The 72,089-nt window shown below is 39.3% G+C and overlaps 1 protein-coding gene across 4 annotated transcripts; it reads left to right on the top strand.

Moving 5' to 3' along the window:
- The first annotated feature begins 35,927 nt into the window (after positions 1–35,927).
- Positions 35,928–71,869, top strand: ALKAL1 (ALK and LTK ligand 1). 4 transcript variants are annotated; one of them, XM_057397385.1, is made up of 7 exons: positions 35,931–36,248; positions 37,088–37,358; positions 37,392–37,431; positions 62,731–62,784; positions 66,523–66,603; positions 67,564–67,640; positions 70,490–71,869. In XM_057397385.1, the coding sequence occupies exons 1-6, from the start codon at positions 36,082–36,084 to the stop codon at positions 67,626–67,628; spliced, it is 678 nt and encodes a 225-aa protein (XP_057253368.1). In that variant the 5' UTR covers positions 35,931–36,081; the 3' UTR covers positions 67,629–67,640; positions 70,490–71,869. The 4 variants fall into 4 exon arrangements, with proteins under 4 accessions (XP_057253369.1, XP_057253366.1, XP_057253368.1 ...); XM_057397386.1 differs by lacking the exon at positions 67,564–67,640 and having other exon boundaries at positions 35,928–36,248; XM_057397383.1 differs by having other exon boundaries at positions 35,928–36,248; positions 37,088–37,431.
- Positions 71,870–72,089: the final 220 nt, after the last annotated feature.

The following is a 72,089-nucleotide window of genomic DNA, read 5'->3' as shown; positions in this document are numbered from 1 at the left end:
CAAGCAAAGCTTTGGATTACAGAAGATGAAAGCAAACCTGGGAAATGGAGGAGTGAAAAATCTGGGATGTGGATGAGACCATACTTCCTTGGGGAAGGCTGTGGGTTGAGAGACAGGGGTCGGGTGCAGCAGCAGCAAGATCCACCTGAAGCCAGCATGACACTTGGCAAGCTGTGCTGCCTGTGTTGTTCCCCTGCCAATGCTGAGGTAACTCATGTGAGGTTGGGTGAGGTACCAGCTGGGATGGGCAGAGCATCCTGTTGCTCTGCTGCGTCACAGCCACACATACTCCAGCACCAGCCAGAGCTATGATATTCATTTCCAACCACAGCTAATCACAGAATCATAGAAGGGTTTGGGTTGGAAGGGACCTTAAAGCTCATCCAGTTCCAACCCCCCTGCCATGGGCAGGGACACCTTCCACTAGACCAGGTTGCTCAAAGCCCCATCCAACCTGGCCTTGAACACTGCCAGGGATGGGGCAACCACAGGTTCTCTGGGCACCCTGTGCCAGTGCCTCACCACCATCACAGTAAAGAATTTTTTCCTAATATCTAATCTAATGCAGATAAACCCATATTAGAATCATAGAATCATAGAATAGTTAAGGTTGGAAAAGACCTTAGGATCATCTAGTTCCAACCCCCATGTATTGCTTATTTTTGTATCATAGCTGAAGCCAAGGGGCCAGTTTTGTGCCTGGCAATGTTTCTTCCTCTGTCAGAGAATCTCACATGGGTACATGGGATATCTGAAATTCGGTTTTAGAATGCCAGGTTGTTTTGAATCATTTCTTTCCTCTTTCACAGTAGGAGAAAGCTAGTCTCAGCAATCCATTTGCTGTGTCTGAAACACTAGTCATGCCTGTCAAATGAGGGTAAATGCTTTCCCATGCTGTTACCAGCCGGGTGGGTGTCTCCTCAGTGCCTAGTCATGTGATGCTGTGATGGCATGTGGGTTGGAGCAGCCCGTCTTAAAAGGTTGCCATAGATCTATATAGAGGGAAGGATTATTCACTGTTTTTCCTGACACGAGAAGAGGGGCAACCAGGTGGAATTATTAGGAAGCAAGTGTAAAAAAACCCCCAAAAACTAGTATGTTTTTCTACAGAAAGCATAATAAAATTTTGTTGCTTCTTGTAATAAGATATATCTGTACATGAAGGTACCATTATAACTGCTGGCTCAGGAAGTCTCTAAACCTGGGGTGTTGGAAACTGGGCACAAACACTGTTCATACTTAAAATTCTTCCCTTCACTTCTGTTACTGGCCATCATGAGAATTAGTTGAGGCAGAGCACCTGATCTAAGGACCTTTGTCTGGACCATATGGCAATTCCCACCTTATTAGCTTGCAGAGGTGGAGGTTTGCAGGAGTTTAATTGTTTGGCACACAACAGTTCAGGAGTTATTATTGGTACTCCTTTTTTTTTTCACAAGTGTTCCGCCAGCTAAGAGCCTGTGGCCCTGAATATAGTAAGTTCCAACCAATCAAACACCTCCCACTCCTTCCAAACCTGTCCTGTTGCAACAGTATATGAAATAGATTCTTCATTGTGTTGCTGTGACACTGTGGGCACAAAAGCGACTGCTCATCTGACAGTACAGGATCCAACAGTGTTTTCAAATTGTGAAAATATTTGTGATCAATAGAGGTGAAAACTGGGTACCTAAAGTATACTATTCTTTTCAGGTATCTAATCAGGTACTATGCTTTACCTGGAAACAATTCAGTACCAAGCATTTTAAAGAGGAAACTTTTTTTCTCCCTTTCCTATCCTTTAAAAGGACTTTGTTTAAACAGTAAATTAATATAAAGTGTGTTTTTTTTCCTCCGGTCTATTGCTTTTATAACATTTTTCAGATGTCTGTCAGTGTGAAAATTACTGCATCCATATGCTCATCAAATGTCTTACTTTTACTTCAGAGTCAGTCCCGGGGCAGGTAAAGCAATGGCACATCAGTGGTGTATTCAGAACTTTAGAGAAATGTGAGTTTGACTCTGTAAAGCTCCGGGCAGCAATGAAATGGGCTGTTTATGTCTAGCCAGTGAAACCAGCATAAACCAAAGGTTCTCAGATCATCAGTGAGAGAGCCTTAAGGTTCCCAGTGCAAATGACCATTTTTCCTAAATCTTCAAAGAGAGAGGATAGATCTTGACTTCTAGGTTTAAAAAAAAAACAACAAAAAACAAACCCCCCAAAAGCCTCAAAGCTTTTGGGCTCACGTTACAGAAGACTAATGTTATACTGAAAAAAATGAGCATTACATTGAGTTCTGTCTTGAGGCAGGACTCTGAGTTCTAGAAAAGTTTTGCAACTTGTTCATCTCATCCATACTGATCCTTCAGCACACAGAGGTGACTTCTGAGGTATGGTAAACTGAGTGATAAAGTTGTTGGATCATAAATGCTGGGTGTACCATTACACCAGTTAGAAGTGCTGGAATTGTTCTTTACACATAAAACACACGAAGACCTTTATTTTTCACTTGTGTTTTTTTATTTTTTTTTTATAATTTTTATTCTGATGTCTGTGAATATTTTTGTTTGCATTTAGCTCTTGTGGGCATATTTTTAGCCCTTGGGCAGCTGCAGACTGTTACCCCAGGGAGGTCTTCCCAGGGCTGAAGGAACTATGGGAGGCAACTCAGGCAGATGTAGCAGCATGAAGGCAAGGCCAGCAACTCCACTTGGATTTCCTCCTGCAAACACAGCAGCATCTTAGTGTCCAAAACAACTGTTGCGATTTAGTTGTGTTGAGAGGAATAAGACTTGATTTTCATCTGCTTATCTTAGGAATGTAAAAAGAGCTAAGATCCAACGTAGAAAAAGGCTGAAGTATGTGGCAGGGGACAAAGCAGCCTATGGTGGCCCGACCAATCACATGGGTGAAAACAAGAACTGCTTGTTCAGCTGAGGGCCAATCTTCAAGCTGCCTCAGTCAATCTGGACCACATGCACTGTTTCTCCCCACTTAATATCAAATGCAGCAGCCATTTGCTCTACTGGCCCATTACTAGGAGGTATGATGGGTTCCCTTGTAGAGTTCTACTGGGGGTTGCTCTGCACAACCCTTGCATCTGTGCACCCCAGCCGAAAAACTGGGGGCTCAGAAGGGCCAAATGCGAAGCCAGCAAGCACTGATTGGTTTTGCTCTATTGAAAGTGGGCAGCTGTCCAGCGAATCATTCAGACTTGTTCTTGGAAGCAGTGGGATGGGGAGGGGAGTTCTGCAAAGACTGGGACCAGGCAAAGGTTAGTACCCAGGAGCCCATCATGAATGAACTCCAAGCTCAGGCTGAGAGGATGGTGGGAGTCAAATTGGAAATGAGCTGTGGATAAGGACTACTGGGTAACTTTGGAGCTAACTTTAATGACAGGTGAAGATAACTGAGGTGCATGGAGAAGTGTTAGTGGGTGGGTATAGTCTGACCAGTGGTTCTTGCAAATGCTACCGAGATAGGACTCAGACCACAGTGAAATTTTTTTTGACATTTTCATGTGACACATGTTATTTCACTCAGTGTGATGAATTTGTTGCATTTAAATGGAATTTATCCTCACCTTGATTAAAATCTTCATGCCTTGTTTTTCAGTTGGATCTGCACAGGACGGGAACAAACAGGCTGGAACAAGGTGGAGGAAACTGGTCTCCACTGAAACTGCAGAGAGAGGTCCCTGGGTGCGTACAACTAATACTGATTTTAATATATCGCTAGTCTCTTTAAATAGTTGTGTAAGACTGTAAGACACAGTCAAGTATTCTTTTGTCTTAGTTATTTAAGTTACAGGGTATACATAATTTGTGGCTTCTGACAGCCATGCATGCAACTACTGAAACACCAGCAACCCTGTTAAGATGTGGGTCTGTGTGAGTGACCTTCTGGTTTCTCTGCAGATTCTACTAAAATTACTTTTGGACCACAAGGGGCTGATGAGGTAAAGGCTTTTGTACAGGGTTTCCTGTTTTTACCCTGTCCGTGTATTTCTATCTAGATTGTGGACCATTTTATGCAAATAAACTAAATTAAGAAATTATGTGCCAGAGACTATTAAAATATAAAGGACTTAGTGGAATCTGTAAGAATGCTCAAATTCTTATACTGTGATCCCAGTACTATAAACCTAAACTTTATGGTAACTCAAAAAAGCCAAGCTTAGAACAATTCTGTCTTTTAAGTTGCCTCCACCCTTTAACACAGAGCAAACCATTCCCTCTGAATGAACCCAACTTTTTAGAACAACACCACAAATGAAAGTAACTGTAATTGTCTGAGATCTGAAATACAGTCTATACTGCTCCTTGAATAAGTGTTTAATATCCTTTCTTAACTGGTTGCCTGTTTACTTGCTGTGATATAGCATTTTCTGTGGGACTGTTCGAGCTTTTCTGTAAGTAAGTGCAGTGCAGATCCAATGCTTAAACCTCAAGATTTATGGATGTACTGGCAAAACAGCAAGTAGACAAGCCCTAATTATTACCTTCTGGGCATTGCAGATGGTGTTTCAGAAGCTTGTGGCTTTTTTGCTCACCTTTAAATAGTGATTTAAGACTTCTTTATGTTTATACAAAGGCTAGAATTAAATCTCTATTAGTTCTGATTGAAATGTTTTCCACTGTAGTAGTAGCAGACAGATCAGGTTAAAATTCAGCTATGTAACCTTAATTGAATAAAAATCACTTTGCTTGTTTCACTAGATTTTTTTTTTTTGGTGGTGTTGAAAACATCCTCCTCCTAACCACTTTAAACTGTTCTTCTAGGGGAATTCAAATTTTACTGACAAATATTTATTGAGCACCTGTCCTATGAAGATAGGCTGAGAGAGTGAAGGTTGTTCAGCCTGAAGAAAAGAAGACTCTTGGTGAGACCTTAGAGTGGCCTTGCAGTACCTAAAGGAAGACTACAGGAAATCTGGAGAGGAACTTTTTACAAAGCCATGCAGAGGTAGGACAAGGGGGAATGGATTTAAACTGAAGGAGGGTAGACTTAGATTAGATATTGGAAAGAAATTCTTTACTGTGAGGGTGATAAGGTGCTGGCACAGGTTGCCCAGAGAAGCTGTGGCTGTCCCATCCCTGTAAGTGTTCAAAGCCAGGCTGAATGGGGCTTTGAGCCATCTGGTCTAGTGGAAGGTGTCCCTGCCTTTGGAGGGCGGATGGAATTAAGTGATCTTTAAGGTCCCTTCCAACCCAAACCATTTTGTGATTCTATGGTTCTATGAAAACTAATCAAAATACCAGAGCCATCATCTCATCAAGAAATTGTTTACCAAGAGTAGTTGGTGGTAATGAGGTTTAAGGTCAGTCATGAAATCCTTTACACTGCATTTGGTTCCTGGAAGGTGTGGGCTCATCCTGAATGTTACCTTTCCAGCTGGTTTGTGGCTGCAGTCATGGAATAAAAAGGAAAAAGCAATCCATCTGGATAATGCTCCCCAGGTACTCACATTAATTAACTAATTCTCTTGTGAATACGGTGCTTTTTTTCAATTTACAGCAAATAAAGCAGGGAAAAGAAGTTTCAGAAAGCCATTTTCCAACAGAGCCTTTGGCTTTTGTGTCACTCTGCTGCTGCCCATATAAACAGAAATTAAATCAGCAATAATCTGACAGCTACTGATCCAAGTAATAGATCAATATATGCATATATAGGTCCAAGTAGACCCCATGCATCCCAGCAAAACTGGTTTTATGTGTTTGTCAAAAAAGAAAGAAAAAAGAAGGGTTTTATTTCATTTTAGCTGCTTATGTTATTTGGTTCTCTGCAGCATTTAGCTGGTATCTGTATGTTGCTGACAAAACAAACTGAATTTATGCTGTTGGATGCTGCTGATGACATCATCACAATGAGTCATTAAAATAATTATAATGGGTCAATGAAATGAGTCATCAAGTGAAAGAGGGTTACACCTGCAACCAGCTGCTGTCCTTGTGTTATGCAATTGAATTTTGGTGATGGGCTCAAAACTTATGTCTGTCATGCTGAGGTGTTTCTTAACAGCTCATACCGCAACCTGGGTTGTAATATTTAGTACTGCTGAATGAGTCTTTGTAATTGAATGAACTTGTTAGTCACAGAAAATAGAATCTGCCACACAGAAAGGGAAAACTATTTTTTGAAAAGTGTTCTTTTAGAAAAGTTTTCAGAAGTATATCCTTGGGCAGAAATTATAGTGATATCAAAGTTAGCCTTCAACACTACTATGGAGATACAGACTGCTTTCCAGATTTGAGTTTATTTACACCTTTATGCTTTCCCTGGTAAATTTTTCATTTATGTAAATTAAAATTGTTTGATTTTTTAAGTTATATTTGATAATTATATATATTGGTATAAATATCTATATAATTGAAGCACTCAAGCTGTTTAAGGAGGGGCAGTACACATTATAGGCATCCATATAATGCCTGCCACACCTGTTTCTCCTTGTTACAGCTGGTGTCTTTATGATATAAAAAAACCCAAAATACAAGTAGTATCATTATTTACTATGTGTTTGGTACTATTTGTCAAATACTGAAGGTCAGAAATTGTTTCAGAACTTCTACTGATTGAAGATACTTCACTCATTTTGAGGAAAAATTTGGCGTGTGTTTTATTGTTTTTTTTTTCAGACTGTAAGATGCAGCAGTTAAAGCTTGAAGTTTGCAAACTTGGGTGCCTAAACTGACTTCAGTTCTCTTTCTATTTCCAGATTTGTTGAACATTTTGCTTGATTTCAGGTACCTAAACATAACTTTTGTTGTACACCTTTACAAATCCATCAATGAAGACTCTGGCCTTTTGGTATTTGTATCGGGTTTTGGACTTTTTAGACTACAAGAGAAAATGTAGCTTCTTTTGAACACTTTTTAATAATGCTGGTAGTTTCTTTCCAACATTTCCCATTTAGTACTCTGTGACATAAACAAACTTGTAAGAAAACACATTTACAGTTCTTGGCTGATCAAGAATATTTTTCAGAGAGCACCAATAGATCCATAATTCTATAGCAGATTAATAGCTCAATATAAATGCACCGAGGCAGAATATTTAAGAATTATCATCTCATTAAAAATGTCATAATGTCTTTGGCACATTATCAGTCTTTGTTCTGTTTTTTTATGATATAAATTTTTCCTCTTTTATTTCTGGACTAACGATTCACGTTAACAGGGCAAATAAGCAACATGCTGAACATGCCACCTGTAACAAATACCTGTAGAGATAGTATCAAAGGTCCAGGAGACATCAGTGGCTTAGCTACTTACAGATAGGTGCTGTAATACAGAGCGTTTCTGCATGCTTGGCCCAGGACTCTGCTGGTGACTCAGCTGCAAGTGAGGGATGTGAGTCTTAGGGGGCCCCTTGAGAAAAGGCTCCTGCTCCTGCTTCTTAGGTGCATGGCAACACATGTGAAGCAAGCAGAAACTTCAGAAGGAAAAGAGGTTATAAACTGCGTTTTTAAAGACATAAAATCATGGTGGCATGTGTTGAGCGTGCTGCTATGGGGCTGTTCTGCAGCCATTGAAGAGCAAGACATGCAGGAGGTATGTCTGCTTCTCCGAAGGGTTTCGGAAGATGATGGCACCTAGTTATTTCAGGAAAACACCAAAGAAGCCTCCTGGATTGATTTGTTTTCTTTAAAGAGTTTGGGCTGTTTCATAAGAAGTGTAAGATGATGGAGGAGGAAAGTCACACCTCTTTCCTGATTTCCCAGTGCTTTTTTGTGAGTAGGCTTAAGAGGTTCACTAAGGAATTAAGGGTTTTAGCTTTTCTTACAAGTTATCCAGCAGAAATTAATGCTATGCAACAAATGCCTTTTCTAGACAGATTGCACAAATTTGTTCCATGAGTCTATCTCAGAATCTGAGAGCTCACAGATAGGGTACCAATGGAAACTGCCTTTTCTTCTGTGATAAGCTTCTATTTTGAAAGTGATTTACAATTCCCAGACAGAAAATCAGAGCAAAAGAGCTGTAAAAATTATTATTGTGATCATATCATCTTTCTCTGTGGACTTCTGAGTATTTAGTAAATAAAAGAGAGAAAATCCATCTTCTGTAGGTAGTACATCATCTTCACAGTGATGGCAATTTTTCATTTCACTTTGGCTTGCTACTATTTCTATGGGAAAACCTCAATCCATTTCCTCTTATAGTGACAGATTATTATGACTTATATATATGTCTTATTTGGAGCTTTCTAGAGAAAGCACTGTGTTTTTAGCCTGTTTTTTTAGCACACAACAAAGCAACAGTAAGAAAACCCCCAGATCTGTGAAAATGCTGAACTTTTGCATTAAAATTCTCTTTTCCCTAACTGCTGGTGTCAGAATATTTCAAATAAATACATCCTCCAAAAAATAACGCCTCAAGCTGAATTCACTGCCTTGCTTTATCTTTGCTTTCAAGTTAAATAAGATAAGACAAAAGTCAAGAGTAGTTTTTTTCCTGTTCCTTTCTCAGTTTGAATGTTTCAAAAGTCTTAAGGGAAATTCTCCATGGACCCTAATAGGCAGTTTCAGTAATGCAGCGGTGTTATAGATTCTTGGTTTTTCTGCAAGGTGGACTATGATTTAAGAGACAGATCTCTTTTTATTGGACTTTTTCTTCTATTAAGGAGTTTCTGCCTTCCTGGAAAAATCCTTATTTCTCTCATTGATTGATGTTTTCAGTGAATCACAGTTTAAAACCTAGTTTAAGGGTTAGGTAATTCTTGGTGATATGATTTAATATTTCCAGACGATAACTTTTGCCTTTAAAATCTAAGATAACAATATATTTCAGGAGATGGTGCAGGCTTTGTTGTTGCACTGGTGTTGCTGAAAGCAGGACAACTGGTCATAACCAGAGACAATCCTGGAGCAATAGTCAGGAGAATTCTCTTGTAGGAAAATAAAAAAAAAAACAACCAAACATAAAAAGTCAGAAAGCTTCTCCTGGGCTCCTATTGTGCCATGGCCCCTCTGAAAACAAATGGCCAGCACAGTCACTAGTCTTCCCCTAAGTAGACATGGAAGAATAAGCACTCATCCTGTTTTAAGTGGGACTAGGAATAATGGGTTTGAGTTATAATAAGTGACGATAAATTATATGCAAAGAAAATTTTCTTATAGCATTGAAGTAGTTGCTTATAGAGATGGAATGGTCTCCTGACATTATAGGCTCTTCAGAATAGACTGGACAAGCATGTGTCACAAATGCCAGTGGTGTGTTTTGGAGAGGGGTGAGAGACTAGATATTATGTGATAAATGCTTCCAGCTCTACTTTCCTATAAGAAGACAGAGCCTGAAAACTGCAAACAGAAAGAGTAGCACTGATCTCATCTAAAAGCAGACAGTGGAGAGTATGCTTCCCATAGTGCCAATGCTGGACCATAAACCCATATATAAGGCAAGGAGGAGAGCAGCAAGATGACCTGTAATGGAAGGATGATGGGGAAGGCAGTGCCATTTCTCTGTTGTGCTTGGAAGGTGTAAGCTCACTCTGCTTTCATCTTTGCTAATGGAAGAGGAAGCATTTACTAGCTGCAGGCTGCCTCTGGAGGAGACACTGACACAACTCACTCACACAGTGTGATTCCTGCAGGCACCAGGCTCTGAGAGCTCAGCTATTTCTCTGGGCTTTCAGCTGTTACCACTTAGCCTGAGCATACAAGAACTGCACTTCCATAAAGTCTCTCAGCTGAGGTTCTCAGGGTGATACTCAGGCAATTCTACCCCTTTTTTCTTAAGGAAAATGGCTCAGAGACTGGCTGAGTGTCAGTTCAAGATCACACAAAAGCAGCCAGGTACTCAGAGCTCCCTGACAACCTTAGGTAAAACATGAGTTTGCTCAGTAGTTCTTATCTGAATGGAACATTGTTGACCCTACTGCCAAGTGTATTCCCAGGAGACCCTCAAAGAAAAACTTTGAGACATCTTCAAGTCTGAGCATTCCTTACATGAGTTGGTTAGCTCTAGGAACCTTCTAGAAAGGGATGCTCCCTCTGGAACAAAGGTCATGCTGGAGCAAATGGCTAAAGGATCTCTCATTTAACATCTTTTTTTTTACCTTCAAACAAACTCAGCACTACTCCATTGATACCTGGATTCTATTTACCAAAACCCACTGACCTGATCTCCTTATTCCATGTTCTGCATCCCTGCCTCACATGTGAAAAGCCAGAATAACAGGTATACTGAAACAGCCAAAATAAAGGAAAACAGAAAACATTTTCACTTTCATGTCAGTGTCAATAAGTCTGGGGAACAGCAAACCATTCACAACCACACAACCAACTATGAATATGGCAACATTGGAAGGTAGAGTACTCATCCCAGGGTGTAGCAGCTAACAGAAGCACTGACCATTTCAAAGCCTTGTAATAAAAAAAATAAATATGTAAAAATCATCAGCAAGTGAAAGAAAGTCTAATTATGAATACATAGCCATTAATCACAGCTTACATGGCAAGGCTTCTGTAAACCACATATATCACACAAATATATATATAAAGAAGATAATTTTATATTGAGAATATAAGGGTCTGCAGGGAATAACCTTGGGGTAGGAATGTCATAAAAAATATTCTGTCAGCAGAAACACAACAGAAAAATTTGTATATGTTAATTGCTGCTCATCATCAAATAGTTGTTGCTTCACTTATTCATGTGTGAATATTATGTGTGAACAGATACAGATATATCTGTCAGGCATTAGAGCAGCGGCCACATTTTTTAGTGATAGAGCTAAAGTAACTGAGTAGAACTTTCTTTACACATTCTTTAAAGGATAACTTTTTTGTTGTAATACCCATTTAATAGTATATCAGCAGTTTCTGAAACAATTCAGTCAGAGGGGGTGGAAAATGCCTACTGACTTACGAGACTGAATTTTCTATCTTTCTTATTATCTGTCTTATGTGGAAACTTTGCAAACCCTCTGACTGACAGATGACCCCTTCCTGCTCATTCTCAGTCAGGCTGAATGTTTTCTCTCTGTTTTTGTCCATGGTGGGTATTTTTTATTCAACACACCTGTTGAGCTTCTCATCTCTGGCCTTCTAGGAGAATGAAGGTGGGTAGAAATAGCTTTGTGTGTGTGTATATGTAGAAATAATTTTGTGTGTGTGTATATGTATATATGAGGTTTATTCCTAGTGAGGAATGAATAACTTAGCAAATTAAATTAGTAGCTTCATGGGGCTGAGTTCAGCAACGGTACAAAGTAACCAAACACACTAGAGTTATACAGATTTAATGCGAACAAGAATCTGGGTTTTTTTAGACTATTGGTTTTTCATGATAGCAGGTGGAGAATTGTCCATGAATCCTGTTCTGGTTTTCATTCCATTAATGACACCATAGGAGTGAAACCAAAAAGATGCCCATACTTTTTTTCAAAGGCAAGTCCTGAAACAAATGGATTAAAGAATATTTCTGAAGACTCCATAGCTGTTTAAATAATTTTCATCTTCTTCTGCTCAAGAGGACATCCTTGTTGCCATTTCAATTATTAGGTCAGTGTAAAGCTATTTTCTAGTCCCACGGAAATGCGTTCACCTGTTGGATCCTGTAGACTGAAATGTTATAGAAGTTAATCTAGACAGATGCTCTGTCCAAAATTAATCATATTATGAAACAAAATGCTAATGTAATAGAATTCTTTTGAGACATGTTTAAACCAGTAGTGGAACCACGATAAAATCACAGAAAATGGGTGATTACTGAGTACAATGGAATGATGTTGCTATACTTTTGAAAGACTAAGTTTGTGCATAAATGTTTCATAACCAGGCTTCTTGCCTTGTATAATCCATTGGTCCCTCACTGCCTTTACATTAGCTGTTGTGGACTTCTTCCAGTAAAACATGTAAATTAGGATTAATGTCACATTTAAACTAAAGCTGCATTGAAAGCTTTTGATGAAATTGAAAAATAACAGAAACTTCTAAGGAAAATTCACTGTGAATCCAGCCTCGAGTTCAATTGGCACAAATCCTACTTTTCCCTTGGGCACCACTGGGCACCACTGCAGACCCCTTCCTATGGAGTGGATCAAACCTTTGTTTCATAGAATCATAGAATCATCTAGCTCCAAACCCCTTGCCATGGGCAGAAATGCCTCACACTATACTATGGTGCCCAAGGCTTTGTCCAGCCTGGCCTTGAGCACTGCCAGGGATACAGCATTTACCACTTCTTTGAGCAGCCTGTTCCAGGGCCTCACTACCCTCACAGTAAAGAACTTCTTCCACATATTTAGCCTGAACTTCCCCTGTTTAAGTTTAAATCCATCACCTCTTTTTCTATCACTACAGTTCCTGATGAAGAGACCCTCTCTGGCATCCACTCATGAGGACTCCTTCAGATACTGGAAGGCTGCTATGAGGTTTCCTTAGGTACCAGCTGCTTGTGCCATCTTTTTGCCTTACAGAGGTAGTTATATGGGTATAAAGCCTTCCCTGTTCTTGAATTTTGCATGTCTCTACCAACTATAATGGATGACTGCTAACTAGACTGCCACAGGTCCCTTTTGAAATAAAAGTGGCAAGAAAAGTGTTGGGAATGGGACAGTTGTGAAACTTATTTTCCCAGCATTTCCTCCCAGTAACAAAGATATCTGACTTGACCATCCTCTTGATCAGACAGAGACAGAGTTCAAAAGAAAGTGGATTCTCTCAAAGAGAATACAGATATTGCCTACTAAGGAACTACTTTGTCTCCCAATGCCCTACTTAGCACATCTGGATTCCCAAGTGAATGTTGGTAAGTAAACCATATAAACCTTTTTTTCTTTTTTTCCATAAAATTGTGTATCTCTAAGGTCTGTGTCTGTAGCATTACCATTTTGACCACCTTTTATTTCTTTGCAGTGGCTCATGTTCATAATAACTTGGTTAACTCTGCCTCTAGTAGTTTCAAATTTTACTTAGAGCTGGTGATGAATTATTTTTCTCAGCTGGAAAAATTGCCTTGGTTGTGCGACCTTTATTATATTTACCCTTTCTAAACATTGGAGTTAGAACTGTGCACAGTGTTTTAATAGAAAGTTCTTTGAATTTGTAGCCCCTGTTTATATGGCTGAGAAGATGTTTATTCTTCTAAGATTTAATTCCTGTTTATAAAGAGATTGTGTTGTGTTTTAATACTTATCTGACAAAGTGAAATATTTGGGGGTTCAAATGAGATTCTTCTAATTGGCATTATAGCAAGTCAGCCAGAAAACAATCTATGCTATCACTAAAATAACTCTTCCTGAACAGTTGCAAATTACGGGTGAAACTTTAAAATGCATTTGTTGTTTTATGGCATGTTTACTTTGATTCTTTACTTTAACATAGCCTTGTGTTTAAACCGAATAGACTTAAAATTAGCCCCAAGTTTTCTATAAACTTTCTTCTAATTATTTCAATAAGTAGAAGCATAGAATCATAGAATAGTTTGGGTTGGAAAGGACCTTAAGATCATCTAGTTCCAGCCTCCCTGCCATGGGCAGGGACACCTCACACTAAACCATATCACCCAAGGCTCTGTCCAACCTGGCCTTGCACACTGCCAGGGATGGAGCATTCACAACTTCCTCGAGCAACCCATTCCAGTGCCTCACCACGCTTACAGTGAAGAACTTCCTCCTTATATCCAAGCTAAACTTCCCCTGTTTAAGTTTTAACCCATTACCCATTGTCCTATCACTACAGTCCCTAATTAAGAGTCACTCTCCAGCATCCCTATAGCCCCCCTTCAGATACTGGAAGGCTGCTATGAGATCTCCACACAGCCTTCTCTTTTCCAGGCTGAACAGCCCCAACTTTCTCAGCCTATCTTCATACGGGAGGTGCTCCAGTCCCCTGATCATCCTCGTGGCCCTTCTCTGGACTTGTTCCAACAGTTCCATGTCCTTTTTATGTTGAGGACACCAGAACTGCACACAATACTCCAGGTGACGTCTCACAAGAGCAGAGTAGAGGGGCAGGATCACCTCCTTCGACCTGCTGGTCACGTTCCTTTTGATGCAGCCCAGGATACGGTTGGCTTTCTGGGCTGCAAGTGCACACTGAAGCTGGCTCATGTTCATTTGCTCATCAACCAACACCCCCAAGTCCTTCTCTGCAGGGCTGCTCTGAATCTCTTCTCTGCCCAACCTGTAGCTGTGCCTGGGATTGCTCCCACCCAGGTGTAGGACCTTGCACTTGGCATGCTTAAACTTCATAAGGTTGGCATCAGCCCACCTCACAAGTGTGTCAAGGTCCCTCTGGATGGCATTCCTTCCCTCCAGGGTATCAACCGAACCACACAGCTTGGTGTCATCGGCAAACTTGCTGAGGGCGCACTCAATCCCACTGTCCATGTCACCGACAAAGATGTTAAACAAGACCGGTCCCAACACTGATCCCTGAGGGACACCACTCATTATTGGTTTCCAGCCGGACATTGAGCCATTGACCACAACTCTTTGTGTGCAGCCATCCAGCCAGTTCTTTATCCACTGAGTGCTCCATCCGTCAAATTGATGTCTCTCCAATTTAGAGACAAGGATGTCATGTGGGACAGTGTCGAACACTTTGCACAAGTCCAGGTAGATGATGTCAGCTGCTCTACCCCTGTCCATCAGTTCTGTAGCCCCATCATAGAAGGCCACCAAATTGGTCAGGCAGGATTTACCCTTAGTGAAGCCATGCTGGCTGTCACCAACCACACAAGAGAGCAGGAGTCTTTAAAAAGCTACCAAAAAGTTAAACCACATGCCGTTAACAGGGTCAGTATTCAATGCAACTTCCTTCTGTGACCTGGAAATGATTCTGACTGATGACTGTCCAAGTGGTGATAGAACCAGCCCATTTGTATCACCTCTCCCTCCCTCCCTTCCCAGTACATTTTGTAATAGGCTATAACTCTCATGTATAAACACAATGCTTAATTTAATTATTTTACCAACTCAAATACAATCTGTGCCATAAAACAGAGAGGAAAATCAATGGACAAAGGAACTCAGATTTTTGAAACCCATGGAATGACTCGCTTTTCTAAAGAAAAATACCAATCAAATACTGAAATACATTTCTAGCAGTGAGTAACTTCTCTGGGTTGATTTTACCTTTTAAAATGCTGTGTATTATGCATGGCACCTCATTAATTAAGAGACTCTTCCTAATCCAAATATAGGTTATATCAGTACTGAACAGCTGTTTTGTTCTCCCTGTGGATCTCTCACTAAACCAAGAAAGGTACGGTTAGAGCAACAGATTGTTTGACACCTGTGCTCAACAAATAATCTCGGTTTATTATTATTAATTATGAATGGATTCCAATATGTTAAGTGCATTATGCAATATGTTGCTTGTAATCTCAGCATAGAATTAAATATCTTTTTTTTTTTTTTTTTTGCTTTTTCAAGAACTCAAAATAAAAAAAGTGTATTTTCAGCCTCTTAATGACTTTTACTACTTTCACACTTACGTTTGAGGAAAGCAATGAATCTGCCACTGTGATCTAGAAGTCAATACAACCACAAAAATTCCTCTGAAGCCAATTAGATGAAGATCTCAAGTATTTCAGAGCTACTGTTACAGATGGGAAAAGAGAGGTAGATACTAATGTTTCTGAAATGAAAAACTCTGGCAGATTTAAGATAAGCATTAATGACTGGATTTATTCAGAAGTGAATGAGAAACCAATGAAACTCATAAATAAACAGAAGTAAGATTGTTCTGGCAACTTTTCTGGCACTGACTGGAGACTCAGGAAGTCAAGGCAGTCTGTACCTGGAGCTCAGGAGTGAGAATTCTGAATTCCTTTCTAAAAAGCTTGAAGAGAAATTGTTAACACCTATCAAGGCTCACATAAAAAAAAAGGTGTTCTGATCTGGGAAAGCTTCCTGCTCTTTTTTCTTGGTGGCATTAAGTTCTGCGTCATAAATTACCTTATTTATGGATGTCACACACTGAGTCAGCTGTGGAAGCCTGGGCCACAGCCGAGTTAAAATTTTACACTGGAATAAAATCTAGTAAAATACATGCCAAAAAATGATCTATTCTTCCGGAGTCTAGGCTGATACTTTAGACTCAAAGCAGAAAACAAACCTAATGCCAAATTAAACAGAGATTTATATATGAAGAGAAACAAGGCAGTATATGTACACTCATTCTTAAAAGCTTCCTGGCTGGTTAGTTTTGTAAGATAAGGCAACCTGTTTTCCTTGTCTTCTGTTTCACATTCTATCCTTTCTTTTCCATTCTTTATTCTTTAGGATAATATTGAAAGGGGCATAATGTTGGACAGGATGTTATCAGTATTAACTAAAAAACAGGTGCAACAGAGGAATGGGATGTTACAAAGGACATTGGTTGTAAGTAAGTTCTGTCTTTTGGGTTCAGGTTTTGCCCAATTCAGCTGTGCATCTTATGTTGGAGGCATCCTAAGGAGAAAGATATAACAGATTATTTGCCATTTTTCCTCTTCTCTTACATGGACTATTTGTATCACAGTAATTCTTAGTTCTGCTGAGCATACCTTGGTTAGATTAGTTTACATGTAAAATAATATCAGATTATGTCTGTTTCTATTTAAAAACAAAGTTAGGAAGATCCCACATGAAGTTATTCAATTCAGTATCCCATTTTCTATCTTCACATCTAAACTGCTGCAGCATGACTTTCATGATTTGGGGTGTAGTGAGTGAAAGAATAAAGTGGGGTTGGTCTTAGTTTGTCTGAGCTGTGGAGATCCTATGAATAACTTTAAACTTCTGGTGTATTTTATCAAGTGTCATTTATGTGAGCATAAATATAATGCAAGGGCGTCCTGCTATATTTAATAAATTTAGTAATAATAAGCAAAAAATTTGTAATAAGTAATAAATTTACTGCAAGGCAATTCTTCTATATTCACCGTTGTAACAGGATCTGGAGTCAGCCAAAGTCTTCCTGCATGTTTCCTAGCATTGTTAAAGTGAAAACCTTAAGAAGACAAGCTAAGATAGATAACCTAGAACAACATCACTTTTAAACAAGCAAAACTCAGCTAGGTTAAGACAAAAGTAAAAGGACTTGTAAGCACACGTTCCCATCTTTGCTTTCTATTCTTGACAGGGGTGACTTATCTCCAGTCAAACTGCTTTTGGTGATTTTCCGTGCCAGAAAACTCTCTTCAGTCAACAAGCTCTGAGTGCTAGGTAGAGCTGGTATCTCTTACTCTGTCTGGTATGACAGTTCATGGAGGACTGGGAGGACACAACGCTGGAGCAGGAGAAGACTGTGAGGAATCCTCCCCTGAGGAGGAAGGAACAGCAGAGACAAAGTGTGATGAACTGACCACAACCCCCACTCCCAGTCTCCCTGTGCCGCTGCAGGGAAGGAGGTAGAGAAATTGGGAACAGTGTTAAGCACAGAAGGAAGCAGGGGGAGGTGTTTTAGGATTTAGTTTTTATTTCTTATTACCTTACTCTGATTTGATTGGTAACAAATCAAACTAATTCCCCCAAACTGAGTGTTTTGGCTGTGATGATAATTGGTGAATGATCTACCAACAGATTAAGCATATGTTTATTTGTGTTTCTCTCTTCTTTTTGTTAGGACAAATTGAAACTAGGTTTTCTTAGAATGGGAACCTAATCTTTAGGTGCGCCTCTTTTAAGTTTCAAGGTAAGCATGGTGGCAAAAAAACTAGAAAAGTTATTTGCTCCACATGTAATATTCAAAACTCAAGCATATAACTTTTTTTGAGGAATAATATGACTATTTCACTGGTAAAAATAGCAATGCAAGCAGATGTAGTTACATGTATTTTACAACTGTTATTCCAAACTGTCATATGTAAAGATAGGCTGACTTTTTTCCTGAATATACTGTCCAAATAAAGAAAAAATGAGATGTTTCTGTGTCTTATAATCTTATTCACAACCTTTTGAATTGTATACAATGTGAATGTCATGATAATGAGGGCTGAAGCAATGTTAGAGCTTCCTATACGACACACACACCAGCTGACCAAGAGTAGATATGTTCTACATATTCCCAGCAGCTGCTTTTTTCAGGCTGCCTCAGGGAGCTGACCTCACACAGAAATATTCCATCATAAGTGGGCATCTTCTATGTTGCTACCTTCATAGTCTTTAAGGTGGTGATGTGGTACTTCAGAGACCTTGTATCAGCTTCTGTTGCTCCTGTGGGCATAAGTAAACAAGACGTTTCTTCTTTTTGTACCTCAGTGTCTCATCTGTAAAACGGAGATAGCAACGCTCCCAGCTTTTTGTCTATCTGGTCAATTTATGCAGAGAATACCTTCAGGCAAGATTTTGTTGTCTATGAACATGTCTAGTACAGAAGAGCTCCTCTCTCACATGGGGTGTTCTTAATGAATTAACGGCTTGGGAAGTTTTCAGGAGAGGAGAACAGTGGCTGATCCTCTGTTCCTGTGAGTTTTGAACCATACAGATTGCAGCAGCTGGAAAATTGAAAAACTTTCTGTAGCCTGGAGTTAGGGAATTCTCTTCAGAGCTGCAGTCTGAACAGTTGTCCGGTAGAAAAGGATGTTAGCCTTGATTTTCTCCCTTCCAGGTAAATTTGTAATGACTGTGCTAATGAGTAAAAGTGTACTGCCATTGTTGCTTCTCCTTTGGGGCTTGTGTATGTAAATACTGTTCTGAGAGTTGCCCCAGCAAGTAAAGTCTCCATTTGTTAATCTTGCTGAAGCTTTGGTTCCTGGCTGATCATCAAATATTTAGAAGACTCTATGGAAACAGAAGTGCCTTCAGACTACAGATGGAATCATGGTTATGTGACAGATAAGTGTGATATTTTGAGGATCTACAGATTGGATTTAGGTATTTAAAGTAGGAGTTAAATGTCTAAGTCCTTTAATGGATCTATAGTGATTAGTCAACTTAATAACTCTTGAAGACTTGAGAAATGATTGAGAAGTGTTCATTTTTTTTAAATGGTGGAAAGTAAATAACTGAGAGTGGTCACGGAAGTAGTTAAAACAAGGAAAGTAGTTAACTCCTTTACCAAAGCTATGAGATGGTTTGATATGGACTGAAACATGTTGGGGAAGGCACGGCTGTCACAGATAAGATTTGAGCTGAAGTTACCTTGTGTCTGGGCAAGCTGTGCAAGTGCTGGAAGAGAAAATTTTGAATGCGCTGCATATTTCACCATTTGCATACTCAGACCTTTCAAGGAGCTGTCTGATCTTTATAAGGCATGAACAGGAATGTCTGCACGTTCTGAGTCACTCGAGAAAGTAAATCCACACTGCTGAGACGCATGGAGGACTCCAGTCCAGCAAGGAGCATCTGGGTCCAAAAAGAACCTAGCAGTGACCTGCTGAAGATCCACATTTCCTTTCTGTTATTTTCATGCTTGCTGAACAGCAGTCCTAGCTGATTACTGTTTTGATTACAGGAACTATAAGGAGAAAATTTGCATTTATCTCATATACCAGCTGAGGAGCATTCTTTGCATCACCAGTGACACAAACCTGTTTATTCAAACAAATTGCCATTTTCACCAATCCAAAACTCATTGTCTATCCACTTTGCTTTTGACTGCCTGCCCAAAGAGAGCAGTTACTGCCTGCTGAGTCACCTTTCTTAGCTGCCCATGAAGCATGACTCATCGAAAAGCAGAAAGAGAAGGCTGCAGAGATGCCTACAAACTATGTAATATATGGTAGCAAAGAAAGTAAAGCTGTTCACTTGTGGTGAATAGCCTAACTGGTGAGACTTCAGTCCAAAAGGCTGATACCAGGACATGAAATTTGTTTCAAATTAGGCACCAAAAGAGGTTTCCTTAACCCAAGGATAACCTCATGCCAGAACACATGAAAGTATGGTAATATTCTGATTAAAAGCAGAATAAAAATAACAATAACTCTAGGATTTACAGAAGGATCTGCCTGAATACCTATCCATCTCCTGATACCTGAGTTATGTTCCACAATTTTCACTCCTGCAGGAAACTGAGTGATCACTGCCATCTATTGGTAACAAATAAGCTAACATTAATGTCCCACTGAGATAATCCACTAGAAATTGCAAAATTGACCTGAAATTGAACATGCTACACTGTTAAAGATGATGATGTATATTCTCAGCCTACTGGGTCTCATGATGTTTTTTGTTTTTTTTTTTTTAATAAGGGTTTTACACCACATGAAATGTGCACCCTTTAAGCTAGCTTTTCTTCCTAATATTTAGGTGGTTTTGTCTGTTACAACACAGCTCCCCATTTGTACCATTCGTGTGACATGTTTTTAACAGAAAATATCTAGCTGTGACAGCTCCAGGGGATTAACAAATTTGAGTTCCCAGCTATGATATAATTTAGTTGCCTGAAGAAGAAATTCCTTGCTCATGGCACAAATCTTGTGAGAAGTAAAATGAAGTCTTCTCAATGAAAAGCACTGATTGATTGCCACATTTTTGTTTATCATTATCACATTGAATTTGATAGAAAAAAACCAAGGGAAACAGTTGAGCATGGGAGTTATACCTATTTAAACATGTAAAGGAGAATTGTCCTTACCAGCACTTACGACATTAATCAAAGGCAAAGCAAAATAATTTACTAAACTCTTATTAATATCTAAACTATTTATCTTCAATGACTGAATAGCCTTTAACGAGGGTACTAAGCGTACAGAACTAGCAAATATAATAATGCACTTAAATTTTCTTCAACAGCTTTGTCTTTATTGTTCATCATTCAAAAGATTTGCATACCTACGAACAAATTATTCAAACCTAATTTTAAGCACATCTTCAATGGCTCAATGTCATTGACTTTATTAGAAGTTGTAGCTATTTATGCTAGAAAGATTATGGCATAAATTTTACCATGAGTGATGCCACAATTGCAGCTGTGTTATAACTAACACAAAACCAGTTTTTTGCTGTGTGCAGCTTTATACTTCAGTTACATTATTTGGACCTTAGATTAGGGAATTAGGCATAAAAAATGTGGATAAAAGAAATTTTTTTTTTTTTCAGTTTTCAGCAAATGGTTTATAGACCTTCCAAAACACATTGAGAGAAGTTAAGTCCTCTTACAAAATAACTGATATATTTTTTTCCAGAAGCCCCATATTTCATCCATGATATTTGTGTTGTCAATTATAAATGTGCTGATTTATAGGTTAAAAAAACTAAATAGATTAAAAGAACTGTTTCTGGCAGTATTAAGCAGCTATATGTCATAATACTATATGGAAAGGTATTAAGGAATATTGATTTTATTATTTGCTTATGATGTAGGAAAATCTGTTCTAAAATAACTGGCAAACTATTTTAACGTATTTCAGGCATTCTTGCTTCTCTTTTGTACCCAGGTAGTACTCTAAGCTCCTACCCTGACCCTTGGAACCATTGTCAGTTCCAGGAAGGGACTGTCCCTTTGGAGGCTGCTCAGCAGCTTGAAGCTTCTGCATACACAGTGGCACTTGCTGCAATGTGTGTTTGTGCAAAGCACAGAAGGTGCTGTCACACTCACTGTTTAGCAGAGCAAGAGATTTGGGCATTGTCTCACAACTGGCCTCTAACTGCGCCCAGCCACTGCATTCACTAGTGTGAGGAAACCATTCAGTGCAGACCAAAGATGTCAGAGTCATGCACTGTGCAAGTATGAGGCAAACAAAGCTGCCTGACAAGCTTCATGAATGCTTGCTTGAATTTTGTAAGAGAGTATTTTCATAAAGTTGTAATCTTTTTATCTCAAAAGGATTGCTGTTTAAATTACTCTTAACAAAATCATGAGTGGGTGGCAACAGAGGCCTGCCAGCATTAAGATCAAAGCGTCCTAGCACTGATACCTATATTTATGGTGCAGGTATTAAATTACTTAAGTACTTGAGAAGAGAAGACCTCATAGCAGCCTTCCAGTACCTGAAGGGGGCCTATAGGGATACTGGGGAGGGACTTTTCATTAGAGACTGTAGTGATAGGACAAAGGGTAATGGGTTAAAACTTAAACAGGGGAAGTTTACATTGGATATAAGGAGGAAATTCTTTCCTGTTAGGGTGGTGAGGCACTGGAATAGGTTGCCCAGGGAGGTTTTGAATGCTCCATCCCTGGCAGTGTTCAAGACCAGGTTGGACGAGGCCTTGGGTGATATGATTTAGCTTAATGTGTCCCTGCCCACAGCAGGGGGGTTGGAACTAGATGATCTTAAGGTCCTTTCCAACCCTAATTATTCTATGATTCTATGAAATATTTCACACTGCTAACTTTAGTTTAAACCTACTTCTTTTCATTCAGGAGAGTGTCTTTAACTTGCCATTATCTAATAAATAAGATTTGAAAACTTATTTAAAAGAAAACAAAATATTTTGGTTTTCTGTGCTTGTTTAAGGCTTAGGGAAAAGAGTGGTTTCCGCATTCAAGACAATCAAATCATGAAATAAGGAGGCTTCCTGCTTCTTTAATACTTCTTTCTCATTATAATTTCTGCTTCTCATACATACAAGAGGAGGTAACCAGTTTTTAACAAGTGATAACTGTAGATTTGTACTGTCTGTTCCTTTGGTCAGTCACCTGTGCCTTCAAGATACCTGTGTGTCTCTGTCTCAGTCTCCCCTCTCTCCCCTACTCCACACATTGACCACACAAAACCATGAAGGTTGGTCCAGCCAGTCAGGGCTGCATCCCTGCTTGAACTTTTGATCAGCTGAAAGCAACACCCTCACTGTATTCATGTGGCTCTGCTGGGTGCCTCCTTCAGCAGCTGCTGAGATGGAGGGCTTACTGCTCTCTCTGAGGCAGTGATATCCATACTAGAGACAGACCGTAGTGTTTCCTGCCTTTGCTATACTTTTAACTAATCTTTGCCTTAATTGGCCCTTTGTTTCAAAGAAGCAGGATCAGAAAGGCATCAGAAAGAGTTCAAGATCCTTTCGGATCGTGTTTTATCTTTCTTCTGAAGACTGCCAAACTGAGCTATATTTTTTTTTACAAAGAATAAGAGCAGGAGAAATGTAAGAACATGTAATGCTAACACAGAAGACCTACTTCACATACATATATATTTTTAAATATGAATATATTGCCCATATTTATTTCCTCTTGCCTTCCTATTTTCCTCATACTTAATAAAGCTTTAACACCCCCCCCCCCCCCCTTATTTTTTAAAAAAATGATGATTGTTTAATGCAGGACTAAAAAAGCTACATTCTTTCAGTTTAACCCCATCCTCTGGATCAAATTTCATTGTAATAATGAGCAGTGACAATGTAATGACGTTTCCTTTAATCAGCTGGGGTCCCTGAAATTAGCTTTCCTAATTTTGGCCTCTGGTTGCCTAGTTAGAAACTGCATGGCAGAGAACAGCAACAATTCATTACAGCCAGCTGGAATAAGGATTTTGTTTCTCACAGGAAACAGCATTTTGAAATAGGCGTATACGTACACAAAGGCATGTGTATATGTTACCTTTTTTAACATACATATGGACACACACACCTGTGTATATATTTTCTCCCGGATCAGGATGGAAAGTCAGAAACTTGACACTTTTCATGGGAATGAGATTCCCTCTAATGCCTCTCTTGATTTGACAGCTGCCAAACTCCTTTGCTTCCCACCCCTTTGATTGCTTTCCTGGATGTTCAGCTGCCCAGCTGCTTGTTGGCTGCCTGAGGAGCCAGCTGCTTTGACAGAGAAGTGAAGGATCCCAGGGCGTCGGCAACCTGCCCACCCTGCTGCCAGCCAACTGAGTAGTGCCTTGTCAAGGCAGGCTGCCTGTATCAGTTCTGTTGAACTTTTTGATGGGCTCCTGCAGTATCCATATGTCCTGTTTAATCAGTACTCTCTGATGGAGCAGGGTTCCTTCAGTGACCAAACCTAAAGAACTTCGGTGTTTTTGTGGTATGTAGAAGTGCTCTTCTCAAATGTGTCCTTTAGCTACGACTGCACTAAAGCATGTTCAACACACTTTCAAGAAGTGCAGGTGTTCACAAGAGTATTCAAATAGGGCTCAAGAAAAATTAAAAGAGAACCACAGAGGTGCTGAAAGTAGATGAGAGTGAAAGACAGTAGGCCATTACAAAAAAGGACCAAGCAGGGCATTTCAGAAGGATAGGAATGATCTAAGAGAATGGAGAGAATTTTTTGGGAATTCCTGACAAGCCAATGCCTTTAGCTGTTAGACGTTAGAAAGCTATGAATGTGTCATGCTTCAGCAATTCTCAGAGTCAATTTATAAAAGCTCAGGGTCGTTGCACAAGTAGATAATAGCTAAAGAACATCATCTGTGGTTATGCAACAGCAAAGCCATCATCTTTCACTTACTTCAGTAGCAAGGCAAATGCAATGTAATGCCCTATGTCACAGAAAATGTTTTGTTTTGGGACCTTTTCACCTAGTAAATAGCATAAAATCCAACTAACATACTAAACAAAATCCATTTTGAGACAATTTATACTCGAGAACAGTGTATGAAATGTATCTGACCTATCTGTATGTGTTGCAGGTATGTATTTGGTGACATTTTGACAATGGTCTTTCTCCATAAATTGTTGTATTTAAAGTAGTATTTAACTTTTAAATGCCCCTCCCCCTTTTTATAAAAGTTTGTTGGGTTTTTTCTTACTTCCTTTTCCGTTGTTCAACTCCAACTTAACTATTCTGGTGGAAAGACCTCTTCATTTTCTAAGAAAATAAGGTGAATATAATATTTAAGCCAATACCTATATCCCTCAGCTTCTTCCTCTTCATATATCAAACACATATTTTTTACTTTTTCTGATTTCCTCTCCTACCCCAGCTCACTTTCCTTTTCTTCTTCTCTACCAATCTATTCCAATTCCTCCATTTCTTCTTTATTTGCTTCAGTTTATTCACATTATAGAAAACGTGTGGAGTACAACTTCCTTTCTTCAACCTATTCAGGATCTTCTCCATCTTTCTGTTTTTTTTCTTTGCCCTTCTGATTTCACTGTAACATAATTCTTCTTTCCTTTTAACATTCAACTTTTTGATTCCTTCTTAATCACCTCCTCCTACTCTGCATTGACTCAGACTTTCTTTTCCTCCTCTCTTAACCCTTCCGTGCCTTTCATCTTTCCACTTTCCTCCATCACTGCTTCTGCACTCACTCAACAGTCCTTTCAGAAGTTTTTCCATCTCCTCCACTCAGCTTGTTATCTTTCCTTCTTAAATTTTCTCCTTGACTCATTTAGTGTTTATTATTGTTAATAATAATGGTAGAAATGAATCTTTCCACAGAAAGCAAAAGATGAGCTTGGCAATATAAAAAGAGATTATAGAGACAAAGGTGACTGAAAAAAGCAATGGCACCTAATGGGACAATGAAGTCCTTGATGTTTAGTTCTCCATCATTTTGTTGTTCAAGTAATCTTCTACTAGGAGAAAATTGAGCTAGGGATTAAAGTACTTGTGAAGCTCATTTTAGATAGGTAGCTGCTTCAGATAACTGAGTGGGAGTACCTTGACTGTGTCACTGGAGTGATTTGTCAGAGACATCTATATTCTTTCTTTTCCAGCATGAAGGCAGTATTTATTCTTCTGCCCTACAGAGCTGACACTGTAGAAGAAAAAAAGGGAGTTGTTTTTTTTTTTTTCTTTTCATCTGCATTTCTCTCCAAATATTTAGTAGGGCTTACATCCAAATAAGTTAAATCTGCTCAAGTCTGATTTAGTAAAGATCCATATGTTACGGGCAGACAGTGTGAGAGGCTATCACCTACTCAGTCTTGTGTCTCAAACAGCTAAGGGTCTTTGTATGGGCCAGGCAAATCTGCTTATCTTAGATCCACTAGCTTTAGTAACACATTTCTTTCACAGTTTTACAGTCTTTAAAGCACCATGTCTGGAACATGAGATCTATTTTGTAGCTTTTTATTTAGAAGGGGAGGGAAGAAAGGGCTTGGGATATATAGCCTTTGCCTAGCCTTCATCATGTTTTGCATTTCTTGGTGCTGCCTAGCAGGTGAGTGCTAGCACAGCTGCTACAGGAGCCTTGTGCAGTTTACTCAGCAACATATTCAAATTCCTGTGATGCTAATGAAATGAGAATTGTGGAGGAGGGAAAATAGCAGATGAGATAGGAAAGATGGAGAAGTAATGAACACAGTACTGGGTCCACCTCCTGCTGAGTTAATTCTCTCTTGACTTTCTAGAAAGGAGGGCAGAAGAGCAGGACATCCCTTATAAAGATTTTTAGTTCCTTTCACTCTTCACGCACTAATATATTTCTCCCTCTGCCATTGGCTTTTATGGTTAGAGAAATATGAGTATGCATTCATTTGTTGTTACACATCTCTCAAAGTAGTTGAAATGGCCAGTGCATTCAAATGCTGTTAGGATGGGCAGAGGGCATCACAGTCTCATCTGCAGCCACATATTTGTGAACACTGTAAGTCAGCATTGCTTCTGGTAGATGCATCCCTGTTTCTCCCTTGCTACCAGCTCTTCACTGAGCTCTCCATGATATCTACTTCATATTTACATGAGGAGTTGTGAATTATAGTGGGCTTCATGGGGAAACTAGCCATTAAGAACTAGTTTCAGCTTGAAATCTTGACCCAGTTCAGCAAGCAACTACCTGAACTCCTTTGCCAACGTAACCGAGGTGGCAGCTCAAGGGCAGAAATTTGGTGGCCAGAGGCAAGTAGTGTATGGCATTGATCTTTCTGGCAGCCATTCCAAATTACATTGGTTTAAATTGTGCATGAAGCTACAGACAAATAACATAACTGGTTGAGAATTCACTGTCTCAGAAAAACAGGCCAGACAAAGTTTTTAATAAGGTATAATAAATATTCATGTAATTTTCTAGTTATGAATCACAGAATCATAGAATCAACTAGGTTTGAAAAGACCTTTAAGATCAGTGAGTCCAACTGTTACCCCAGGACTGCCAAGTCCCCCACTAAACCATGTCACTAAGGGCCTCATCTACAGGTTTTTTGAACACTTCCAGGGGCAGTGACTCTACCACATCCCTGGGAAGCCTTTTCCAATGCCTGCCTATGAAAGTGGAGTAGCTTTGAGAAGCAAAACTTTTCAGTAGGCAAATCACTGCAGGTGGACTTTGCAGGCTCTCCTCTCTGTCCCTCAGGTCATGCACATACCTGATACGGCCATTCTGGTAAAAAAGCCTTTCCAAATAGGCATTTATCATACAAAAAGCAGTCACCAACAAAAGCCAGTAAATACCGTTGCTCAGGACTTTGGGATGTTCCCTCAGACAGGGCAAGCCTCCCCTATCTCTGAGCCTTTGATTCATCATCTGGGAATCAGGTTCCCTGGCTACATGCCAGGGCCCACATTCTGCCATCTGTCAGAGCAGGGTCAGCAGCTTCTCCGAGTCTGGAAAGGGCCCATATACAGGCAAGGCTGCTTCTGAGCAGCCGAGCAAGCACCTTTATGTCTGTCTTAATCTGTAATGCAGATTGTGGCAAAAGATGCGATAATTCAGAACAAGGAATGTACAACCTCAGCACAACTTCCAGTTTTAATATTGGTTTCAACTAAACTGAAAATAATCTCCAACAACAATATACTATGCAATTAACACAGCTTGATTTTCTGTCAGTCAGTCTTTATTCCCTCAAAAATGTACAAGCCAATTTGGAAAAAGAACCCCACAGAAAAAAGAAAAGCGTCACCAACAACAATAAAAAAACCCCACAAAGTATTAAAAGCATTACTTAACTTGTTTATTAAATTGCCACAGTTCAGGTACCAAGAAACAAAGGTTTAGCAAAAATTTTTTGTGTGTGTTTAGTATGGTTTCTTCTTCTTTACCTTGGTAACAAAGAACTTAAATGGCTTTCTGTTTGTAGAACATACAAGGGATGTGTAAAAAACTGCATGAGTGAACAGTTGATACTTCACCTGTAGTGTCATGTGTCATTTTAAAAGAAAAGAAAAAGAACTGTGTGTGGGATAAATGGCTGAAAAAAAGGAAGGCAGGATCAGTGAATAAATGCCAAGGAGAAACTGAGGCAGCTGAAGGAATAGGCAAGGTAATTATTTCAGATTTAGAAGTAGCATGGGAGAAAGGAAATAATAAAAGAGGACAAAAAGAATCAGAAGTGACACTAGTTATTTGTTTTCCTATGATTTCGGAGCTGAGCTCCTCAACAACCCAATCTTGCAGTACAGGAGAGAGAAAGAAAAATGAAATGCTTGTTCTTTTCAAATTTGTCAGAAAAAAAAAAACATGTTTACATAATGTTCAATTTACTATTGCCACTTATGATCGTCAAAAGCTTCAGTGGGGACCAAACATATGGCAAGATATTTAAAAGGATTTCAAAGCTAATGTTTACAAATTAACAGTTTTTTTCTTTTGTTTATAAGGCCCAAATACATTGAGATAATTTGTTATAAAGTGATTTTCTCTGTCACTGGCTACAGATTTTTACAAATTAACTGTAGTCTATTAAAAATAACCAGTGACTGTATTCGAGTGAATGTAGAAGTTGTAGGATCACTGCTCACATATTCCATTTCCATTGCTTTAACCCCACTAGCCACCTGATGAAGATAGAGACCACTTCTTAGGCATCCCTTTGATGACTCCCACAGCTGGAGACAGTATGTCAAAAAGATCCATTAGTAATTCATTAAATTCTCAGCTGCTTGGCCAGCATATCATAATCACAAGCTCTATAGAAATCAGTCACCAGGGCTGGAGGCATCACAAAATTTTTCCTCTAGGTCAGGTCGGCAGAAGCATTCTGACGTTCATAAAAAGGGGATGACCTGCTTCCCTGGGTCAGTTTATTTAAAAATCTCCCTATTCCTATTCCTGCATGTTCCCCTGATGTTCTTTCAGACATTACAAATTTGTCTTTGGCCAGTTACAAGTACTTGAAATTTGCTCTAGACTATTTTAAAATACTGTGTCATCTGAAGTCTGTAAAGGCATGTTTTGTACTCTGTTTGAAGCAGGTCTCCATTCTGCTCTCAGCGGTAACTTCAGTTTTACAGATGGTCTTTCCCAAATTTATGTTCCTAAATTAAAGAGTTTGTGATCATCAAATTTCTGTTTCCGAGCAGATATTTTTAGGCCAACCTCTTTGATAAGCTTGAGTCTTTTGCTTTAACACATTTTTTTCCTAACGTCAAGAAAAATATATTCCTTACCTGTTTCCATTTTTCATTATTCTTCCTAAGGTGCGAATTGGTGATTTAAGCACAACATTTCAGCAGCAGTGTCATCAGTGAGAGATAGTATTGAGATTTGTCTTTCTGGACATCAATAGCATTGCTTTGGCCAATTCTGACTGTTTATTATTTTTTTTCAGACCACCTGTTTCTGAGTTAGGAATCCACCCTCAGATAGCTTCACTCCCTGGCTGCATTCTGATGGAGTGTGCTCTTTTGGTCCCAGCACCCCTACTGGCCTGCAACAGAGACCAGTTTTCTTTATCACTTGCCAGTCTAAAAATTGATTCCTGCTGAAAAGCTCTTCCCAAATCAACACTGAGGTGTGCGTTATTCAAATAAATGAGGTTACCTCACTAACATTTTTATTATGAAGCTTCTTAGTGAACTAGTTGTTAATCCACTGAACGCAGGCCATATCAACTTACTCAGTTTTTGCCTAAGTTGTCATGTGGCACAAAGTCAAATGCTTCTTAGAAATCTCTTGCATTGACACCATTAGTGTGCAGCAGGTCTGGAAACTTTGTGAACTTTCTGAGAAATCACACAAGAAAGCAGAGATTATCCACAAAAGACCACTGTGGAAATCTGTCCTTGATGTAATACATCACCAGAAAATGTCTTTGATGTAGGAAATGACATCAAACGTCTGCACTTCTGCATTGGAGATGGCATGAACCTGAGCTGGCTGACTTTCTCATTTGGGGTGGTCCCTACAGTTCATTTTTGCTAAAACTTCTCAAGCCTCCTCTTTTGTCATGCACAGAACTTTTCCACCATTTTTTTCTCTCTTTCAAAGATGATTAGTTCAGCAGAGGGGGTCAGTGAGCTCTAGACTCAGGCCACTCTGATGCAGCACACCTGCAGTGACTCTCCATCTGCAGTGAAGGCTGCCATTGAACCCTTCCTTCCAAAAATCCCCAGGTCTATGTTCCCCTGATTGAGGGCTCTCATTGCGAGAGGAAATTAAACATTTTTTCTGACTCAGAGACTCCAGGATTTGAATGTAAGGCCGTCTACTTGATACTGCCCCAGCTGCCAAGCCCTGAAAATGCCACTCAGTTTTTGGTTTTGTTGAAAGGAAACATCTGTCTGTTTAGATGATGGTCATCGTGCTGGACAGAGAGAGCTCTTTAATGAACCCATGTCACATGCACAGTTATTCTGGTCACCAGGCAGCTTTTTGGTGGTGTCAGTAAGTTCCTGTCTGCTGTCATGAATCACAAAGGGCAGATGGTGAAGATCTCTTCTGTGGCAAGAGATTTATTTTTGACCCACTGCATCTTTAAATTAATTATTATAACAGCTATAATGATAGGTGTAATAAACTGTCATTACCTTAGAAACAGGACTTTGTCTTCTGTGGTGCATCCGACACAGCTGAGAATCCAGGTCTGTGTTCAAAAGGCTCAAACCACTAGGACTATCTGGAACCTATTTTTGATTTCATGATGGGGTAAGATGACAGCAGGTGCCTGCTGCAGGACTCCTGGGAGGGGTGTATATCTGCTACTTCCTTCTTAAATGTAATTCTAGTCAAAATCAGAAGCTAGCAATAAACCAAGAAACTATAGGAAACTTTCTAAATTAAACTGTCAGTCTTCAGAGTCATGGTAACGCAAATAATAACTTTTGAATCCATGCCACAACATTTGTGAGGGCCTGAAAGCAGTTCAAAAGGGTCCTTTGGTCAGACTGGTTATGGCTCAGCCCTTGAGACCTGTTCTCAGTACACCACTCTTGGGTCCTTCAAAATCTGACAAGGTTTTAAAAACTTTCCATTTTACTTCTGGCAAGTTTGCTGTAGATCTTGTCCCATGAACAGTATAAAAGGCAAGCAATGTTCATTTCTTGCTATTAAGTTCCCAATACCAATTGGCCTAAGAGAGAAACTATCTGGTTCAGATTATTGTGAAATAACATCTACAGATGCAGACTCTGCTTTGGGATGCAGTACTTGGGAGTGAGAAGGACTTGGGGGTGTTGGTTGATGAGAAAATGAACATGAGCCAGCTTCAGTGTGTGCTTACAGTCCAGAAAGCCAACCATATCCTGGGCTGCATCAAAAGGAGAGTGACCAGCAGGTCGAAGGAGGTGATCCTGCCCCTCTACCCTGCTCTCGTGAGACCTCACTTGGAGTATTGTGTGCAGTTCTGGTGTCCTCAACATAAAAAGGACATGGAACTGTTGGAACAAGTCCAGAGGAGGGCCACGAGGATGATCAGGGGACTGGAGCACCTCCCGTATGAAGATAGGCTGAGAAAGTCGGGGCTGTTCAGCCTGGAGAAGAGAAGGCTGTGTGGAGACCTCATAGCAGCCTTCCAGTATCTGAAGCGGGGCTATAGGGATGCTGGAGAGGGACTCTTAATTAGGGACTGTAGTGATAGGACAAGGGGTAATGGGCTAAACAGGGGAAGTTTAGCTTGGATATAAGGAGGAAATTCTTTCCTGTTAGGGTGGTGGGGCACCGGAATGGGTTGCTCAGGGACGTTGTGAATGCTCCATCTCTTGGCGGTGTTCAAGGCCAGGTTGCACAGAGCCTTGGGTGATATGGTTTAGTGTGAAGTGTCCCTGCCCATGGCAGGGGGGTTGGAACTTGATGATCTTGAGGTCCTTTCCAAACCTAACTGTTCTATGATTCTATGATTCTACTTTCTCCAGTATGTCACCTTCAACTGAACAGTCCCAGCTTCAGACAGTCAGCTGGTATAGGAACAAAACCTCCACTACCAAAACTATGCAGTTTACTCAGCAATATATTCAAATTCCTATGACGTTAATGAAATGAGAATTGCGGAGGAGGGAAAACAAGAGATGAGATAGGAGAAATGGAGATTCCTGAAATTACTTAAAAAAAAATAAAATAAAAGGAGGAAGAGGAGCTTATTTCACAGTCCTACCTGACTCTGCCCCTCCTGGCTTTCTCTCCTGTCCCCTCTTTATTTCCTGCTGAACAACTTGCAGGATAGTTTTCAGGGTTTTGCTCGAACTATCTCAGTCAGAAGCTGCTTCATGTTTCCAGCTGCTCCTTTCAGAGCAAGTTCTCCAAAAATGACTCATTATGTCTCAATTGCAGGTGCGAAATGTTCCCAAACACAAATGGTGGTGACGTTAGGGTTGAATTTCTTAACAATAAAGCCAGTACAGATCGTTATAGCTCTGTAGTAAAAAAAAAAAATCTTAGATATGTTTGTAATAATACAACTAAGCTGCTATTTTTTTAATTGGAATAATGATCATTATTTTATAGAATAAACATTTGGAGCTGTTACCTAAAATTCAGTTAATAACATGTCACAATTCTCTGCTGTGCTGTTCCTACCAAAAAAAAAAAAAGAAAAAAAATCAAATAACAAGATGCACTAAACTTTAAGTTATGATATATGTGACACACCGATTTTCACATCTCTTTTATTAAAATCGTTTTACTTCAAGAGTTCAGCCTTCCACTGTCAACCAGTTCATTAGCATGTCCTGTGCCTTAAAAGCTGCTTGCAAAAAAAAAAAAAGATCTATACATTTATATATATATATATGGCTGTTTAAAAACTCTGATTTTAAGAAAACAGTGTGATCTGAACACCAGCTGGAATCCTCTGTTACTTATCAGAAATTAGAGCAGTCATCTATAAATTACTGCCTTGGCTAATACATTCATACTTTTGAGTAATTTTTCACTTCCTCACCTCTCCTTTAGTAACAACCCTGTATTAAATCCCAGCTCAAGAAAGTCAACAGGAGAATTCCCATGGACTTCAACAAAACCAGGTTTTCTCTCTGTTTTTCTTCTTGATTTAGCTGAGTGGCCGTGGAAATCTTTGGCTGACAGATTTATTTAGAAACAGTGAGACACCTGAATTTTAAATCTTTGCTTCAGCCTTTTATTTGAGTGTGTGCTTTGGGAAAACATTTAGATAATTTTTATATTTCAGTATAAATCCTGAGGTAAAATGTCACTACTAAACCAACATTTACCAATTTTTCATTTAATGGATTTGGGTTGAAGTGTTGAGCTTGACAGGAAAAACTAAAAGCTAAGTTTCTTACTGAGCCCTGATGACATAGGTACATCTGGGCAATGGAAAGCACTAGATCACCTCTCCAAGTCCCTGACAGCCCTATGATACTTTGATTTAGCTAGTTTGCTTTTAACTTCAATCAGACAGATTGGTGGCTAAAGAAAGATCAGAAAATAAAAAGAACATGCCACAGGAAAAAGATGTGATACACTTGTTTGAATCCATTGGCTACAAGAAGCAAATAACCAGACCTGTTTAGGCTCACCACTAACAGGTTTTCAGTTCCTAAATAAGATACTGAGTGCAATCTTAAGATGCTCTCTTTGATGTAAATCTCATGCTGAGGTTCTTTCTCCATATAATGATGAGGAAGCACATAAGAGCTACTAACAAAAGGGCAAATGTAGTTGTGACCTGAGAATGGGTTTTCAACCTGCCAGAATTGCTTGGGATTAGTAAAACAGTCATCTTCCTCGCTTGCAGTCTGGTTGACCTTCTTTCAAGTGCTTTCTGAAGAATTCAAATAACAAATCAATTTAAAAAGAGAAAAGGCTTTGTGCAGTAACAGAAAACAGATCTTTTCTACCTTTCTATAAGTCTTTAAAGTTCTTGGGCATAGAAAGAATCTCAAAAAGCTACTTAAAGCTTGTGATTTACATGTGCTGTGGCTCTAATTGGTTCTTTTAATTTTAAGGCTTGCCCCAACTCCTGCAGCAGCGAATAGGAATTATTGCAGTAACTTCAGGGCCTGACACATCTGTCCCTCAAGCTGCTCTTCAGGGACACCCCCTCTTGTTTCTTTGACTTCTTGTTTATTAATTTAAAAATACACAAAAGGTAATACACATATATGTAAAAAAAAAAAAGAAACAAAAAAAGAAAGAAGAAAGAAATCTTTCTAAAAAATGAAGCAACCAACCTTGTCTGCTTGGTTTAATTTAAAACAGTAATTTAAGAACAGTTTATTGCCCTCTGGATGGGTATAATGTCAATCCAAGGAAAGAATATGCAGTTTTTCCAAAGGATGAAAACAACCAACAGCAGAGGCAGAGGACAAGGTAAAACTTAGTAGCTCATGATGGTAAAGGGCCTAGTTGGGTTCCAATACAAAGCTTTAAATAGTGGCTCTAGTATTTGTAACAGTATTTATATCTTAGAAACCACTGAATGCAGGTGACACATTTGAAAATCTTTGCTCAAGGAGCCACCAACTTTTCGAAATAGTGGCTATAGAATGTCCATCAAGACTGCATAGTCAGCTATAGCAGCTTGCAGACCTGTTACATCTTTTTGGGGGATGTGAGGGAGACAACAGAGACCACTTTCTTGCCTTTTGCAATATGGCATTTAATTCTTCTGAGTATTCTGCTATCTGCCTCAAGCAGACAGCCAAGAAAGACTTTGATTTTTCTTATGAGCAGAAAAAGTATTCTATCTTAACAGGGCCATATGGATTTCCCCCCTGCATGACTTGCTCCCAGGGCTAGAAGAAGATGTAAACCTAGTCCAGGACTAGTTATGAAGATGGGCAGAGGAGATGGAGTCAAGGTAATACTTTGGTCATTTCTAGGGGAGAATTCAGCCCCATTCAGTGGTAGCCACATGTCTCTGAGAGCAAAATAAAAGTGAAGAAACAAAAAGCAAAGGAAGAGAAACTGGGATTTCTTTTGGAACTGCTAAATTAAGATGCTGCTTTGTTTCTCAGTTTATTGCTGCTCTCCCTTTCCCTCTTCATTCAACCTAATGATCAGCTTGACCAAAGAAAACTGCTTATATACCCCAAATAAAGAGGTAAAAGCAGGAAATCATGTAGTGAGAAAGAGATTGACACTTCCCTTCTGTTACCCTGGGAATCCACAGGTCAGAACCAGTGTATCTAGCACAGAACACTGATCTATAAAAAAAAAAATTGTGTGATAAAACCCTTTGTAACCCTTCATTAGTTAAATTTGGTTTGATCTCTGTGGCATCACCCCACAAAGGTGAGTGTGGATGGCACAAGAGTAGGAGGATGTGGGGAAGAAGCTGGCTCCCATCACCAGCAATGACGCAGCCCCTGTGAGATACAGCCCTGAGGGTACTCTGCCTGTGATAACCAAAGAAGAGTACAAATGAGAATTTGGGGAAAGAGACAGCGTTTGTAAGGATATTACGTATGTCAGCATAGTTTAAATCTCTTTCAAATCTAAATTCCCCATTTTCACATCTTCAAGGATATCCCAAAACCTTTTTTGTTTTCTCCCACTCTTATTAAATAAATATCTCAATGGTACCTTCCGACAAAGAGTTTTACTTAAAAATTCTGTTGTAATGTGAAACATTGTCTGGTATAATTCGAAGAACTTGTGTGCTTTTCAATCTACCCAGAGCAGCTGTATGCATTGCTCTCTGAAAGCTGAGATCTTATTCACTAATCTTATTTTATATTTAGGGCTGTATAAGGCAAGTTTTTAACCTGTGGGTTTAATGGTTTCATTAGGTCAGTACTTCTTTTTGCTGCCTTTTTGGAGAAACAAACTTTTACAAGGTCTCTAGTTTGTATATTCATCTGCCAAAGCAGCCCGCTACTTTTCTTGCCATCCAAACAGAACCAAATTTATACACACTTCAGACTTCACTCACGACTTCTTTGTTCAATAAGAACAGGTGGGGGGAAATAGTTCTGTTGCTGTGTTCCTGAGGGAATCCCGCTAAATTAAAGCACATTTTAATCTCTTGAGCCGGCAGCTTTATTAGTAAGCGTTTCCCAATCTTCAGGGAAATCTAATTTCACAAATAGATCAGAGCCACTTCAAACGCAGCTTTCAGTTGCCATCCACCGGGGGACAAACGGGGAGGAGGAAGTTTGTCAGAAAAGACCATCTCTGAGCCCAAGAGTGATTACCAGAGGTGTCTCCATCGACAGCCACCCACCTCAGGTCGATAGTACTCAAATGAGTACGCCGGTGCGGACTATATAAGAGAAGCACATGGCCCTGGAGGGCGCATCCCCCCTCTCCGGGCGCAGCACCGACCGCCCCGCTCCGCTTCGCGCCCGGCGGAGCCTCCGCGGGGACACGGGCTCTCCGCAGGCGGCAAAGGACATCTCTTTTCCGCCTGCTCGCCTGCCCTCAGCGAGGCTTGCCTCCGCTAGAAGGTAAGCAGCCGGTTCTTAGAGGGGCCTTCAGCATGCAGCGAATACCCGGGCTGTTCCCCGGCTACTGCCCGGGTTTGCCGTGTGCCGCAACGCAGTGCCGGTAGGAGGGAGGGATGGAGAGCCTGGAGCCGTCGGGGAGAGCCGGCTCCCTCGCGGCTCCGATTAACTCTTTCGCCCAAGAGGATTTGCAAGGGAGGCCAAGTATAAAACAGTTTGTAAATAATAACAGAATTTTCCTCCCTCCCCTTGATCCCAACCGTTTGCTATAATTAGAATAGCTTACTTAGGGGCATTAAGCACCGCTCTCGAAGCCTCAGCTTGTTGTAGTTGTTTTTGCCCTTTACATCCTGATTTGCATCAGTTCCCGATGGAACTCGCCCCTCACTGAACTCTGTCCGGATGCCCTTCCCTACGCTCTCGCCCGAGAGCCGCTGCGGGGCGGGCGGATGGCGGGACGGCCCGCGGGGGTCTGCCGGCGAAGGAAGGAGGCAACGGGAGGCGCGGGAACGCCAGGGGCAAAGGGAGCCGAGCAAATCCCCCGCAAAGCCCTGGACCGCAAATGTGTGTGGAGGGCTTAATACCCTTCCCCTAATCCGTGTCTATACATGCGCCCTCCGGGGAGCCGGCCGAGCGCGGCGGGGCTGCTCGGGGGCTGACGGGGAGGCGCAGCGGGGCCAGTCGGTGGCGGCCCGTCGGGTCTCCACTCGGCTGCGCCCGTGTCCGGCGTGCGGGTGCGCACCGCCTCCGCAGGGGTGCCCTGGGGCGCGGCATGGGGGGCGGGCGGGCGCGCTGCGGGCCGGGCCCGGCGCTGACCGCCTTCGCTCTCTGCCTCCTCCCAGCGCCGCAGAGATGCGAGGGGCGAAGAAGCGCCAGGCGCTGCCCGCCATCCTGCTCCTGCTGCTGACCTCGGCCCCGCCGCCACCCGGCGCCGAGGCCAGGGACGTGCCCTCCGCCGAAGCCGAGCGGGGGGCGCTGCTCGATTTCCTTCTCCAAGCCCTGGGCGACGGCGAACGCCCGCTGCTGCCCCGCCCGCCGCGGCGGGACCGGGTGATCTCCCGGCGGTACATCGGCGGCGCCCCGTCGCCGGACCCCCGCTCTGTTGCCGTCGCCGCCGCCGCCCCCCGGCCGCCGCCGGCCGTCGCCCCGCCGCCTCCACGGCTCTTCGCCACCGCACGACACGGAGGTAAGAGCCACCGCGCTGCCCTGCTGGGGTTGCAGCCCCCCCGCACCGCGTCCCGTCCCTGCTGCTTCCTTCAGCGGCTAAGCCCGATGGCTTCTCCGCCGGGGCAGCCCGCTGCAGGCGGGAGCGGGCGAGCGGAAAGCGGGACTAGGAGTACGCTCTCTGTCCCTGAGGCGGCAGCCTCCCCGTGGGGGGTTTGGCCTTTGCCGGTGTTGAGTCCCGCCGAGGGCAGAGCAAGTCAGCCCCACTCCCCGGCAGGAGTTCAGCTGTGGGGGTATCCGAAGCATGAGCGAGGAAAGGATCACTCGGGCTTCTGCTGGGAGGTCAGTTGCGGCCACAGTAGGTCTACGCTCTGAGCAAGCCTCCTAACTTCCCGAGGTTCTGACAGCCAGCCCTGAGGAAGCCCAGTTTCTCCCCAGACTCGGGACTGCTCTGATTTGCACAGAGGAAAAATGACAAATCTGAGAGACTGATGTCTGGATTTACGCCTTTAAACTTCTTCTTCAACTTGACTGGTTCCCATGTGATGCATTTTTCTAGTTTTGCTGGGGCAGGTGTGGGAGATCTGGGCTGTGCTGGGGCACGGGGACTTGTTTCACCTTCCAGAGGATGCTCAGGCTGGTGAAAGAAGCCATCTCCAGGTCTGGCAAACGCCAGGCCTGGCTGTGACAAGCCGGGGCAATTTAGGGCCAAGCACAGCTGGCTGGTGATACTCACACACTGTGCTTCGCCAGGAGACCGGGCAGTGGGTCACCTCTGCCACAGCTAGGTTTGGTGCCGAGCCAGACAAAACGTTTCCTACTGGAGTGGAGCTGCCTGAGCAGTTTGTGTGGGTTAGGATGGTGCAGTTCAGCAAGAAGGAAATTATAGTGACTGTCTTTTGGCTGTAGACCACTAACATTTTTCTCTGACTGCCTGCTAGAGACTCTACTGGAAAGAAACCAAGATGAGGGGAACTAGGGAAGTTTGGCTTCTTAGGGATTTGTATCCCTGGAGAATGCCCTTGTGGCTGATGGCTGGTAATAGGTGGGGTCACCCCCCCCCCCCCTCCCCCCCAAGTAACACTGCTAGACTTGCTATTGTCTGTCCAGTGGTCTATTTCAAAGGAAATTAAACCCCATTTTGGAAAGAACTAAAAGTTGGGTGGTAAGTTCAGAAATTAGTAGGTGAGTAACTGGAAAGGCAGGCACTTGGCAGTGAGATCACTGCATGGTTTAGGGAAACTGGACTAAAAAAAGACAAATAATGTAAAAAGTAGTTAATGTTTTGGCCTTGGAATCTTCTGCTGAGTACGATCTGCCCCTGGTACTGAGCAGTCCATCAGTAAGGGGTTGTAGTGTCCCAGTGAACTTCCAGATATTGTCACTTTCACAGAGCATTAAGACTCAGCTGGTTAATGGAAAACTAGATTGCCACAGATTTATTTACTGCCTGGAAAAGATGCTGCCGGTTATCGACATGACAGGTCCTGAGTGATTGCTTACTGTAGCTCGAATTCTTTATGTTCTGTGAACAAACCTTTAGTGTACCTTTCTCCGGGGAAAAAATATAAAAAGTTATGTTCAAGGCAGAATATGAGAAGCCTTGCCTGTGTCTTCAAGAGAATGAAAAAGGGTAAGCCTGAGAGCAACAGTTACTAGTGTCAGTTGTTTTGAGGAAAAAGTCTATTATGAACAACATTTGGAAAGTTTACCCCTAACTAAATAATTGCATTGAGCTATAAAATAGAAAGTGTAAATATGTTTAGTAACATAAAATCATAGCATGGTTTGGGTTGGAAGGGACCTTAAAGATCATCCAGTTCCAGCCCCCCTGCCATGGGCAGGGACGCCTCCCACTAGACCAGGTGGAATATTATTTCATAATATCTATATAACTTTAAATGGGATTTTTAAAAATTCATTAATATTAGACATAATAAAGCTTTGCTTTGTGTTGTGTTAATTTTTGTAACTATATTGTATAAAAAAGGAGTGGGACTGCTGAACATCCTTGGAGAAGTTATCCAGTTGTCCCTGGAGCAGGTGCAGTTCCTATGGGCAGTCACAAAGGTAGCTCTCTCTCCAGCCTAGAAAGGCAGATTTAGAGCTTAAATAACAGTCATGTTTTAGTATTCATTAAATTTTTATAACAAACAGTACTTGTTGTGATGGTGTATGTTTGCTTTTTGGGGTAGAGAACTTTGATGAGGCTTTTCTTACAAGTCATCAACTGTTATAACTCCTGTCACCAACACATTACCAGCAACATTTTACTCCAGCTGGCCGAACCTGGCTGTCAGCTGTAGAGAGTGGATCACCTTCGCCTCAGTCAGGAAAGGTATTACATTCAGCTGAATACTCAGCCAAGCATTTTAAACCAGAATTATATATTTGGATTATCTGTTATTGCTAAGAATCAAATCCAAGTGTCAGATTTAAAAGAAAATTGAGCAACTTTAATATGTTTTTTTGTTTGTTCAAAACAAAAAGCATGCAGAACAGTGCTAAATACAGAACAGAGTATGCAAGAAGAATAATTTCTGTGTGTTTTCTCTTTTTATTTTTCTGAAGGTGCTACTTATATTATCAATGAGCCAAATGGCAGGAGGGCTGAAATGCGCTTCCCCCTCCTTCTGTTTCCTTCACTCTCAGGGCTGGTTCCAGCTTTAGTCTAACCATATGATGAACTTACCCAACCCACTGAGCTGCCCCTCCTCACACCCCTTTCTTTTATTTTATTTCTTCTGGGGCCTTGGTTAGCTATTTGCATAGTGAGAAGAGCTGGCCTGGAGTGCCACTGGGTGAACTTTAGGAGCAGCACAAGGCAAATGGCTGGAGCGCATGACCAGGGGCAAGGTTTGAGAGTGGATGGGTCCTTCTCCTTTATTTCAATAGGGTCCTGCTCATTTAGCTGAGGCTATAACAGCAGAGTACAGCATCACAGGGTGTCTTCAGTGAGGCTAGAAAAAGAAAGGTGAGACAGTAGCTGTCAGCCATCTTACATGTACCACTCATTTACAGATACATAAACAAGATGTAAAAGCAAGAGTGGTTGGTCTGTGATGCCCAATCTGGATGTGTCTTGCAGGTGATTCAGGTGATTTGAGGGCAGGTCCTGGGCTAGAGCTGTGTTGGGGGAATAACAGCTGTTCTCTGCTTCATGTGGGTTCATTCTGGAGCAAAGGGGCATGACAGCCCTGCCATGCTGGGGCAGTGAGCTGCTGTGTCCTGCTTGGAAATTACTCTATAGGTGTTCCACCCCCCCCCTTAATAATCAGGAATGTATTCCATGTTGTATCCTTCTTGGTCACATGAAGATTGCATTGTGTATCTTGTAGGGCCCAGGAGGACACACACATATGCACTAAAGGCGCTAGTTTCACCATCATTACCTACTTCTTATCCCTTTTATCCCTACATGTTCAAAAGTCTTATCTCACACAGATCTGTCCCTGTTTTTCCTGGTGACCTGATTAATGAGACTGAGCACTTACTCTGAAGAGTATATTCAGAAGAAATAATGTATTCTAACTAACAAAAAGCAATCTTCATCTTTTGCTACGATTTCTGTTAGGATGTCACTAAAAATAAAAGTTGTTCCTTTGAATTATTATATCCAGTGGGATTAAATTTTCTGTCACAACATCCTTTACTTGCCTGATTTCCATGAAGTTTCTGTGCTTGAGTGTGGGGTTTTTTGCACTAAGAAGTGTCTCATTTTAAGCTTAGTGATGAAAGCTCCTCAATGGGCAATCTTTTTCATAATTATACCCTGCTTCTGATATGTTAACTGTGGTCAGTTTTTTTAATGAAGAACCCAAATATGTGTTTTCACGAAGCGAGGATTGAGCATCAGGTTATTTTTGAACGTCACATAGGGGGAACTAGAACAGTTTGTCATTCTTCTCAGATTTTCTTTGTTACGTTTATCCAAACCACGGAACTGAAATAGCTTCCATATAATTAGATTTAAAGAAGTCTTGGAAAATAAAAAAGTCTGCATTAACTGTTCTTTCCTTACATATTCCTCACAACACTGGAGAAATGAGCTATCTAAACTTGCAAGGGGTAGGGGGCTGAAATTTGTCCTTGTGTTGGGAGACCAGCAAGACATTTTAAAACATTTTGGTTAGCTATTTTTCAAGCATGAAGGAATGAAGATAAATACTCCTCTCAATTTACCACTCTGTTCAAATTGGCCTCCTGAGCTTATCTACTGCAGATTTAGAATAACATGTCAGAGAAGAGAATTTGGCCCTCAAACTATTTAAACTTCGAGGTTAAGCTTAAGAGTGCAATTTTATGCCAAAATTTCTTACACATCAACAGAAGAAAACTGTAAGTTGTCCCATGACATGGTGCTAATTTAACCGTTATTCATAATAAGCTGGATTTGAAAGGTAGATAGGTTTGTGGTTTATTTTAGTTTATGGTTGAATCAAAACCATGTAACCTTATGAAAGGCATAAGAAAAGTTTTATTCTTTTCACTCACTTAAAAAATTCTGCTGTAAGTATAGTGTTAGTTACAGCTGGAAGTCCCTAATTCTCTAAGACCCGCTGTGCCTAATGCTAAACTACTTCAGTGAATGTAATTACAGATCTGGAATAAAAAAAAGGAGACTATTGAGGACTGTAGACCTTGTCTCGAGGAAATTAAAATGTATGGCAAGGCATATCACATAGTTCTTAGTAATACTTATGTCTTTTATGCCTTGTCCAATTTCCCATTATTATCCCTATTAATAAAACAGCTTTTGGGGTTGTTTTTTCTTTGTTTGTTTTGTATGTGTGGGGTTTTTGTTTTGTTTTGTTGTTTTTTTTTTGTGGCTTTTTTTTTTTTTTTCCTTTCATATATTTTGTTAATAGGAATTGTTGGCGATTCAGGAGACTTAAAAGAAGATGAGAGTTAATAACAATGTCGTTCTTCAAAATGACATGTTTACCAAACCAGAAATTGCCTCAGAAATTAACAAAATAGTGTATGAAATTGATTTAAAAGAAGTATAACTGCTGCATTAAAAATAAAAATAATTGTTATTGGCTTATTCCTGATTCCACATCTGAAGATTCTGAATTATTTTCACAGTGAAGCTGGTGGTTAGGACTTTCTGGAATAGAACTGGGCAAATATACTCTGCTTTCAGAGGCTTAATGTACTTCAGATTCCAAATGATTAAGGGACGTATTTTTCTTCATTGAGATGGACGTGATAGGCAAATGAACTATAACTGCATATTCACGATCTAGCAGTTAGAAGAAAATATATCCTCATAAATTAAAAAACTGAATGAATTATCAGGTATTATACTTCTCAGGAGAACATCTATGTGGTACTCTCAGTGGGAGAGAACATCTGTATGGTAGTCTCTATGGGAGAGTGCATCTGACCTGGGCACTGGAAGCAGCAAAGATGCCACAAGACAATGTGCTGCCCAGGCCAATGGTTACTGAGGCAGGATCAGAGAGGTTGTGAGGATCTCACCACAGCATGATGCAGACATTTGAACAGTCCCAATGAATTCAGTGGGTATAGCTATTTTCTCTGCTCATATCAGGATTGGGTGTTAATTCTGCCCCCAAAATACAAGTAGGTAGGGTAGATTTTCCTTACTTGGTGTTTCATTTGGGTGAGGAGAAAGAATTCCTTTATTTATATATTATTGCTTTTGGGGCCTGAAGTACGCCAGGACTCCTCCAATGCAGAAGGAAGTGAATAACAAATAAAATAGAAGTTTCAATTCAAAGTAGAGCCAAGTGCATACCTGTCTATAGCTTGGGAACTATAGCATGCATTTTGAATAAGTCTCACTTGGCCCTGAGCCTGTGGGCAAAGTGAAGAGTTGATGCAGTTTGGTTTTTTTTTGTTTTTGTTTTATTTACTGTGGACACAATTTGGTTTTTCAGTAGAGAAAGTATGGCAGATATCTGTGTCTTACTGGTTTGTTATTTCAGGTGTTAATCTGCTAGGGAAAGCCTCTGAGAAGTGGGAGAAGGGTAGTGCACAGGTGTAAGACTGCAATGCATTTATTGTTTGGTAGACAGGCTTTAGCCTTGAAAATACACTGCTTCATGTCTGGAGATGATGTTGGTTTTTAAACATGTTTGTATACAGGAAGTAGTATTTAAAGTTGAGATGTGTTTCTATACACACGTACATACGTACATACATATATATATAGGCACACACATGTTTTAATTAATGAGTTTTGAGGACAGTTTGAAGGAGAATGATGCAGTGTTTCAGACTGACACATGATTTGAAAGTTACAAAGTTGCCTTATAAATGTAAACTGTATTTTCCAAAGTGCTTAGAACATCATAAAAATCATTACGTAGTAGTAGCCACTGCACAAGGCTATAAGCAAAACCTCATGATCAATGAGAGACACAAGAAAGATGCACCATCTGGGAAAATAACTACCATAAAGGTGCAGAGAGAAAGGGGGGGCGGGGGTGGTTCTAAAGTATATGTGATGCCACTGTCCACGTTGCAGTCATTTTGTTCTTAGAGATCTCTCCAACTGACCTGAAAGTAGTTTGTAGGAGGGGGAAAATATCCCATTTATTAAGACTTACCTCTTTTCTAGAGAACTAAAAATTTCAGTAATGTTTATCTAGTACTGTTCACTAAAGTAAAAAAAAAAACAAACAACAACCTAAATGTGAGCAAATCTTACTTTAGTATTTTGTAAGGCCTGTTTTAAAATGTAACAAATAACTGCACTGTAATAGCCGTAGTGTCTTCTTTTTCAGTGAAAGCATTCAGCTGATGTACAGAAATATTTTTTTTCTATAATTTGTTGCACACATTTGGTCTTGATGATGAGAGAGAACATTAAAGCAGACTATTAGAAAAGAGTGTTTTCTGAATGTATGCACCCATGAGCAGTGTTACAACGGATGAGATTTTTTTTTTGAGTTGGAAAAAAATGTGCTCTCTAGGACTTTTTTTGTTTGCTTGTTTTGACACTTAAGCAATTGCATATACTCCCTGCCCATGAGACCTTAACCAGAAATTAACTCTGGTGAAGAAAATACGTCAAATTGAAACTTGCAAAATTACTAGAAATCAGGAGAAGATACATGATGGAAAGCATTTTGCTGAAAAAAAATGCAGCTAATCTCCTGTGTTAGCTTCTGTTGATGGTTAGGCTTTTCTGTTCAATTTAAGGATGAGCACTTGATTTTAGCATTTGTGACTTAGAGGTTACTACTTTAGTGGAAGTCCTACAGGCTATTCGAGTTCTGGCATTTTTACTGTCGGTCAGTTGGAAAACAGTTGCTCCAGTGAGGGAATTGATTGACTATTGATTACATACTGAGGGTCCAATTCTTTATCTCTAGGGTATAAACAATATTTAACACATGGGGGATCCAAACACTTGATGGGTTAGTGGCTATTTTTTGTCTTATTATGTCTGTTGGGCAAAGAATTATTGATGTGCAATGCTCCACTGATTTTACTAAAACAGCACATAAAAATATGTTTGTTTATAACAGGCTTTAACACCGACGCAAAATACTGTTTGGCTTGTGGCTTACTTGTGGCTACTTTTTAACCCTAATATTTTGTTATTAAACATACAATTAAAATGATTATGTAATCAAAACCTCCTCATGGTAAAGGCATAACTTTGCATAGAAAGAACATTTCAACCTTTTTGGTAAGTCTTCTTCTAAAGTCTATTAGGTCTCTCTTTGTCAATTCAAGTAAATTGGTTAGATTGCGTTTTCATACATGTTTTCTTACTACATGATTTTAAATCTGTGTCTTTAGCTTGAAGAAAAACATTTGAAAGTTTCATCCGTAAAGCCACTATTGTAATTTTCCTTGCAGATTGTGGACAGCTTCAGGAGTGATTCGGCACAAATCTAATTAAGGCTTTGCTACTTAAATTATGTTCTCCTTTTTACTTGAGACTGTAAAATAAAGGTGATAAGCAAAATAAAATCCTACTGGAAAACAACGAGGCACCTTTTCTTCTTAACCTTTACCACTGATGATCTCAAACTGTATGTGATGTGTTTCAGTAGAAGGAACTTTTGAAATGAAGTGTTAGGAAATGCATCTTCATCAGTATATGTGGCAGTAGTGGATATATGTACTAGATTAGTAAAACCCTTAAATCCCGTTGGATTAAAATAACTAAGGAGATAGCTGTGACAGAGTAATTACTTCTTCCCTGTCTGTTAATGGCGTAGCATGCATAGCACATGGGAGATCTCTGTTGTGTCACTGAAATTTTAATTTAGGAAAGTCAGGAGAAATATTTTCAGAACCCATCTTCTACATGTGGGACAAAGAATTACAACCAAAACACACCAGTATGAGGATTTCTTGTGGTCTCCAGAGAAACCCTCTGGGCCAGAAGACAGTGTAGAGCAGGCTAATCACTTTAATTTTATGCTGTGGGCCTAAAGTTTGAATTGGCCTGTTGGTCAGTACCAGTTTAGCAAGATACTCCATAAAATCTGTGCTTCCCATCGTTATATGATCAAACTCCAAGTGTGCATGTAATGCATACAGATTTCCCCCCTTTATTCAGTGCCAAGCTTTTTTTACATATTGTCAGATGACAATTTTACAGAAAATTGTCATACAGTTTTCAAACTTTCAGAAAAGGGATTACTTCAAAACAGTTTGTGTGGATAAGACCTGCATGGGTACAGCAAATTTAACACCCAGATGTACTGCTCATGAGTAGGGTAACTGTACAACACCTGCATGGTGGAATCACTCCATGTGTACAAATGTGATTCAGCTGCACAAGTCTAGAGAAGATCTCTTATCTAAGCTGCAGTCAGGGCTTTCAAAACCCCTTCAACCAGATCCAGACTGCATGTTTATACTGACCCAGAACTGAGCAGCACCTCCAGAAATAGCTGTTCGTTTCCTGTCAGAGGAAGGGGTGAAACAAGGGTTAAGTCTGGAGGTTAAATAATACTAACATGATAACCCTTGCTTTAGAATAGATACAAAACCTCTTGAATATTAAGGGTAACAATTCCTTTTCTTTGCAGTTACACTCTCCATCTCAGACTACCACAATATTGTAACAGTGAGAGCACTATTAAAAAACAAGAGAAACATCAAACTTGCTCAGTCCCAGGATATGGAAAGTGTTCTCTTTCGTTCAAGGCTAGCATTTTCTGCTCAGCACTTTCCAGCCTACTGAAATGTATGGTTTGCATGTATTTTAAACCTCAAAGATAAGACCTGCAGTATTAGTACATCTAAATACCTCATTAGGTTTGAGGCATTTATATGTAACACTCAAATAAAATAGTTTGATCCCTGTTATCATTTATAAGGTATCTCATTATGTGATAGGGTAAAATGACCTTCACCTGAGTATGAACATGGCGTATGTTCAATAGGAACACCTTTAAGACAGCAGTTTAGAAAAAAAGTGCTTATAAGGAAGAAACCATAGATTATTAATCTATTATGATAGTTCTGAATCTGTTCTAATTTGGAAGGAAAAAGAAACATTTCTAAAATAAGCACAGGAAATGTGATATACAGTTAGCCATTGCCATTTGTGCAGCAGTCAACCTGGAGCCTATTCATATTTCAAAAAGAGCAGGGTCTAATTAAGCTCTGGCAAACTCAGTTCTATTTCCTTTCACTCTGATAAAGTTTGCCTGTGTTTGTCAGTACTGAGTTTGGTTTGTATGCAGTTAAGCACGTGTCATTAGCTTTCATTCAGATGATTCAACTAGTTCATGCTTTTGATGTATTGCAGCTGTTCTTGTGTTTAATTTATGCAAATATTCTAGAATCTACATTTATTAGCAGCCATGATAGCTAAAACAGAATACTTGCATAGAGTGCTACAGAACTGAAAGAAGTGAATTTCCTCTTAATATTTATCAATGTGGAGTCTCTCTGTCTCATTCGAAGAAAGGTTTTGCCTTCAGTCAAGAGCTCTCCAATAAGTTTCCAGGCATAATTTGGAGTCTCTGGATTCAGATGAAATATCTGCCTTCATAGTTCACTGATTTCAAATAGCTGATAGATGAATGAATGAATGAGTGAAAATTGTTATGTTACAGAAAAAATAAATAGGAAAACCCAGCTTCAGTATATTAATGTCTTGAATAATTTGACCAGTCTTACCTATATGTCTTATCATTTTCAGTGAATTATTCTTTTATAGTTTAATGAACAATTAGTATTGTAATACCTCTTTCCTTCTGAAAAGAGTGAAGTACATATTCACAGCTTAGTATTCAAAATACCGAGGGTTTCATAGTGCCATGCATTTTCTCATTTGAGTTGCTCTAGGGATAGTTTAGCTTGTTCATTAGAGTCTTTTAGGAAAAAAAAGAGAGCTTTTTTGCATAAAATTATACATCAGGTCTGTAATAGTTTTCAGATTTTTTTCTTTTACTTTTCAAAATATATGCCTATTTTAATGTGTTTCATGTTCACATCTCTCAGGAGAAAAGAAGAATAAGGGTGCTGTTGAATTAGGCACATAGTGCTTGTCTGTATGTGCGTGGTGCTGTTCAGGAGGCTCACAATGCAAAGTATAGCTGCTAAATTCCTTTTTAAGTTTCTTTTTCAAATGCAGAACTTGTCCAAATCTGTTAATCTAGATCTACAACTGTCCCAGTTCTGTTTTCTAGAGTGATCAGGAATAGTAATAGCAGAAAAGTAATTATATACACTACGTTTGGGTTATTTCTTGATCCCACAGCGTTTTCTGATGGAAACAGGGATTTACAGAGGCAAAGAAAAGGAAATCCGTTCTTCTTAATGTACTTTTGCCAAAAAATATAAAGGTCTCCACAGGCAAGGATTAACAAATACAAATATGCTTTCTTAGCAGCTATTGACGAATTACTAATAAACATCATTATAGCTGAGTTCAGGCTATTCAACCTTGTAAATATATCCTTCTTATAATTTCATTAGTGTTGGCTGAAGCCAGTGTTTCAACCTCTTTGTTCAAGTCTTAATGAATTATTGGAAAATGGCCGATTAGAAAGCATTGAATCACAGGGGCCGCTGCATTCTGAGTGTTTCTCTGATGTTGTTTACCTCCCAAGTTGACTTGGCCAAAAATCTTCGTACATGAAGATGTGAGCCCATTTTGCTGCGCCGTTATATCCCAGAGCATGCCTGAAAGTCAAATATGGTAGGTAGGAAGTGTTCATTGAAGGTCACACCTTAGAATAGGATTCTGACCAGAAGTGGAGCACAACTGTAGAGTAGCTAAAAGGGATACAACGAAAGAAGTGAGATGGCCAAGCAGAAGTTTAGTTTTTCCTGAGACTAAACACACTTTCCATACTTAACTCCCGTACTTTTCTCAATTTGGTGGACCTGCTTGCTTCCTGCTTCCAGTTGTTTCTGAACTGAATACCTCTTCAGCTGTCCAAGGCAGGGTCTACACTGTAACGTGAAAATACGTTTGTGATACTCAGGCCACTTCACGCTGCTGGGTAAGAGCTGGGGCCTATCCTGTGTATCAACATATACTTGAGCTTTGTCTTCTGGAGAGCTACAGATTTTAGGTAATGATACAGGGGCACAGGCATAAGGGATTAGAATATGAGTGCATCTTATCTTGAGACTGGAGTCAGATCCTTGACTGATTCCTTGATAATGTAAAGATACTCAAAGAGGTGGATGAAGTTTGAGTAACTGACCTTGTCTTTGCAGTGGCTTAGCATTTTTCTATGGCTTCCCACAGCATACATAACAGGGCATTCCCTCAATGAGGATTCTCATTTCCCAGTAGATCAGTTCAACACTGGTTCGTTGCCTAAAGTAAACTCAAATAAGAGCAGCAAAAAACTACATCCTGATCATTTTTAATCTCCATTAAACTAGTCTTATTTAAATATCTTTTCAGTAAGTACATCACCTAAAATGATGTAAAAGGAGCAGCCATTAACCACAAAGTTCCCTACTCAGGCAATAGTCAACAAATACTTTAATCAAACTGTGTGGGTTTTTTTCAGGTAAACCTGTCTTCAGAGTACCTCTTAATGCAGCATGAAATGCCACAGAAGGAGCATCAGAGCAGTGTCTGTTTTCACATTAGTTACAATAGCCTCTGGATTATTGATAATTAACCAGAAACCTCTAATTGAAGAGGCAAGTATGCCGGCTAAGAATATTTGAAGAATAGTAATGAGGGCTATAGCCATGCCTTTTACTCTTTCACATAAGAAGATAGTGAAGGTTCAGGGGGTGCAAAGGAAGAGGAAATAACATGAAAGCTGGTTTTGCCAGACAGGTGAAGACTTACTAATTCTAGCAGAATCTCCAGCTGGGAAAATCCACGGTTGTTATAGCCTTTGTGCCACCAGTATAGAAAAAAGGAGTTGGCTCAGAGAAAAGAATCTGGTTCAAAGAACTTAAAATAAATATCAGATGTCAGAGCTGTGACTTAATTGTTTAGCTAAGTAGATCATGTGAATTACACACAGATTGAGGACCTGTTTTTGCTTCTATTGAAATCAAGGAGAACAGAACCACAGCATACTCTCCTTTCAATGGCTTTCAGCCCTCAAAACTGTGTTATTTGATAGTACACCATTGCCTAGAATTATTTCTGTACCAGCCTTGGATCCAGAGAGCTGCTAATATAGGACTTCTTTGTGTTTTTTTACTGGAGGCATAAGCTAAAACTCTAACAAGAATGCATTTCCTTAGTGGCTGCTGGTTTTTATTTCAAAATTTGGTGTTCAGAAAGTGGCTTCTGTGACTCTAACCATGGAAATGGACCTGCAGGTTCAAACATTGGTTTCTGACAGTAGCCAATTATAAAGAGATATATCAAGGTATACATGTATTTTCCTCCTTTTAATGTGGTCTCAGATTACAGCTCTGACAGTCTCAGACCTATGCCCCAACATATAAATATCCCCTTGAAAAACTAGTTTTGAAAGCCTTATAACTTTATAGTGATTTTTTCCTCAATGAACATGTAAGAGAATTTTGTTACCTTTATGAATAGAAGTAAATAAAGCATTTTTTTCTCTTACCACTAAGTTATTGCATGTTTCCTGTAGCATTTTAAAAATCTCTATAAAATACCCCCCATACCTCCCGATTTAATCATGAAGGCTATTCAGGAGTGAGGAAACTATCAGACTGAACACTTGAAAAGGTTGTTTAGTTACAACTGAAATTAAATCACTTGGAGCTGACTGACAATCTTACATTCAGGAAGAAAGATTCTGGGAGAATTCATGTGCAGTTGGAAGTACATTTTCCTTATCTGGGTGAGAGCCTTCCCATAGTTCTGCTGACAGGGTGAAATAGTGATAGGCAGGTGACAGAAAGAAAGATCTTTGGAAAGCTCTACAGCCAATCTACAGACTGATATGTATTTCTACAAATTCTGTCTGTATGATGAATGACTATTGTAACTGATGACATTATAAATGAATGCAGCATACAGAATTTACTTATCATGTTTCTGGACATACTCAGAAGATACTGTGGGGAATATTCTAATTTAGATAGGACAATTTTTAGGTTCTGGTTTCTGCATTCAGAAAGCATCTCTGTTCCCTGGCCAGCCAGGGTTCAGCCTCTCCAAGCTCACGGTGACAATACCATTACTTTAACCAGCAACAAGGTGTGATTTCTTTTTCTGAGAAATGAAAGTACAATGTCTGAGCACTTTGCAAGCAATTGCTTTCCCTTGACAAATCGTGAGTTAAGCAAAGAAAAAGCAAAGATTGAGGGGGAGAGGAGTGTAATATTATATATTATACTCAGTATTAAAAAACCTGAGTAATTCACATGAGGGAAAAGCTATCCTCCCCATCACTTGTCCACCTATCCTGATACTTCAGACATGATTAAATGCTTCTTCTGTAGCTCAAATGAGTTAGATCCCTCCAGCATCAAGTTATGTCCTTCCCATAGTTTAGTGCACAGACTTAGAGCAGCCAATGCTAGGCATAATCTGTTGCCCTTGAGGAGGGTGTTGAACTATATGGAGGATGGCACCCCCTTTCAGGCTGTAAATAATCATTGCTCTGCTGAGGTAGTAGGTAGGCCTCCCTGCAATTGCTGTTCGTGATGTTGTCTTCATAGCAACGAACAATGCTAACTGTTCCTGTCAATCTCTGTTCCCACTCACAGCTCTGCAGACACCAGGCAAGGCAAGGAGGCCCAGTAGAGTTTCAAGGGAGGGGAGAAAGCAAAATGCAGTGGCTGGGCAACAGGAAGGCCTCGTCCAGGAAGAGAAGGGACAGTGGCTGCCTGGGTCCCCATGGATGTAAGCAGGTCTTTTAACACTTTCCCATGACTACAAATCAACTTTTGTGCTGCTAAAGCTACTGAAGTGACGTAGTTCAAAATAGTTAAAATTAGTTTTCATCCATAGCTTCTGAAGCATTGACCTAAGTATGGGTGAAAGTAGGAATGATAAATAGGTGTCCTGTGCCATGTACCCCATGTAGGTGCCCCAAGTAATACAAAATGAACATCATATGCTTCCACGCCTGTTTCTCCTACTTTTGTTCTCTTCTACATGTGTTTTCCATCCTCTACCCACAGGCGCTTTTGCTTTTGTGTGATACAGTGATGTGGATCACAGGGAGTTGGAAACTGAGGCAACATGAGCAGTTGTGCTGTCTCAAATATGGTCCTGTAAATTCAAGTTGGAAAGCTGAGTTATGAAGGAAGGAACTTCTATATCCTTCCCAAGTAGCAGCATAATGGAAAAAAGAAAACTCAAGTAAAATTAGTGCATGTATTTGCTTTGTTTGCTCTTACTGTTTTGATTTTGTGAAAGTTTCTGTTAAAGGACTGATTTCATCTGAAGCATAAAAAAGCCTAGAGACAAAAGTTTGTCTCAGAGGACTTTGTCACTCCAGCTCCATTCACTTGCATGAAAGAAAACAGGTCTACCGTAGATTGTGCTTGGGAGGGTGTTGGCCTGAATGCTGTGACACTAGCTTTAATAGCACAGGGAAGTAAAATCCTGTTTAATAGCAATGCATGTTTAATAGGAGGTTTTGACTGGGTGCTCTGCTTTCATTATGTCCTGTGAGATCCAATAGGTACAAGATTTATGGGACTAATGGTCTCACTTTCTTGAAAAAAGAGGACAAACTTCACTTTCATTCATGTTCTGCCATAGGTGAATGGAGAGAAAACTGAAGCAGTAAAGAAAATTTAAAATACAAAGGAGCATGTAACTCCTTTTGAGGCAGCATCACAATTGTGGTTCTGGTGTTTTGGAAAAAGAAACTTGAAAAAGAGAGGACTGTTTTAAAAGTTATCTTGTCTCATGATGTACACCGGAGTTTAAAGACTTTTCCTGAAAGCAGCAGTGTTTTGCAATATGACACATCCACAAAGCAGCCAGATAATGGACATTCTTTTCATAAAAACTGGCTGGATCAGTAGGTTGCTACATATGGATTTACCCTGTGCTAGAAATGCAGCAAGGAGCTTGAGACATTAAACTTCTAATCCCATGTACTTCTTCGTAATTTGAATGAATTTAATTGAATTAATTCAGAAACTAACTGCATTTAATAATTTGCAGTAAACAAAGAATGAGGGAGTTAGCAATGAAACACTACAGTGAACAAATGTATTTCTTCTCTGGGTAAAAGAGTGCATTTTACATGGCTCATCATCATACATTTACAAGCTTCCATAGTTTTTAGGTAAGACTTCACATTTAATCAAAAGGACTCCATGGAGACAGGAGTAGTAGGGATTCCAGGAGAAATTCCTCCCTTCTAGGTGTTCATGGGCCATACCCCAATGGGCATAATAGCACATAGAATGCAAGTAAGATAGGTTTTTCTGATTAAAGCTAGTATTTTATACTTAGAATCATATGGCTTGAATTTATTTGATTTATTAAATCCAGCCATGTGCTATTTCAGCCAAGACATCCGAGAATCTTGTTTGTAACCTTTCAAAGAACTGAAATGTGCCTACCTAATGTAAGAGTTGTCTTGCCTGTTTATTAGATAGCAGAGATAAAGAAATACTCTTTTCTTCTTAAAGAGAGGTCCAAGTAACATTAGCCTTGCTTTTTTGTGTTACTATTTATATTACAGCATGTACAGAATCTTCCATATTATTTATAACAGTGTTGCTAAAGCTTACTGCCCCATGACTTAAATAAAGTCTATAAATCCAACTGAAATCAAGTGTCTAAAGTTAGTAATCTGGTTTTTTGGTACCCACCTGAAAGTCTCTGTAATAATAATACAGCAAAATACGAGGGTCCAAAGCCCCTTTCCTTGCAATGAGTATTGATGAGTGAGGGGGACTACACAGCTGTCAGTAAGAGTGGAATTTGACCCTTTTCACTATAAAAAGGCAACACTTCAAACTACAAGACTATTTATAGAAATCTAAAAAAACCCAAAAAACTAATTCCATTCCAAACAAAGGATGAAGAGCTAAAAATCTGAAATACTTCAAATCTACTCCAAACTGTGGTGCACAAATGTCAATCCATCAAACAAATGTTATGAAGACATATAAACACACAGTGCTACAGACAAAAACAGGGCATGGTAAATTAGGAAAGCAGTATGCCTTTGCTCTTTATATATTTTTAATTTCTTCATTTTCTCAATTTACTGTGGTTTGCAAAAAGTGTCATCTGTTTTTACTGTCAGGAATCCTTTCGTACAATATTTCATGCATTTTTTTAAATGTTCAGTATTTGCAATACTGCAGTTTTGGTAGAACTAAATAGATTGTGGTTACTATCCTATGAATGTCCTGTGAATATGAATCCCCCCCTGGGTTTAAGAGAGCAACTGATGTGGATAGGGTTTACAAGGGTGAGTAAGAGAGATATGACATAGGTGAGTAGAGACTCTGGGATAAGACTGAGTGGTTGGCAGCATATGTGATGAACTGGCAGAGTGAAGAGAGGTAAAAATAGTAATTGTGACTAAATGGCAGACTTCAGTTTTGGAAGCTGATGCTTCCTTTTATGCCCATCTTTTTGTACATTTAAGAATTACACTGATTTCTTTAATGTAGTGATCTCACCAGTGGTGGCTGACAGTGTAAACTTTATCAGCCATAATGAAAGCAGACCCTTTTAGACTTTCCCTTTGGGGTCATACCGTTGTACTTCTAAATTGACCTGATGTCACAGCCCACTTTATTGCTCAAGTTCCTGATGAATGTTGAAGAATAAAGACATTTAATTTTATATATATAATGCCAGTTATTGTATTCATAACTAAAGTTAGGAGAATTTGAGGATGTATCAATTACTTAGCATTTAAAAGGAGTAGTATTTGCCATGCTCACATCAGAAAAATATTGCTGGAATGAATACCAGGGAAAATAAACATTCAGTCAGTAGTTTAAGTATCCTTAGAAGCACCATTTCAAACCTGGACAAGTAAATAAGCATGGAAGCATTTATTTGATGTGGCAGCAGAACTAGTATTTTAGGACTTGACTAATAAGGTACAATCATATAGCACAATGTGCATTCCAAATAGTGTCTATAACTAAAGTTGAAATACTGAGCAAAGATTTTAGGGATGGCAAATAAATCCAAAGAAATTAGAATACTGTTTATGTCTGCTTTTAGAGAAGCAGAAGATAAATTGTCCAAGTCATTTATTATGAATTCTTAATTGCACCCTATTTGTAACCCTTAAGCTCTAGAGAACAATGTGCTGTGAGAACTGAAAGGGCTCCTGTTAGATGGAGTAAATGGGAAGCCTAGTAAACTCTACTCTCAGAGCACAAAGGTATGCATGAGCACATTCAGCATATTCTACATTCAGTAGATGGCAGTGGTATGCAGTTGTAGATTAATTCAGGATTTTCTGTTGAGCAGAAGCTCTCATCTCTGAAACTAAGCAGTGTGGATTTGGGGGTTTATTTGAGGCTTTTTGGGGGGTTTATTTAAGTCTTTTTTTTTTTCAGAAAATACTAAGATACCAGATAATTTTTCACCTGCTAGAGCAGACAGGGATAGAAAGCGCTTGGAAGAATCCGGTCAGGTTTGAATTTCAAACAGCTGTATTACATACAGAAAGGAATGTGTCTGTCTGAGGCATTGACTCATTTTCCATCTATGCCCTGTGGAACTTAGTATGTACACATCACGGTCTCAAAATAAAAGTATTCAGTAAGTGGGAACTGTGTGTGTTACTTAACAGGAGTAGTAACACAGTGACGTCTCGGAATGCTGCACACAGAAATAGATATTTTCCCTTGTCTAAAGGAATGAATTGCAGATTTGTTGGGGGAAAGCAGTGTGTGCATGTGTGTGTGAGTGTGTATAAGCAAACAAATTACTAAGACAATTAGAAATCATTATAAATCCTTTAATTATGTAAAACAGGAGGAAAAAGAACAAAACAAAAGAAGAAATACAGTTTATATGGTAGAAACCACAGATAAGGAGGCTAAGAGGGTTAAATTGCATCATTTAAGTACATATTTTCTCATATGGCAGTGATTTCTAACACAAATAATAGAAAATGTTTAATGATTTATGATGTTAATGATGGAAGGAGTTTCTCTCTGTTACACAAAGCAGTGTTTTTTCTTGCCTCCCTATGGGAAACTGCAATAGAAAATGCATTAAATATATCAGTCTGTGAACTGTTTTAACACAACCACAAATTTGTCCTAAGGATTTCAAAAACTCTTGGACAGACCCCAGAATCAATTGATGGTGCCTGAGTAGGGAATACAAATGTCACACATTTTCAACAATGTATATACTTTCTTTCTCTGCTGTATGAGACACCACATGAGGATCTAGAGAAACATTTCAATCTATATTAACATGGTCATTATTTGCAGAACAGAAAGTAATACCATTCTGACCAAAGCTGCTGGAAATCATCAGATTTACTTGTAAGAACTTTGACAAGCCATAAGCCCTGAAATAGCGGTTTTGTGCAACCTGGTCACAGTCAAAGTAGAATAATGAAAGTAGGAGATTAAGCCCTTTAAATTGGTCAGAGTACTGAAGAACGAAGTATATGTTAATTGATTCAGCTCTTCTTGCTGAGGGTGGTGTTAGGAGCCGTTCTCCTGAGCACTCTGAAACCACTGTGTGGCAAATGCCATAGCCAGGGAGTGGGATTGAATCCCTGTGACAGTTGCCCACAGTCGTGACCACATATTTCTGTCTACCTTTAGCAGGAATGCCTGGGTCAGGTCTCTAGATGCATGCTTGATGCTCCATTTATTCACAGTGTATTTTACCATAGGATTCCCACGTATGACACTGTAGTCAAACACCTATGTTTTGCTCAACACCATAATGTACTCTTAACAATGAATGTTAACATTTTTTTTTCTCCACTTGGATGCCTTATCATTGCACTGTTTTCTATTTTAATTGTTTATTTCGGTCAAAACCTGTTTGTTTGGGTTTTTTAACTGAGGCAGTACATCCTTTCTCAACATTTATAGGAATTATTGCAGATGTAAATTAAGTCATACAGAAGAAGGATGGTTTGGGTCATTAAAATTTCTGAATATATTTTGTGTAATGGTTTGTGGTGATTTTTTTTTAGCACTGCTTTTGTAAATATTTCATATATTTTTGATTCAGTTATGCTGAGGATACTTTCATCTTGGCATTGCAGTATCATTCCATTCACTCATCTTTCTATTACATTGCTTTACTGGGGTATTTTTCTCTTGTTCAGGTCTAGTTTGCTGCTTAAATTCTTCTGACACCTTATCAATTTCTTTATGAATTTACATTTGAAAGGTTTTGCTATCACTTTTATCACCAATCATTTTTTTTGCATGTGTGTGTGTAAACTAAGTCCATCTGGATGTTGCAAACCTACTACTGTTTCACCTTGTGGTATTGTCACAGTTAGAAAAGGGTTGCCATCTTTAGGCACTGTGGAGAGTTTCTACCAAAGAAAAGCTCTGTCCAAATAAATGGGACTTGTCTATATAAGTACTCAAATAGTTTTGCTGACAATGTTCCAATATTTGTAGAAGCATGGTATTTCAACCACAGCAAGATTTATTCCTTTACTATGAACAAATGTAGCCTTTGTTTAAGTTGAAGCTTTGGGGAGTCTTGTCCTTTGAAATGTCACTTTTATTTAAAACTTTATTAACACATACTGTGCTGTAAATGGTTTCATGGCATGAAATGACTTAAAGAAAAGAAAAAAAAAAGAAAAAATCACATGCTAATTTCACGCTAAACCAATATTTTTAGGAGCCTGCATCTGTGTTTGTAATAGAAGAGTCAGCTGCATCTTATTGCTGACAGTTTTCTTCTGTCTTTTTACAGACAGAAAGAAATTGCACAAGACATTAGTTTTCTAAATGCCATAGTTATAAAATAACTTTAAACAAAATACATGGGAATTAAGATTTTCACCTTAATGATGTAAGTGTCACAGTTGTGCAAAATTTAGGCAATTAGCCTACTTAAAATTTATCACAAGTTTGGTAATGCAAGACTTGCTGAGATGTATTGCTTTGTATTAAAATTATTTGGCTTGGAAAGGATTATAAAGTAAGAGAAAATGACTAGGAAAGAAGAATAAAAAGCAAAGGAAGAAGACTATTTCTAAAGCATTGCTCCTTCTGAAGAACAGACAATTCCATTAATTCAAAATAGCTTTAGAAGTGAATAAAAAGCAAATCAGACCATGTAAGTATTGTAAAATATAGTAAGATATATTGTCATTGCTATTGACTACATCTTGGACTAAACATTATATTGTAAACAAATTCCTGCACAATTACAATAATTTGAACTGCCTGTCTCTGTTGGGTAACTTCTTGAAGGGCCTAAAACCAAGAAATGCCTGTTAATCCATCCTGTGACATTCATTTCAAGAAATGTTGTACAATATACAGTGGATATTGTAAATAACAATGGATATTCAGAAAAATGGATAGTTATTAAACCTGTCTAAAAATGCTAAGCTTTAAAAACTGCAGTTGAAGTGTGTTGCAGCGGGGACATTAACACCTGCAAGTAAATCTGGCAGATATAATTTAGGTGGCAGACAGCGTATAGTGGTAACTGGTGTAATTTCTGGTTTTATGGCTTTTTCGGATACACTTATGTTTTCCTGAAACATTTACCTGCCATGGAGGAGTTTTCCACAAATGCTTTACAAGTTTGGGGATTGTTTTTTAAGTAAGTGAGGAAAAATTGCTTTGCATTTTGTCATTGTTATTTTTTTCTCAGGTGCATGAATATTCTTACAAAAAAAGACTATTGATGAAGATTTGTGTTTTTCTTACATAGAAAGATTAAAGGACCTGGCCAACACAATGCTGCTTCGCATTTCCTGTGCTTGCCTAGAGTACAGTCTGGAGCGAGACACTGTAGATCCCCCTGGTGTAGATGTGCACTAGGGCAAGAGCAGGAGGAATTTTTGCTGGCTGATGTGCACTGCTTCTCTGAATAAGCTAAAAATAAGCAAAGGCTGCCTTTTGGGATCATAAACAAATTGACATTGTGATTTTTAATGCCAAGGTGATATCACCTGAGGATGTGGAGTTTTCATGGCCAAGCCAACAAACTGTTGTGTGGATTTAGCTTCAGTGCTGCAAATGCAGCTCTTGTTATTTAGCAGGACATGAATTTTCCTGGCACTATAATGGTGACATGGTTCTGGAGACAGTACAAATACAGGGCAAAAATCAGCACCTGCTGCCACAGTTTTACAGTCAGAACAGACAAAACACAGAGAAATTGAAAGCACGAAAAGGTGAAAAGCCTCACCCAAGGTGAAGCAACTGTGTCTTACATTGCAGGTTGAACTTATGCCTGAGCCCAGGCCTGTGCTTTATTTAGTCATCTACCTCTCTGCAATTGTGTCCATATTAGTGAAAAAGAAACATTTATGTCAGCTACGAGGTGCTGAATAATTGAAAACTGTGCAGAATAATCTTCTAAGGAATTAGCTTAACAACTCTGGAATGTTCACAACAAAATGCACCAGTGGGGAGCCAGGCCACCTGTGTCTCACTGCTTCTTAGGTCAGACCTTGCTGTCTCTCCTCCTCATCTCACTTATCTCAGCATGGGATAAAACTCAAACACATCTGAGAAATTAACAGTATCGATGGTTTAGAACTAACTTTGTAGTATAAACTTAACTATTCCATCTGACAAGCAGAGCTGGAAAATTCTCTGAATTTGTCTTGTCCCTAGGTTGGACAAGAACCTCGGGTGACATTGGTCTAGTGTGAGGTGTCCATGCCCATGGCAGGGATTGGAACTTGATGGTCTTAAGGTCCTTTCCAACCCTAACTGTTCTCTGATTCTATGATTCTCTGATTTTGCTATAAATATTCTTAACATTTTAGATAGAAGATCCAGTAGCAAATAGGTCCTAGCACCATTTAATGGTTGTCTATGGCTGTTGCTGTCTGTGGAAGGGGTGTAAAATGGGCAGCATTTTGCCTCAGATGAGTAGTTACCTAAGGACAGACATAAAGGTCCTAATGTAAATGAGAAAGAAACCATAAGAAGAAAAATTAAGAAACTAATATTATTTATGATTATAAATTTAGATATACTGAGGATTAAACCCAGGATAGATAGCACAAGTGCCTTTTATCTCAGATATACACTCTCTGGAGCAATGCAGATTTTTGCAAGCCTGTTACCATCCAATTATTCTCCCCACTGATTAAAACCAGTGAGTTATTGTATCCCATGGATTCTATACGTTCTGCATTTTACTAGTTTTTGTAACACAGTCCTAAGGCAAGAATGGATTGAATAAACTCTTTTGTGGTTTTGCCCAGTGTGACTTTCAAGTGTTTTAATTTTAGTAGTGCTTTGCCAATCTGTCTTATTATATTCATGTTTCTGCTTTTCCTTTGTGAAATTGTCAAAGGTATTTAACTTGCATTGTGAGGATGTGAGCATACATTGTGAGAATGGATATTGATTAATATCTGTCTTAATAAGTGATAGATAGCACATGAAATATGACTGCAGTAGCTATGAGCTTGTTAGATGCCAGGGAAAGCTAGCATAGAGGTTTTATCATAATGATCTTTCACTTTGTAAAAGCATCCTATATGGATTTGAGATCCTGCTGTTTGATGCAGTGTGATCTGGTTGGAAGTGATTGATACATATTCTATGCAACAAAGATGTTCATTAGTTTGATAGAAATACTAAGTCCTTTGAGACTTCAGCCTCACAGTTGGAGTGTACAGATAGGAGGGGTTGGCTGTGCTGCTGGAAGACGGAAGAAAATTTCTGTGCTTGTGTTGGCAGTTCATAGTTCAGTTAGAGTTGCCCCTGCTGTTAGAGCCAGTGGACTGAAGTGTTTCAGTAACCTGTACTGCCCGTGATTTTTATACAAATGAGCTTCAGTTGTCTTTGTGGAGGGCTAGGGCTTACTGGTTGTGTTTTACCAAGCAAATGCACTGTATTATGAAGAAAATGAACGCTTGAAGAAAGCTGAAACGTGGGCACATGTTGAAAAGCTGATTGCTGCCTGGAGGAATGGCAGCCACAGCAGGGGAGGAGCAGGCACCCAGTCAATATTATTCAGCCACTTTCTAACACACGACTGACCTAGTTTTCCTTATTGGGACAGGCGTAGCCAGGCTGGTGTGAACCTTGGGCTGATGTAGACTACTCGTGGGAAGCAGACCCTTCAGCATTCCTTCTCAGGCTTACTGATACAGATGCAGCTGAAATTTTATGCTTGCGATGCCTAACTCCTTGCCTGAGCATCAAATCCATTATCCTGTTTTACCTTCTGTGCATTTAGGGTTGGTGTTTTGGCTGTATACTTTATTACAGACTTTTCCTAAATAATTTTATGGGGCAAAAGGCAGCTACTGTTCCCATAGCAAATTCTATAGACTTTGAAAGGGCTAAATGTTCTGAAGGGGCCTAAATGTTCTTTGTCAGAGCAACTATGTCCTGTTCCTAGCCCAACCTTCACCAGACTTCAGTTATTCATCAGTACTGGTCCACTTGAGGCATCTCATCAAAACTCACTCAGATTGTTTCACAATTCTGGCTTTTCATCTGCTTAATTTTCTGTAATTTTAAACTACCTGACATTTCATGTCAGTAAAATTCTGAGCTTGGTGGAGAAAGGGTGGTATTTCATTTGCAGTAAGGAAGCAAGTTAGTTAAAGCTGAGATTTTCAAGGAATCTTAACTAACCCAGCCTAACCTGGCTGAGTTGCAGTAAGACTTTCAGCTTCAAAGCATTTTAGATTAAAATCCCAGCCTTAAAATACACTTATGTGACCTCTGAGAAACTGCCTAAAGCCTATGGTATGAATTTATTTTGGCAGATAACCAACATCTTCCTATAGTATGAATGGGAACTTGCTTTCTTCTGATCTAAATGTTAATTCAGATGGGGAATTAACTGGAAAAAAAAGTAAGTAGGAGAATAAAACTATTCAAAATTACATTAGTGGTAAGAAAATATTTTCAGTGAATAAATATATTTAGCTGCAAGTCCCAATACTACAAGTTAATCATGTTCCTTGTATTAGTGTTAAGAAAGGTATTTCTTTTCAATTTAACATAACATGCAGCTGTTACATACAGTTACTGTCTGAAGTAATAACTGCAGTTACCCAATAATTTTTTAAATATTTCTACTTTCCCAGTGGAAAATTTATAATATTGATGGGAACTGAACTACTTCTGGGAATATTTATTTGCATCACAAGTTTCTGCTGTAAGCCAGAGGCAGCATCCCATTGCAAAAAAAAAGTATAGGGTTTTTATTTGTTAGCTCTGGTTCTGTTCTGCCGGATTCCTTCGGCTGTTACAAGACTTGTACTTTCTCTTGTACTTTTTGGAAAAAATACCTATATGGAAAGGGAATATTTTAAAATTCACAGCAGTTTTCACAGGAGAGGAGTGCTACTTTTTGACTAATAGAGCAATGAAAATATGCATGGCCCTCATCTAAGCTGCTCTGTAGGAGACATTTCTGTTCAAGTACTTGTTATTTCAAACCCCAAACTACAGTATTTGGTTTTCTTTTATCAAGGTATTTTACGTAATTTGTCCAGGTACTCAAATACTTGTCATAACATGATGATTTATTTATATTGTTTGTGGTCTTTCTAAAGTCATAGCCCAACTCAGAACCTAAGATGTGCAGAAATTGCATCAGATAGTGTGTTGTAGGTTGACCATTTGGTATTGATCTGTGAACTGCCTGAAACATTTCATTATGTTACCACCACCAGCCCTCTCCCTCCCCCAGTTAATTTCATTGTTAAATTGGGAAGCTCTTTGGCCTCTTTACAGCAGACATCTCGGCATATTATGCTTTCATGGCTTTTACTGTAATTTCTGCACTACACAGATACATATTTTTTTCTTCTCTCCTCAGAAATTTTTCCAAGAGATTCCACTCTAAAAGACAAGTTCATAAAACATTTTACAGGTAAGGCAGCTGCTTGCTCTTAATTTTCATATATATACATATTCTAAGTAGCCACAAGAGTCACATTAACTTTTTTGAGGTTCTGCACCAAGTTTAACATTTGTGAAGTTAAATTGCATATTTTAGGACTAGGATTCTTTAAACAACCCTAATTACATTTTGGTTTGAGTGTCTCTTTAAATAATCTAGCTTAAAATAACTTTCAAAACACGATAAGGTAAAACTTATTGTTTCACTTTTATTGTTGCTTGGCGTATTTATTGTTATGTTCATTGATTTTAAAACTTCTCATTGGACTGCATGTATCTTTCAGAAACAGACCTATGAGGCCATTTAAATTTTCACTATATCAGGGAAACACTTTTTCTTTCTTATGATTTAAACACATGGACACTTATTTTACCAAGGGAAGGATTAAATCAGTGTAAATTAAATTAACAGAAAAATGATTTGCTATTTCAAATGTGAAAGTTTATTATGATTACAGTCAAGCACTTAAAACCGGTTGGAATTGTATAATGCACTTATCTTTGGGACTGTGTAACTACTGGGAAAAATATTGTGCCTTTTGAAATATGTAAAGAGAGTTATCAAAAGCAAGATGCTTGCACTGATTCTTTACTCTCCACTTCCAAATATTCTGTAATTCATAAAAGTGAAGGTCTCAAAGTATGACACTGCAAATCTGTTGGTGATTTTCAATGTTATTGTGGTTCCTGAAACTAAAAACTAGAGAACTAGGTGGCAGTTGGAGCATGAAAAAGAGAATTGGAAACAATTGTGCATTTCCACTTTGCTGGAAATTTCAGACAGTCCTTGGCAGGAAAGAAATGAACTTTTTGTCTCTTTTGCATGGGGGAGGTGTCCTCAGAGTATGACACCGCAAATCTGTTGGTGATTTTCAATGTTATTGGGACTACTGAAACTAAAAACTAGAGAACTGGGTGCAGTTGGAGCATGAAAAAGAGAATTGGAAATAATTATGCGTTTCCTCTTTGCTGGAAATTTCAGACGATCCTTGGCAAGAAAGAAATGAACTTTTTGTTTCTTTTGCATGGGGAAGGTGTCCTCAAACCTGTAGGGTAAGCACAATTTAAAGGATCTTTCTGCCAGCCGCAGCCTAACAGCATTTACAGGAAACGTGCCAGACCCAGCTGGCCCTTCACTCTTACAGTAAACAAAAGTACTCATGAAGTTTACTATTTCCAGTCCATATGGGAAAGAAATGAGAAGAACATAGAGATTCCAACTATGCTATCCTATGTAGCACAGAAATACCGAAAATTCGTCTCCTGGGAAGGACAGGCACAAAGCTTTGCTTATATTCGTAGTTAATCCATTCCCTTTTCATCTGCAACTTTGCAAAACTGCTCAGCTACCATAAAAAACTCAACGTAAGAATCTGGGGAAGCTAAATAATGAATACAGGACAAATTTCATTACTCAAAAACAGCAGTGAAAAACAACCATGAGTTTTACACAAGGTATTTGAGAATACTAAATCATAGACAAGAAAAAAGAGCAAAAAATACTTGAAGGCCTGGAGCCATTCATTAAATTAATATTCCTTCTCCGCATGAGTAGTTGCCATCAAAATTGCTGAAATTATTTGACTAACATTAGCTGGAATGAATAAGTAAAGCAGATTAATTTCAAAATTCTTACAGGTTATTTCTTTTTGGCTCAGAATTTGTGCCTACATCTTTTTGCCTTGTATTTTTTTTTCCTAATATGCTCTTAAAATCTTCAGTGATGGGCTTTTCTGCCTCTTTTTCACAGCTTTATTGGATCCTGTAATCTGTGGGCATTTTCTTAAAATACAGCCTAACTTTGGTTTTCTTTATTCTGTTCAAACTGTAATCCTGTAATCCTTTTTCTATCAACCTTAGTTAAGTGAACTGTTCAGTTATATTCCTTACTAGTTCAAGAGTTAGAATGTTCTAAACTAATGAAGTTGTGAAAAAGCAGAGAAGGGGAAGTCAACATTATCTTTACAGTTTCAGGATTAAGAAAATTATTGTACACTTTTAGTATTCCAAGAATGGTAGACACGTTTTAAAGCCAAATAAGAACCATATGTAACAGGCCTCAACTATAGGAAAAATCATAAATAATCTTGTGACTCATAAAGCTATCTATCAGTTCAGCTTGAAAAGCCAGCTGACATGGAGTGCTCTGTAAGGCACAAATAAAATTAACAGCCTATTTTTGATGTCAGGGAAGAGAGTAGAAAACCATATATTATCTGAAGGGACACAGAATTTACTTAGTGACAAAAGCTGATGTTATCTCCATATATCCTGGAAAATTTCAAGTTACATAATTTTCTTGAGCCTAATTGCTCCCTCAGATAAAAAAATGGCAACAGTCTTCTAGTTCAAAGTTGCAAAGGCTGTTTTGTGAGTTTGCTGAAAAGCTTATTTTGTGGGTGAAAAATCTCATGAAATCCACATCCTACTGTAAAATCTGTCTCATGTTCGTGTATTCACTGTTATAGGGAGGAATCTTCTCTCAAGGTTGTGGTCATTTGGCTGCTCTATCCAGAGACAGTTGGCTTGGTATGTTTTACCAGGCTGATAACTCACTTACAAGTTGTGAAAGAAATAATTTTGCCCAGAAAAGCTTGAGTCGTCTTCTGACAGCAAAGTTAGTTAACACAGAGTATTTTGTATGGATCCTTTGGTAGCTCTGCTTTAAACAAGCTCTTCGTATTCAGGGTTCCTATTTGCGCTGAATTTAGAGGATGCAAATAAATTTAGTCTTGTTTTGTTATTGTCAATTTATGTCAGTGTTTTCTGTCCAGATCACAGGAAACTCCTCCTAACAGTGGTAGTATTGCTAAGCAGGTTACATGGTGCAATTGCTATGTTTTTTCTCTCCTTTCTGACTTGGATGCCATCAATAATACCTTCCCAGGACCATCAGCAATTATGGAAGGGCTCTTTGTTACCTTTGAGCCATGTTTTAGAGACCAGTAGCTACATAGTCTTATCAAATATTAACACGGACTGGACTGTATGTCCAGAGAAGGAAGCACAGACAAAGACAGCACACCCTGGGCACACAGGAGTTTGCCTGACCCAGACATTAACATGCTGCCCTCTGCATGCCTGAACCCTTTCTTTTTAGGACTGTTTTAACAGATCAGGTTCCTAGATGTTACTCAGCTATCTTTTTTTTTTTTTCCTCAACACCCATATTGTATATTAAGAACTTCGTAAACCAGCTATGTGAAAATTAGAAGCATTAATACATGAAACTACTTCATCTTTCCAGGGCGTGGAAACTCCTATTTGCTTAAAATGTTGCATTTATTTATCTTTAGAAATAATACCCACATTCCATATACATTATTCCTTCTGAATTAGACCACTGATGTCTACTGTGCAAACTAAACTCTTTTGTAGTTGTACTGTTCTATTTTTCATGATGTAAGAACTTTTACTGTTAAGTTTGGAATTTCAAGGCTCAGACGGTCCATCATTTTCAAGGGTCACTTTTCTGTTATTCAGATCATAAACATAATAGTGTAGCAATAGTATTTCTTTCTGTTATTTCAGTAGCATTGTTATACTTGAGTTGCATCATAATTATTTAAGGTGTAGCAAAAGTCTAAATATAATTTTAGCCAAAAATTAATTGAACATTAATAAATTAACAAATAAATAGAACATTAATTGAAGCTGCAAAGCAGTGACATCGAAGGTTTATGATTAACTCACGCTTACTTTTGGACAGGGCCAGTCACGTTTTCATCAGAGTGTAGCAAGCACTTTCATCGACTGTATCACAACACAAGGGATTGCTCAACTCCAGCCTGTAAGTAGTAATTTAATACTTTACATTAACCAAACCTAAAGCAGATGAGTTTCATTCAACCTGAAATGTTCTGCTTATCTAAAAAGGAGAGCTAAATCCTGAGAACTGTCTCAACCTTGCCCAGCACTCAGGCTTAGAAGAGTTATCAAGGCTTATCATAGCCAGAATCTTTTCTTCTTTTCTCTTTAGAGGGGTTTGGTATTTTCTTTCAGGGACATCTTAGTCACCATAGGATGTCTGAGGATGAATTATTTCCTCTCCTGCTGACATGGTTATATTCTGTGCAAACATTCCCTGAAGACCTGAACACAGGTTAGCATTCAATCTCTTGCTGTTTGGCACCATTTCTATTAAGTTTTATTAAAATACTTATCAAGCAAGAGAAGAAAATTGCACCGAAGTATTTTTTGTTACCAAATAGACCTTTCCATCAGAAAGCACAGTAATGGCTCCAAGGGCCATTTGAACCAAGGACACCAGAGAGACAGCAAGTGGGAAACTATTATATCTAGTCTGATGATTAGAAGATATACTTGAACATGGTAAATATGGATTTCCATCTATGTTAATTCTAAGTGGAAAATAAAGTTCAAATAAGTTTTGAAGAGTCTGACCTCAAACTATCTTACAGTCTGCTGCTTAGAATAGACTCCCAGTTAATGAGTTAAATTCCTTCAAGTAAAGTTGGAAGTTGAATCTGGTCTTCTACATCTTAGGAGGAAACTACCTGATAGAAAATTAATTGCATCACTCACATTTCCTCTAGAGCTCTGGCTAGGATAAGGTAGAATCTAATTTTCCATCTTATACACATCATTTCATGAATATCCATCAGAGAATGGTTTCACTGTGTAGAGTGCCTGAAATTCTACTACAAAATCTACAATTAATGTCGTGCAGGTTTTTGAGGGTATCTGGAAACTGAGATTCATTATTGCTGTGGGTGATTTTGTTTTATAGATTACAAAAGGTGTGCAAGGTTGCTAACAAGATTAGCAATGAGCCCTTTGTGTACACAGTCCTAGGATGTTTGCTGTGTAAGTATAATTTTTCCCACTCATTTTCTTATTTGTTGAATGGTCTAGTGATTTACTCCACACTTTTTATCAGGCATGCATACATAAATGTGGTGTTAACAGAGTGCATCAACATGCAGTTCTGGCATTGCTGTAAGGACTGACTGGTTCCTCATGGAAATACAAAGAAGCACAGATACCTCTGTAGGTCCCACTGTAATTTCCTACAGTTACACATTTGTGGCACCATAGTCCATAATTATGTGCTGGGTGGCTTCTTACTGTTTAGAATTTCAAGACAGAGTTTGGTTGGAGAAAGAAAGGTGTGTTGGGACTTCATCAACACTTTTACTTCAGGCCTTTCAGAAGAAGGCTTTGTTATCCATGGAAGAAGAAAAATGTCTTGCTTTCAGGTCTGACAATGCAGTCTTCATTGATAGCCTGGTCATCTTTTAGACCGCTTTTCATGCCCAAATCATGCTCCTGAGAACATCTCCAAAGTTAATACCATTTCATGGTGATGAAAGTAAACTGAACATGAAGATGTGACAAAGCTAAAGGCGTCAAGTAACAGACTGTGGAAAGAACCAGACTACTCTTGCTTATGAATAGCATGTTAAATATGTTAATTAAACAGCATTGTCACTGAAGGAACATCTTCAAGTGAGCTATTTTCTTGAGTTGTTTGAATATCAATAGGACAGTCACACTCCCAACAGTGATTTGAAAAACCTCACTGGTTATTATTGACCAATGAAATATATAAAATCAGTGACTTAATTTATTTAAATTTCTTCAAAGATGGTTTCCTTTCACCATCTCCTCCTGACAAATACTGCAAGCTTGGAGTTTGGGGGAGTTGTGTATGTCATTTCTTCCTGCATCAAGACTTCAATTCATACTAATCAAGAATAAGAAAGGAAGAGTAGGATATGAGTCAGTGTTAGCTGATTTGATTTCCAAGTGGAGGTGGGATTCATTTTGGTGGCTGTTAGAAAATGCTCTGAAGAATAAGGCAATATTTCAGTGCTAAGAAGAAATGACATAATTTCTTTCTCCTTTTCTTAACTATTTTCAGCCTGTTTGGCCTCTTGCCTTCCACGTCTTGCAGATGGTTTTGAATATATCAGGGATGCTGAACCAGTGACTGAATAGGTCTACCATTACTTTGTCAGGATCTTCTTTACCTTTCCTTAGTAAGGAAAGAAATCCTTTTCTCAGTCCACTTTTTTAAAATGTTATTTTTTGAGGAGCCTAAATTCCTGTTTGTTCATCACTGTTCTCTTTCAAATCTCAGCTTTCTCATTTTCTGCATTTTCACCTATTTAGTTTGTGTTTGTCCCTCATCTGTATCCCTTCACACCTCTGGGTTCGTGGCTCAGAGTTGCCAGAAAGATTTCTTGGTGTTCCAATACCTTTTTTCCTTTTCTTTCAAGAAGGTGAGTCGAAGATCTGCCTCCATATCCGCAGTACAGAAGCATCTATCTCATTCTTCCATCTTTAAAATGCAAAAGGATCAAAAGCTGTGATGATTTGCAAATCCAGGTGTTCTAATTTGCCTGTCAAAAATACACTCAAAGATGACAGGTGTGGAAGGGAGGGCTTAGATGGCAAGCAATGCTCGCGGTTCATGTGTACTGTGTTCAGTTAATGTTGTTCACTTCTCTTTACTTTGTTAAAAATAGTGGAAACATTGTAGGAAGAAGTAGAGCTGTAATCAAGTAGCTGCATCCTGGCTGCCTCTGTGCTCGCTCACCCTGTTCCTTCACCAAATGGACAGAGCGTCTAGTTTCCACTAGAAATAGGCCAGGCGCAGGTCTTCATGTTTACTTATATCCAGTATCTTTTTGTAATGGCAACATTTCCTGAGAAGAATGCATGGCAGGAACCACTCTTTCTTCCCTCCGAACAGACGGGGCAGCGCAGGAGTTATATATGTTCATCCCTCAAAACCACTGCATTTCTAGCAGGATTCTGTCATTGCTTCTACTCCATCTTCTGGCACAGAGGATGTATTCCTCAACACACTCACACTAGCTTAGAGAGGATAGGGTCATAGCTACTGTTTACTGTAAGGGAATTTGTCTTTGCTTTAACGTTTGAGAGAGTCTTGGAGACTCTCAGTTGCCTTGAAGAATGAGGCTCTCCCACTCAAAGAATTGACACCAATTAGTAAGTATTTCTCCTGCATGTACTAAAATATTCTGTGTTTCCCTCATAAAAAAAAAAAAAAAAAAAGAACTACAGTGCTATTATGCGAATATTTTCCTCCCTGTCTTTAAAGTGCTCGGGTAAGAAAAGGAGACGTGGTCTTTTCCTGTTAGAAATGAGATTGCCTAGGAAAAGCCAGATTTCCCGCGGGAGTAGCTGGAGCGGGAGCGGCGGGGGCGCGTCCGCGGGACGTTTCAGGACCATGGATAAGGCTGCCGAGGCCAGGGTGTGGGCTGCTCAGAGCCGCGGCAGCTCCGGAACTGGTGTGCCGGAGACGTACTTCATAGCTGTTGCTCACTCTTTTACAGCCTTCAGACCTTTGTTGGGTTGTATTTATCGAATTCTGATCCTTGCAAATGGAAGTAAATCATTTGATGAAGCCCAGAATGTAGAAATAGGCACAACTATGGGAAACTTCCTTGTAAGATGCAGCAGCGTGCACTGCTATGTGTTAAACCTCTTAGCATCAATGCTGAGGATTTGCCACAGCAAAACTCATTAGTGTTTGCAGGAGGGCAAGACCCACTGGCATTCTGGAGTTAATCTTAAGATTTATGCAGTCCACAGGAGGCTGTGATTTATAAACAGAGTTATACTAAGCAGTCTGCCTCCGTGTTTTGAAACTAGTTCTAAAAATGGCATATCCTTTTCTTTTGCAGACTTTTTAACAAGGAGAGAATTCTGATTTGCCAAGAAAGTGCCTTGAAATCTTCCAAGACAGAGAAGACATCTTTTACTTTTTTGATTTACAATGTTTTGTTACTAGATGCTTTTTATTTTCATATATTTGTTGGACATTCCATATTTGTGTGAAACATTATTTTATTTTAATTTGTAAATTTGTTGCCTATAGTTCAGACAAGCCAATTATTTAAATAAATTGTATATAAAGAATACTAATGATATACTGATTAAATGTTTCAACCATATGCAGGGAGTTGGTAAAATTTTGCTGTTTCTCTTGTTCCATTGTATTTACATCATTCTGCTCAGGCTCTTACTTTCATTATTTGCACTAACTTGAAATGCAGAAGTCTATGTAACTGAAATCTGAATAAGCTGTAAGTGGAGAAGTTTTACTTTCCATGGAGGATATTTTATATTATGAAGCTTTGTTAATATATACATATATATTATTGCACATCAGAAAAAAATCTGCTCAGAAATGCACCTTGCTTTCAGGAACATTTGTATGACTATTCTGGATTGTCATCAGTTGCATTTGTACTGGCACTTATGGAAAGAGTTGCAAATAATGTAAATATAAAGACTGGAAAACTGCAATGCAGTTTTGATGGAATAAAGGACATAGAAGTAAACTCTTTTCCAGGAGGGGTTATTTAAATTTATTAAGAGGCTAATTGTTTAATATAAAAATTGAATTTATCTGGTGAACTTGAAATAATTTTTCATTGAGAACTGCAAACCTGTGGGTTTAGGTTTTTAAAACATTTTATTTTCAAGTGATAATTTTTTTTCGTATACTTATTCTTCAACTGAATGAGATGCAAAAAATCCCCACATCATGCACCCGCTGTGAATAACAGAAACCTGTGAGGGTGAAAAGAGGGTAATAAAATTGCATAGTAGAAGAGAAAAAACTTAAATATCATGAAACCAAGAGGTATAATGAATGAATTTGACTGGTGACATATCAAGTTTAACTATTTGGGAAGAATACAAAGCACAATTGCTGCATCTTTCTTACTTAAAATCAAATTGTGATGATAACATTTGCTACCCATTTCTCTCAGGTCTTTTATTGCAACCTTATATGATTGCTTTACAAAGAACCTAGTATTAAGTGAGGCATTTATGGTCAGGCCCAGAGTAACTGACAACACACATTCATTACCATGCCCAAATCACAGTTCTTATAGTTAACTGACCATTCAAACCAGTCCCCTCAGATTAGATATTGTCTCCATCCTTTCCCTCAGTGTGGGCTTCATGAGCACCTTTAACTTCAATGGCCAGCATATTTCCCTCTGAAGAACAGCAGGGAAGCGCTGCCCTGGGATTCCTTGTCAAATAGCAAACAGCTGAGTTATTATCCAAAGGGGTTTTCTCTTTTTTCTCTACGTGGTTCAGTGTGTTTCAGCACCGAAGTTCTGCTGCGTCCCTGTGACGTACCAGGCAGCTGAACCCAGAACAGCTGCAGGTACTATGATGTTCTGTCTGGGCAATAGTATAGTACAGCAGCTGTTTCTAACCAGCTCCTTAGACACAACTGTTAAAGTAGTTACTCCTTTTATGTTC

The sequence above is a fragment of the Pezoporus wallicus genome, unplaced genomic scaffold (assembly GCF_028554395.1).
Source record: "Pezoporus wallicus isolate ANWC-B61680 ecotype Strahan unplaced genomic scaffold, APGP_CSIRO_Pwel_v1 contig_227, whole genome shotgun sequence".
Lineage (NCBI taxonomy): Eukaryota > Metazoa > Chordata > Aves > Psittaciformes > Psittacidae > Pezoporus > Pezoporus wallicus.
Note: the sequence above shows the minus strand (reverse complement) of the source record. Positions and strands in the feature narration are given on the sequence as shown.

What these genes read in the sequence shown, in the direction of transcription:
- ALKAL1 (XM_057397383.1), top strand. Translation starts at nt 36,082, where the DNA reads ATGGCCCTGGAGGGCGCATCCCCCCTCTCCGGGCGCAGCACCGACCGC. An exon ending in CGCCACCGCACGACACGGAG is followed by an intron (nt 37,432 to 62,730) that starts GTAAGAGCCACC and finishes TTCTCTCCTCAG; the next exon opens with AAATTTTTCCAAGAGATTCC. An exon ending in GTTCATAAAACATTTTACAG is followed by an intron (nt 62,785 to 66,522) that starts GTAAGGCAGCTG and finishes ACTTTTGGACAG; the next exon opens with GGCCAGTCACGTTTTCATCA.